Source organism: Silene latifolia, chromosome 3, assembly GCF_048544455.1.
Source record: "Silene latifolia isolate original U9 population chromosome 3, ASM4854445v1, whole genome shotgun sequence".
NCBI classification, from domain to species: Eukaryota; Viridiplantae; Streptophyta; class Magnoliopsida; order Caryophyllales; family Caryophyllaceae; genus Silene; species Silene latifolia.
Genome location: NC_133528.1, coordinates 54,887,268 through 54,959,356, shown reverse-complemented (window position 1 = coordinate 54,959,356; position 72,089 = coordinate 54,887,268). Strand labels below are relative to the sequence as shown.

Sequence of the window (72,089 nt, the reverse complement as noted above, 5' to 3'; positions counted from 1 at the left end):
GCACGTTTATTTTAGCATATAGGTCGAGTCGGAACGGTAGTATTCCTATGATGATTTTGCATTTGCACCTGTTTTGCCTGAGCCTTGCTAGATTAACATGTTATTAGTAGAATCGTATATGCATATCTACGAGTTTTCGTTACATTCTTGCTGAACTTGAGACTTGACTTTGATTTTTGGCAAACTACATCATATTTAAAGAATTAGAGCCTATAACTGGTGACATTCATGACCGGTTTAATTAGGAATGTGAGTAGTACTCCTTATGAGACATGTTTCCTTAATTTGCATGAATATGAATTTGATCTACTTAATACCTGTATGCATTCGGTTTGTGGTTTGTTGACACATGTGGTAGAGGTTGCCTTTTCTCATTTTACCCATAAGCTTCACACTGCCAAAAATAGCCTTTTTGTCCCATTACTACATCCTACATTTAGCCTGTCCCTTGTCAAGCTAGTAGTCTGTGTTTTTGGGGTTGTTACTCGTTTTTGGTGGCATTTGCTCTGTTGAGATGATGATTGGAAAATGAAAAAAGGAAAGAAAGAAACAAAAGAAAAAGAAAGAAAAAATGAAAAAAAAATGATTCGGAAAAGAAATGAAAAAAGAGGTTCTGTACTGTTCAAATGAGTCGATCGACTGCCAAATATGGTCGATCGACTGAGATTCGAGGAAGAAGTCAATTCGCATAATTTAATCCTTATCTTTTGGCAATTTTTGCTCCCATGTTTCATTTATATCCCATGGGGAGTTTATTGATTTGATAGTTTGGAGATTGTGAGTTTTGTGCTTGCTATAGCACTGTTTCGTTTGATTACGAGCAAGAAGTTGGATGTTGCCACTTGGTTCCGTTTTGGTACTAGCTTGATCACCTGTACCTCCACTTTACCATAAAATGTTTTGCCTCTTCTTACCCATACCTCACATATCCCATATATACCTCGGCATGTGTCATTGGTCATCTGTTTGGTTGGAATGCGTATGCACGGTCGTAGAGGTCATTTTCATATTTTATTGCTGGCATGTTTTCATAGGTCGTAGTTAGGTGAGAGTCACTACAAAATTAATTCCTTCTATCTTACATTTATATCACCTGTGCTTATTGAGTGATTTGAGCGACCCGCGAGAGTCCAATTTGATAAGTCTCTACGATTGACGACTCGTGATCTTTAACGACCTCATAACTCGTTTGCATGATTCACGTTACTAGTTGATTGTTGGTTGTGCATTAAATTGGTTTAGGCTTAACGTTTGCATTTCGCTCGAGATTGAACTCGTTCCATTAGGTCATTAGATCGAGTCTAGTTCTTGCTTGGGGACAAGCAAGGGTTTGGTTTGGAGAAGTTTGATGCGTGTTATTTATATGATGTTTTACATCCCATTTTACACGCATTTCAGAGCTCATTCTTGTAGTTTATGCTACATTTCTCCCTATTTCCGTCTACTTCCGTATTTTGTACACTATTGCGAAAATGTGAAGAATTCAACGGAAATCAAGCCAAATCTGTCCCGAGTAAACCGCATTGCAAATGACGTAAAGGAATCACTTAAGGAACGAGCTTGGTGCGCAATCCAAGGCCCAAAAGACAAGTCCACGAGTTTCAAGAAGTCAAGTAGCAGCTCCATTAGTCGATCGACCATCACCCTCGATCGATCGACCAATGTTCGGTTCCGAAGCTACTTTTTGCTTTGAGTAGCGATCGATCGACCAGCCTTATCGGTCGATCGACCGATTGCTATTCCAGACGAGAATTAGAAGACCGAGAAAGCGCAAGCCCATGATGCTAGGTTTAGGAAATAAGATGTTACGTTATTTGCTATATAACGTAACATAAAACATTCAGTTTAGGAATCAAAGTTTTTATCTAAGTTTTATACAGTAACTTTCAGTTTTGGTTTATTCGAGTAATTAGGGTTTGGAACATCGTTTTAGCATTGGAATTCTGTTCTTGTTCTTAATCTTTCCTCTGAAATCTCGGTATTCCTTCTGTCCTAATTCCAGTTTATTGTTTTACTTTCATCATTAGTATAGATTTGCTAGTTAGTATCCCGAAAGCCAATTATCGTATTATCATTGTTTGTTATTTACTTTAAGCATGAATTCGATGTCGTTATTAGTTTTATTGTTGTTATCACTTTCATCATGAGTAGCTAATTCTATAGTGCTAGGATGTAGGCGATTTATGGCATAGGCGGCAATAGATTTTACACGGACTGTCTCGCGTGTTGGTCGATCGACTGACATTGTCGGTCGATCGACTGACCTCGTAGGGTTTTATATTCGTTTTAATTGTTTTAATGTTGTATTTAACGATTTGAATGCATGCGACTAGTTAGATACCTATTTTATGACTGATCCATTAGATCGAAAGATAGGGGAAGTTATTAGACCATCAATTAAATCGACTAGACTGTGCTAAGATCGAAAGATAGGTATAGTTTAGACCGTTAGTCACTTTTCAGGACGAAAGTTAGTATTAGTGACATTAGGGACCTATAGCGAGATCGAAAGATGCTATTTGTTAAGAGCGGACCGAGAGGACCTCTTTATCTCCCGCCTTACCTGTGTTTGATTCAGACAGACTTAGTTTGCTTGCTTTGCCGCTTAAGCTATAATGAACCGACCATCCTAGTACCCTTCTTTTATCTGTTTAAATCGTTTATTTAGTTTATTATCTTTGTTCACTTTTAGCTGTAGACCAATTCAATTCAACCCCCACAATAGTTACCTCAGACTGAACTTAAATCAACTAAAATTTACATCTGCCTCCTTGTGGTTCGACCCTGTTACCACTAGCCTAGGTTAGTCTCAATAGGAATTATAAATTTTATCTTTGGTACTCACAACGACGGGTATCACAAATAAGACAAGAGAAACCAAAGTAGACAATTCGGACATTTGTAGCTAAACACTACACAAAATGCATAGAGATGCGTGCAAATATGATACAAAAAGCCTATATAAAATGCACGCATCAATCCACTTCTAAACCAACTCCAAAACTGAACACAATGCCCTTAATTCGGCATAAAAACTCACTAAACCAAATAATAGCAACTCCTCATGAGATGAAATGAGAGCATAGGAGCAAAACTGATATTATTCACTCTTTTTCATTTTTCCTCTTTCCTTTTCTCGGTTTTCTGTTTTTTTTCTTCTTCTTTTGTTTTTTTTTCAATTCTTTTTTTTTTTCTCTTCATTCTTTTCTTTTCGACTTTTTTTTTTTCACATTATCCTTTTCCAAAACTACCAACTCCCAACTTTACAGTGCAAACAAAATTTGACACAATAAGCAATATACCCGCAAAAACAAACACTAAACTAGCTTGACAAGGCAGGCTAAATGTGGATGTAGTTAAGGGGTCAAAAAGACAAATTTGGCTAATGTGGAGCTAATGGGTAGTAATGAAATAAAGGGGTATGTAAGCACCTCTCCTACATGTGACACCGGCCACTAAACCGAATGTATGCAGGCAATAAGCAAATGAATTTCATATTTATGCATTTGATATTACATGTTATGCAAGGAGTAACTACTCACAATCCTACATGAATTGGTCATAGATGTCACCAGTTTATACGACTCTAAATCCTTAGAAATTATAAGTAGGTTGCCAAAATCTCAGTTCAAGTCTATTCGTTCAGCTAAATTTAAACATAAACTCGTAGATTATGCAAATAACTATGCTAAGAGATGTCAAAATTGCAAGGCTTAGGCAAATTGACTAAATGTAGTGTAATTTCATCATTGAAAAACTACTGTTCCGACTCAACCTATATGCTAAAAAAACATGACTTTTTTTTATGAGATTTTTGAAATTAAAATAAACAATGCATGCAAAAATTAAACGTGCTAACTGAAATGCAATAAAAACAATATGCGGACACAGATGTGGATGCATATACCCTCCCCAAACTAAACCGTACAATGCCCTCATTGTACACAACAGCTAGCAGCAGCAGCAATTATATGGGGAAAGGGAAAATGCAAACTAAAGGAAATAAAGAAGGTAAAGAGCAAGAAACTCACAGGATAGCACGAAATAGGGAGAGACCTCCCCAAACCAGCCAGCATCATAGGAGGTCGTAGCTAGCAGCACTGGATCAACTCAATTCGCGAAAAGAATGCAGGTGTACCTGCAATTACGCATATAGCGCCCCAAAAATACTACTAAAACCAAATCTAAAATGTTCCGCAATTTATAGTCGAGAAAACAAATTATTAAGCACATAAAACTAAATAAAAGAATGTCTAAGAAATCCAAACAAAACATGAAAATTCGGGTTGCCTCCCGGTCTGCGCTAGTTTCCGACAGGTCCCAGCTCGACCTTATTTTCTTCATCCACCCACGCAAATCAATGGCCCACAACAAGGCTTCTGACTGAATCCAGTCCCTTCAGCATCCATGATTTTTACTTTTGACCATCACAGCACAACATCGGAAGAACAACGACTCTTTACAGCATCAACTACGCCACGTCTTCTCTTGGCCTTAACCCACGCCCTCTTCTTATGTGGGATGGAATCATCAAATCCTCCTCCCGGATCTTCCAACCTATCAAGACCTGTATAAGAAGAAACAAGACAATATTTCTCCAACTTGCTCCCAAACTGGGGCGGAGGCGTCAAATCAACAACAATATATGATTTAACGGAAGGATTAGAAGGAACCCCATCGAGATCAATAAAAGGAATAGAATTACCTCCAATTGGAAAGGATTGGTCTTCAATTACCTTCTTATTGTCACCCGAAATGGGCGTGAGTGACGAATCAACGCTGTCCATAGCTAATAAATTCGATCGAGAAGGAACAATACTCGATCGAGATGTTTCCTCGCCAAAACTACTCGATCGAATGCTTACAACTGTTCGATTGTAGTCTTCTTAATACAAACAGTTTGATCGAATAGAAGAATATGTTCGATCGATGTCCTCTTACTGAACGGTGTTCGATCGACTAACAATGGGCTCTCAATCGAACTCTTCCTCATATAAAGCATTCGATAGAACATTGTAAGCTATTCGATCGAATTTCTCATGCTGAACAGTATTGAAGTCTTCGAGAGATGCTTCATTTTCAACAGCATCTTTCATTTCCGAGTCGTACATATCTAAATCTTGCTCGACGGATACTTGGGCCAATTGAGACTCAAGTCTCTTGATAGTAGCATCTCTAGCTTGCACAGTTTCTTCCACTTGTAGAGCAAGTGCCTTCACAAAAGACTTCAACTCAACCATCTCTTCATTGTTTATGGTTGAAGGAGGAACTTGCTGTTGCGGCGGAAAAGAAAATGAAGGCTTTTGAAAGCCTTGCTGTTGAAACGGATGTGGCGGCATATAATGATTCTGCGGCGGAGGTGGGGTAAAGTTTGGGTAACCCTCACTTTGATAACCATAACCATAGTGACCTTGTCTATATTGCTGATAGACATCGACTTGGTCATACTCCGCTAAACAAGTAACAACATCGTGCCCCCACAACACCACATCTCTCACAAAATACCACCTGTTGCACCATAGAATGGAACATAGGTTGACTCCCCCAAGACTGTCTACTCTCCAGCTTGTCAAATCTGGCATTAAGAGCTTACAACTGTACTAGCATGAGGATGTCAGACATCTTGGCCGAAAAATCAAAGGTACTCAAACCTTCCCTTTGATGATCTTTCTCCTAGAATCCTGCCTAGGTAGGACCTGTAGGACCTATCAAAACAACACTAAAGGAAAAAGATAAGAACTGCCTCAAGGACAAACTAAAATAAAACAAATAAAACGCGTCGCCTCCCCGTCAACGGCGCCAAAATTTGATGAGACTGTCGCAACCCTATCAAAGATAAACCCGAAAGGTCTCTAACTAATGCAGCTAGGGAAGTCGGGGTCGAATCCACAGGGAGGCTATTGTATCTACTTGCTCAACTAAGTCTGTCAGATGTCACAATTGGGGGTTTTTGGTTGAATTTATAACTAACTAATCTAGCTAAACAACGAGAAGTAAATAAATCTAACAATAGAGAGAAAGGGAACTAGGATTGTCGGGTCACCAATGAATGTCCTATGGTCGTAGTCTAGGTCGCAGATTAGTCACATGCATCGGTCTAAGGGGTAATGAAAAGGTCCTTCCGGTCCGCTATTCACCCTAAAATACTACTAACTTAGCTTCCGCCCTCATTAGAGTATCCTAAAAAATTGTAGCAGGACTCACTCCTTCCAATCTTCCGATCTAGTTCAGAGTTTGCCAAAAACAACTAGAACTATTATGCGCATTAACCATCTAATCGTCATTAAAATCTACTTATAACAACAAAGACATGAAAGAAGCATCAGATCTGCAAACCTATTTAACTACCATCATTTATTCATGGTTCCCCTAAATCCTAGCGAGGGAATTGGCTATGCATAATTTAATTAACGAAACTAATAACAACTAAAGAAATAATCAATAACAACATAATTAGAAGAGGGAAGAAACGAAATAACATAAACTAAATTAACAAAAAGATTAAAAGAAGAGAAATTAAGGGAATAAGAGAAAGGAAGAGAAATTACAGAGTTTAAGATCCGGAAAGTAGGAGAAGAAAACTACGCAATATAATAGAGGTTCAAGCAGTGAAAAGTTCCGAACTCTTAACCTAATGAATGTTTTTCTCTTATATAGTAAGAGATTTTATTATCTAATAATATAATATACCTAAATATAATAAGTCTCGACATAAATCTTACGTGTCAGACTTGGTTTTGCTCGATCGAGCAACATAAAGTTGGTCGATCGAGTATTTCTTCCTCAAAAGCTCTCGATCGAGCACAAAAGCACTCGATCGAGTACAGTAAGAATCAAGGTAGTCGATCGAGACATCCAAAGTAGTCGATCGAGCACATAAAGTACTCGATCGAGTAGTTTTAGTGCGTAATTCCTGCTTCGCGCACTAAACTTCAAACGGCCGCCATTTCTTCGTTACTTATCCGAAACAAGCGATTTTCAGGGTGTTGGAAAGCTAAGAGGATAAGATTTCACCTTCAGTTTTAATCTCTTGAATATCTATTATATAATTCGAGATATGGCTCTTCAAAATAGGCACTAGTAATTCGAAGCTCTTCTTTTGCTCGCCTAGCTTCCTTACTTCTACCCGCATCACCAAATAGTAGTTTCCAAGCTCCGACTCAACTCATCTCCTAAATGAATGCATAGGGACATGTTCTAAGCTTGATTCCGCTTCTCTTTGGTTCATTCCTGCAAATAGGACAAGAGAAACCAAAGTAGACAATTCGGGGGACATTTGTAGCTTAATACTACGAAATATGCATAGAAATGCGTGCAAATATGGTACAAAAAGTCTATATAAAATGCACGCATCACCTGGGTAAGTAACACGGCAAACGGAATATTGACTTTAAGACTCTTCAAAAGATCGACAAATCTGCCGAATTGTTGTTCCGCTTTCGTCCTCCGTAGCCGTCCCGGAAATGGAACCTGTGGTCTATAGGAATTTTCTTTAATTGCAGAATTATCGTCCAAATGAGATTTTGACGACAATTTAACATTCTCAGCATCAATATTGCTCGATCGAGAACTAGAACCACTCGATCGAGAGCTTTTCTCAGCAATTATGCTCGATCGAGAACTTTCAGTTGCTCGATCGAGAGCCCTGTTTTCTGTACTACTCGATCGACCCCTTTCTTCTCTTCGATCGAGGACATCTTTAACAATTTCACTCGATCGACCATCAGAAACCGGTCGATCGAGGATATCTCGTGAATTAATCAATTTATCGTCAACAGACACCTTTTCGTGAACAGCAACTTCCACTCCCGAGTCTGGCATTTTGGGTCCCTCATAAGAAAGACCCCTCCTTAAACTGATCAAATTTACCGTCTCATGTGGTTTCTTGTCACGTTGGGACGGTAATCGGCCCGGATGTCTTGAAGATTGCTTAGTAGCCAATTGAGCTAACTGGGACTCAAGCAATTTAATAGAGACATCTCTCGTTTGTTCATTTTTCTACATCTGAACTGCAAGCGTTTGCACTAGTGATTTCAGCTCGGCAATATCATTATTTCCACTAGAGGATGCTCCTTGTTGATGCGGCGGCATACAAAATTAGTTAGAGCTCGGCAATATCATTATAAACTGGTGTCATCCATCTGCATCTGAACTAATTTTATTTCCACTATTTTTGGGTATTCATTCAAGTAAGTTCTTCCCAATGAATAGACCTGCTATGAACAATAGAAAAGCTATTTTTACCCGCAAAATTTGACACGGCCGTCGCAATCCTATCAAAAATAAACCAACTGGCTCTAACTAATATAGCAGAGGTAAGTCGGGTATCGTACTCCACAGGGAGGCGGTCACTATCTACTTGTTATTCAGTCTGTCTATGGTCACAAAATGAAGGGTTTTGATTGAGTTGTAACTAAACTAATGAATGATATTTAAAGGCAATAAAAGAAGCAGCAATTAAAAAGGCAAGGATGAAATAAGATGTAACCAAATAGAGAGAAATATGCTAGGAGTCAGTCAGTCTGATGTGAGAAGAGTAGTGGAAAGGTCCTTCCGGTCCGCTATCCGCCCTAGAATCTTCCTAAATAGCTTTCGCTCTGATTAGGGTAGTCTATTGTTTATAGCAGGTCTGTTCATTCCAATCTTCCGATCTAGGTCTGAATTAACCGGGTTAATTACTTCGGTCGCGTGCACTCAACCTAATAACTACTGTTAAATTGCTATAAAACCATTCTCACAAGAAAAACCTCCTAAACTAATTATCGCGTCATTGCTTTACTATCATGGCTCCCCAAATCCTAGTACTAAGGGAATTAGCTACGCATGACGGTAAATATAACAATAACAATCGAATAAACTATAACAAACATGGTATTAAAATGAATAGGGAGAATTCGCATAAACTAAATAACAATACTAATAAAAACAGAAGTTAAAGATAAGAATTAAAGTATGCAAAAGAGAAATAATACTTGAATAAAAGAGAGTAAAAAGAGATTATACAAAACGAGATCCGAAAATTGAAGGGCAAAGTAATGTTTTAGGTAAAAGATGAGATCTTAAACCTAATTACGTCTTTCCTTTATATGGGAAAGATATTTTTTATTCAACACGCAACTTAAGATAATAAAGTCAATAAGTTCTCGCGAGAAATATCCCGCATTTAGATAGAAAAGTGTTCGATCGAGCACTTTGATTCTTCTCGATCGAACAACTCCTCCGCAAAACCTCTCGGTCGAGTACAAAGACTACTCGATCGAGGACCTTCAAATAGCCACCTCTCGATCGAGCACAGCAGGGTCTCGATCGAGGTCTTCTCTCCATCCTAAAGCTCTCGATCGAGCAACTTAGCCAACAAAACCACTCGATCGAGCAACTGCCACTGGAATAGGCCAAGGGACGTATAATTTATCTTCCAAGGCGACTTCACGCATCCCGAGACAGTGATATTTCCGCTCCAATTCTTCCATCTCCTAAATGCAAGCTAACGGGACAGTAAAAGGATTGATTCTGCTTCTTTCAGGTCCATTCTTGCAATTAAAGCCAAACGAACCAAAGTAGACTATTCGGGGCATTTCGTAGCCTAAAACTACGGGAATTACATGGAAATGCGTGCATAAGAGGCTTAAAAAGACTATATAAAACGCACGTATCAGCGTTGCATTGTGGCCAAACCACGACTTCAAGAGTTTCTTCCTTTCCTTTCTCAATTACGGGTTTCTTAATGGTACCCTCGACGAATCCCAATTTGTTTTTGGCGTCGAGACCGTTTCGCACTGCATCCGCCCATAACTCGTAATTATCCCCATTAAAAATGATTTGAGTTAATGTCAAACTTGGGCTATCACTAGGATGGAGGTACAATGGTGAGGTTGGTGGAATTTGCTCAATTTTTGTGTCGGATTTTTTTATTCCATCTCCCTGTGTCATTGTTTCGGTTTTTGAAAAGGAAAATACTTTGATATTTTATGTGAACGAACCAAAGTAGACTATTCGGGGCATTTCGTAGCCTAAAACTACGGGAATTACATGGAAATGCGTGCATAAGAGGCTTAAAAAGAATATATAAAACGCACGTATCAGCGTTGCATTGTGGCCAAACCACGACTTCAAGAGTTTCTTCCTTTCCTTTCTCAATTACGGGTTTCTTAATGGTACCCTCGACGAATCCCAATTTGTTTTTGGCGTCGAGACCGTTTCGCACTGCATCCGCCCATAACTCGTAATTATCCCCATTAAAAATGATTTGAGTTAATGTCAAACTTGGGCTATCACTCGGATGGAGGTACAATGGTGAGGTTGGTGGAATTTGCTCAATTTTTGTGTCGGATTTTTTGATTCCATCTCCCTGTGTCATTGTTTCGGTTTTTGAAAAGGAAAATACTTTGATATTTTATGTGAAGAAAAATAAAAAAATCAGGATCGCTCTGATACCATGAAGATCGATGAACATAAGAGAGAATGGAAAGGTTAATTGCTATTGAATTAATGAATGGAACGATACATGATGAATCAAATATATACAACCCTCATAATATTTACTTCCTAATTGTTAGCCTATAAAAAAGGTAAAAATATATCATATTACATAATTAGCTAAGATATTATACTCTGAATATCGCAACCATATCGTCACAATATCGTTCGATGTACACTAACAACCATCACAAATTGTCTCATCCTCTTTTCTTGGTATTTATGACAAAAACTAAAGGTAAAAAAAAAACGACCGAAATGGATAGAGTATTATAGATAGTCTAACACAATATATCTATAAATAAATAATATATAAAGACAATCCAAAACCACCACACTACACAAATTCAATTTTGAGACATTTCTAGCAAGTCACCTCATCACCATTATTTAGAAAAGAAAAAACAAAAAAATTAATAAATTTGCAAACATTAAATGCGTACTAAGTTTTTAAATAGCATAATAAAGAATAAAATTTGACCTTTTAATTTATTTATTTTTTAAATTAAACAACAATTAACAAATCAAAATACATGCTAAATTTAAAATTCCGAGGTTTATTGTTAGAATATGTTGAATGACAAATAAAAATCGCATCACTCTAATTTTTCATCGTTCATAAATGCAACTCTTTCTTTTTATTATAAACTCCCTCAATTTCATTACATTATTAAATACATTTGTATATACATTATAATTTAAAGGCTAACTTGAGTATTTTTTTTGACGTCGCATGTCAAGATAAGCTATTCACGAAGTATTAATCTAAAAAATAAAAATATATTATTATATCTCACAAGTTATCTAAAAATATATTAAAGGGGAAGATTAATAAGTAAAGTTAATAGCTTCTAATACACTTTTGACCTTCCTTCTCTCAATAATATTTTTTATTATTTATCCAATGTCTTATCTTCGACATTAAAGTTCTTATGAATATTAAAAATAACTAATTTATTCCTTGATCATAATGGAAAAATATATTGTAGAAATAGTATACATATACATATACAATATGATTAAAAGGCCGACTAAGTAATTTTTAATCCCTACGTGTCAAGATAAGCTATTTACAAATTATTTATCCAAAAAAAATTATTATTATATTTCGCAAGTCATCTAGAAAATATTAAAAGGGATATAAAAGGGGAAGTTAATAGGCGAAGTTAATAGCTTCTAACATACTATTGACCTTTTTCTCTCAATAGTAATTTTTAGAATTTATTCACATAAATTGTAACTTTTAATATTTCAACATTTTATCTTCGACATTAAAATTATTAAGGAATACTAAAAGTAACTAATTTATTCCTTAATCATAAGTAGAAGAATTTGTGTATAAATAGTGTCAAAATGGTAACAATTCACATATACAAAAGTGGTTATTAATTTTAATTTCTAATACTCCTATTTATGTGATTTCGCTGCAAATTTCCATTTTTGTAGTTTATTTCTGTAGATTTTTTTTATTGATATGTCAAAAAAAATGATTTAGAAAGGTTATTGACTTAAATATAAATTATTTGGCAAGGAATTACTAATGGAGGATCTACACAAATTTAGAACGAGAAGGGGTTCGTACTCTTGAGCAAGATGAAAGATAATATTGGTACATAATGGAATAGTTTTTATTGAACCTTTTTCCTCGTATGAATATGAAATTTTTGAACCGTACATAATTTTTTTAAAGTTGAATCTGTATTAATTTCTTTTATACTAATCCATTTTCAGTTGATATTTGGAAAGCAAAGTCATGTTCAGTGATCGTGGTATAAATAACAAGCGGATCTCTACATATAAACTTGACTTTTGATACTAATAATATAATTGATTAATCTTGCGTATCAATCATTTTTATGCTAATTTTATTTTTATTTTCTAAATTCATATAATGTTTATGTAATAGTGACTATGATTATGTTTATTTATAGTGTGTTTTATTTGTATAATGATTTGTTAAGATATTTAAATGTACATTGTGTTTAGTTTATGCGTACCGACAAATATTTGCATATTCAGTATAAATAAAATTTCTGACAATTGATACTAATCAACTGAAGTATAACCTGTATATAAAAAAAACTGGTAATATGAGTAATAGCTATATACTTAATATTATATAATTATTTCCATATTTTTTTTCCGCCAACTTGACAATAAATTAGCGTAAGTTGTTATCGGTATATATTTATTTAATTCTTAAGAAGGAAAATGGCTAGACAAATAAAGTAACTCATTTTTCCTTTCGCTAAGACACTTACAAAATTGGTCCATTAATTTCTATAAAGTGTACTTCATGGTAATTTATTAATTAGTACCTCTACTTTAAGAGAATTTAATCTTGCAACTAGTTTAGTTATCATGTTTTTATTATTCTTATTTGACTGATGTAACGGAGTGATATCAGTTTTGCTCGACATCGGTATAATACTTTTCTTAGTTTACAACTTTATTAAAATAATAATATTATGAAAGTAGTAAGTAGTATCTATAAAATACTATTAAAAGGCATCCTAAAAATGTCAACTAGACAAAGCCACGTAGGATGTGGAAAAGCCACATAGACATTCACATGGCCACCTTGGTTAAGATTGACACACGCCTACCCAATCATTCTCCACGCAGACATCTATACTATATAGTTAAAATGCTAGTTATACCATTTAATTTTATTCAACATGTCATTTTAGATTGGTTAATATTAATTAATTTTAATTTATATTGCTTGATTAATGACAATTGACAACATAACATTAACTTATACAATTAACATTTTAATTGAATATTTTGTAATAAAACATGTTAATGAATTGATTAAAGTTTTTCATAGGTTTTTTTTTTAATTTATTTTCATATGATGAAATATTGGTTGAAAATGTTGTAAATTTTTTTTTTGGTAAAAAGTTAAACTTAACTTTCCTGAAATTGTACCACTTAAAATTTACACCTACATCTATTTATTTAAGATCGTTATACAATTCCTTTTAATTAAAACTAAAATAATTGTGAAGTTTAATAATATTCTTAAAAGTAAAGGTATGACATTTTATTTCAACCACTATTTAAGTTCAATAATAATAATAGTAATTTTTATTAACATTTTTTCCTATTTGTTTTACCTATTGAGCTTCTCACTAATGAATTATCTTATTTAATAATACTCATAACTCAAAAATAAATGAAAAGGCAAATTAAAAGATGGGAAGCAATAGTTTATAATGGCTATTAAACATACAATAGTTTTCATTCACTAATCCTCCATTTAATAACTACTCATGAACTTCCAAATTACAAACTATATTTCATGGTTGAATTAAAAAATTCAAAAAAAAAATATGTAACTTACCAAAATTCACATCAAAATTTCTTAATTTACAATTAAAATTCCCATTTTACAATAAAAAGAAATGTTAGTTAATCGATTAACATTTTTCATAGTAATATAGCTCATAAAAGTTATACATTTATTTATTTATTTAAAATTACACAAACTTGAAAAGGAAAATAAATGAGTAGCTTAATAATATGCTTAAACGTAAAATTATGGCATTTTATATTCAACCATTATTTAAGTTCAACCTACGATAATTTTCACATAAGTCCAATGATTTTCTTAAAGGCATCGTCGAATTTTCTGACAAGTCTCTTCTAATTCCCTACCCTAGCCTAACCGTTACTCCATTTAACTCTCATAGTAATTTTGCAATAATTCCTACCACCATAAAGATTGTATAAAGCAACCCACTATATACAACCCTTTGAATGCTTTTGTATTTTTCCTAATTAATATTTATGTCATTTAAAGTTTGTGAACACTAATTTTAGTGTACATTATTTAACTTCCAAATTAACATTATTTAGCCTCTCCTATTTAAGACCGTCTCATTTGTTTTCCTCCAAAACAATCATTTGTGGGTGGTAAAAATTTGCAGTATTTTCTTTAACTTGAATTTGGAATGACGAAATACTAATTTGTGTATTATTTTTTTATTGTACTTTTGTTTTGTAGGCAATACGAAAGGAAGACCTTGTGATGAAGTCGTGTGGTTAGCGGCTAACTCTTGATGCCATGCTCATGCATATTCCACAGGTAAATTTACTTTTTATACAACTAACAATTTCAATATTTCAATTTGGTTTTAAAGTTTTATAATTCGTACATAATCAAATTCTAAAATTTATGAATCTTTATTAGTTGATGATCAAAATTAAAGAATAGGCATATGATCAATGATGAAATAAATTCTGATTTCATTTGATATTCACCAAAAAAATCAACTAGCTAAATTTTTAATTTTCCTAGAGATAACCCGTGATTTTCACGGGTAACAAAATTAGCTTTACCTAAAAAAGATAATAAAAAAAGTAAAAAAAAAAAACATGAAAAGACAAAGTAGCAATTAATATACTAATTATCCACATTATGTAAACCATCATCTTCCACGCATTACTTCACTTCATAACCACAATATCTCTACTTAATGCCAAACTTTTCATATTCTATAATTATGAGATCAATTCAATAAAATTTTGCCTAAAAAGATGATCAATTGATAAGAACTCTAACACATTCCTAGAAAAAAAAATGACATAAAAAGTTGTCTATTTTCACCTATATATTTTATTTTGGATTGATTTTTCAAAAATAATAATCATATTTTTGCTTTGTGGTGAGTTGGAATCAAATTAATGGATGAGAAATTAAGAGATAAAAGGGAATTAGAATAAAAAAGAGAACAACATGACACGTATTTGTATTGTATAATTCGTTATTGCCGTTATCGAGTGTTGTTGAAGATACTTGAGATCGTCGATAATCAAATATAATCATCCATTATGCTGAATGGAGGTCCAACTTTGTTGAATAAAACCCTAACTTGATCAAATTGTATAATTTTTTTTTAGTCTCGCATTTTTAATAGCAATGGAATGTTTTGGGGTATTTTTAATATATTCATAACTGCTAATGTGTATTTAATTTATTCAAACTGATATTAACAACATATTACAAATGTATCAACCAAAACAAATTTAGTATAAATATAGTATTCTTTATGTTTTTTATCAAGTGACTTAAAAATAAATTTATACTTTCTTTGTAGAAATAGTATACCTTTTAATTTTAATGTAAGAAGGTTGCATGAGTATTGATGTTGCTTTGTCTATTACACCCTTCTCATTTAAATTGTTTTTACTTGATTAAACGTTACAACGGTTAATAGAAAATGAGGGAAAATAATAATTTACTTTATAAAATATCATTGTTATTTCCAAACGTACAGAAAAAAATAAAAATAAGTATATACCTATGATTAAAACTTCTTATTATCATTTTGATATAGTTGGACTAAGAAAAATATAATTCAGTCGTCGAGCAAAATTTATATAATTCCGTAACAAAAGCCAAAATAAGAATAAAAGAATAATAGGTTTACAATAACACACCAAAAAAAAAATCAACATAATTATGTGAATATCAAGCCATTACAAAAGTAGTAAAAAATAATTTACGTGATTTTCACGAGAAATTAAACTAATACTCCGTATATACTAAAAAAAGGGATGATAAAGCATCACATTCCCTTTGACAGAATTTTTGCAAACCACATCGTTATGCATTTATTTTATTTTATTTTAGCAAAAAAAGATAAATTGTTGTAAGAGTTTGTAGGATTAAACACAATCATTAAAATTGGCTTTTCATTTTCAAAGTAAATTAAACAATCGTTAAATATCAAAATAAATAATAAATAAATTTTGAAATTTTATTGTTAGAATAAATTTTACGATAAAATAATATTTATTATTTCAACGTTTATAATCCGCACCATATTCTTTCAACACAATGTTGACCGATTAATCTACCTTCAATTATACTCTCTCCTATTCACTATGATGTTTCACATTGTTTTTGAGTAGTTTTTAAGAGAATTGAGATTTGTGGTGGAAAATGGAGGAAATGGAAAGTAAGAGAGAAAATACGGGGTCATAAGTCATAAGAATCACAAATTATAGACTAATAAGGAAAGTGGAAGATCTTAGTAAATTGGTCGTTGTAGAAAATGTGGAAGATGTTAGAGAATAGGAGGGAGTAGTTCGCAAATAAAAATATAAAAATTTCTATTTTGAAAAATTATTTTTGGTTGAATTAATTACGTAGTTCAACTGTTTTTAATGAAAGAACAATAAAATAAAACAAATGACTTGAATGGAGGGAGTTTAATAAAAAAAGACTTAAAAAAAACCAAAGACAACAACAACAATAATAACAATAATCGTGGCAAAACACTAATAAACGTAGCAATATTAGCGGCATTATAAAAATATACGTATTGATTAATAGACTTTTTTTTTTCTTACAAGGCCTTTTTGTCCTCAGTATTCAGTGTGATCGCAAACATGGTCTTGCATAACACTTTAACACTTTAATGCCCCAACATAGCTAGACCCGTGAATTTCACGGGTAATAAAACTAGTTACCATTGTTATAAGTTTGGAAATAATTAATGATATTTAATCATTAAAAATATTTTTCACTCATTTTTCTTAACCGATTAATCAAATGAAAAAAATTAAATGGGATTGGCATAATGGATAAAATCGTATAGATATTCATGAAACATTCTCACATTACAAATTCGAAATTAAAAGACATGCTACTAAACTTGCTTTGGTCGAAACATTTGTAATTCTATTGTACTTTAATACAATTCAAACAAATTCACTACACATTATCAATTATGAATACATTAAAATTTTCACAAAAACATTCTATCATTATTAAAGATGCGACACTAAAAAACTAAGATTATAATTTGGTTAAGATACTAAAGCTTGTTCACCAAAGCTTGACCTCCCTCCACCATAAAAGATAGTCATATTTGATCATTGACGATACCAAATGACTTCCATCAACATTCAACAACACCAAGAACGAACTATACAATACAAATGCTTGTCATATTCTTCTAGTTTCTTCTATTTTCCCTCTTATCTCTTCAACGGAAAGTTTTGAAAAATCTAATAGAATATGTAAATTAAATATTCTAGTAATGAAAATGGAGTAAATCATAAAAAGGAGAACCTTAACGATCAATTTTTTTTTTTTTTTTTTTTTGCTAAGAACATGTTACAGTTCTTTTCAATTGATCTCCTTTTATACATAAAAATTTGTTGTATTTTCATAATTGTAGAATGTGAAAGTTTTGCATTAAAGAAAGATAAATATTGTGACTATGGGGTGAGTTAATGCTAGGGAGAATTTTATAGTTCTTTTCAATTGATCTCCTTTTATACATAAAATATTTTGTATTTTCATAATTGTAGAATGTGAAAGTTTTGCATTAAAGAGAGATAAATATTGTGATTATGAGGTGAATTAATGCTAGGGAGATGAAAGTTTACATAAGATGGCTGATTACTACTTTGTCTTTTCGTGTTCTATTTTATTTTATTTTTCTTTTTTTTTTATCTACCATGTATCGTTCTATTAGTTACTCAATCTAGAATTTTTATGTTATTGTGTATATGACTCTTCGTTTGGGCCATGCTTTAGCTCCACCCATTATTTCACTTAAAATTTGTGGATAATAAGGTTAATATTTTGGGAAAATGAATCAATTATCGATAAATAGATAGAAATTTGAAGAGTTAGGGACTTGAGATATAAACGTAGTATTGATTATGCCGTCATAATTAATTAATTATAGGATTACACAAATGCTACAAAACACATTATTTCAAGAGATTTTAAGATAGCCATGTGTCACAATATGATGCTCAAGTTAGGTTTTTTATGTTATTACTAGCTTTTGTACCCGTGAAAACCACGGGTGTTTTTAAGATTAATTGTTTAAGTTTACACATGATTGTAACCTCGTTAGTATGAAACATGTTGACATTTTTGTTGCTGACATAGACTCCAAAAAATATATCACCTGAATTATAATTCATGTAGTTTTGTGAGAACCATAACATTTTAATATCTATTTTTATATAAATTAAGATATTATATGTGTAAGTATACGTAATACCGGATGAAAAATATATGGAACTACTTAATTGGGACATTGAGAATTGTGATACAAAGTTACCGTGTTAGTTGAATAGACGATAGGTCTGTTACTCATTTTCGTCATTAGCCAATATTCTTAACTTTTTATATGTTTCTCATATTTTCATTATTTTCATCATTAACCTTGTCAATTTAACACGAGCACCATTTGTGGGAGGGCGTGAATTTTTTTATTTTATTTTTCTGCATTAATTTGTTATTTTATTGCAATATATTCTTTTTTTGTTTCATAGGATAACATGGCTTTAAAAGAGTACACTTGGTGCTTTCTATGTTATCCTTATATTATGATATTTTAATTTACTAAGTTATATAATATTTGAAATTTATATGAAAAAATATATGTTAGTTAATTCGTTTAAGCTCTTTTTATATGTAACTAATTCGTTGAAGCTAACGGGTACAATTATACAACTTAATATTGCACAATTAAATTAATATGATATTGTAACAATAAAATAATAAAAACTTATTTATATATTCAATTTATATACTCGTGCAATTTTACACGGGTTCTAAGCTATTAAGAGAGGATAACATTTACAAATGCAATAAAAATTATAGTGATGTAATGTGTTTTTTTTTGGCGAGATAACTTATTTTACAATAAAATTCTAAAATTAAAATTTAGAATTTTCTTTGATGTCTAATTGTTGTTTTAGTCGCTTATTTTAGTTTAAATTTAAAAAAGACAATATTGTTCTTTTTAAAATAACAATTAATAGTACGGCATGCTAAAATTCTTTTAAAAGAGAGAAAGGTGTTATTTAGTGTTTTTTTTAATTGTTTTTTTTTTGTCTTTTGCTAATAAATGACTTGGTGATGTGGAGGTGGGTTGTGTAAATACTTAAAAACATTGATGTGGCATTACGATAGATTAGTATATCTTTTAATTATTATATATAGATTATATAGATTATCATTCTTATTCGAATGAATTTGTTTATTCACTAATATATCTGATTTATATAGAGGAACACGATCTCATCAATAAATGATAGGCTTGAATTAAATTTTCCAATATGATATATGGACTATACAATTCTTAAAATGTTGGGAAGAAAAAGGTTATAAGTTTTACAAAGTATAACCGCATACTAAATATTGGATATATTACCTACAAAGCCGTCATAGTTAGATTAGCACTCATTTTCCTGTAATATAAAAATATATCTATATTAGTTATAACGAAAAATAATTGATAAATACATACACGAGAAATTCAATTATAGCCCTTGCATTGCACGGGTATAAAACTAGTTTAAAACAAAAATGAGAAACTAATTGGAAATTTGAATCAGTAGTAACATTTAGGGTCCCTAACATTTATGTTTAGTCTTTAGTGGTTAGCATCCCGTCAGCTGCCAATTGTCATCTTCAAATCGGTCACAAAAATGCAAATTTCTAAAGCAAAAGGCCAAAAAATGGAGTCAATTTACTTTTGGAAATATTTTTAGACAACTTTCAATTGCGGAAAAAAAGCTAGAGAATATACAAAACCAACTTAGTTCATCCCATATTACGGTTTTAGAAGTCGCGCAGTTTAAATGGTTAAAAAAGTGTGATGCCCTCCTTGACTATAATCGCATTTATTGGCAACAAAAAACTTGTATTAATAAAGCTAACTTTGGAGATAATAACACCAAGTATTTTCAAAATCATGCCACTATTAGACGTAGTAGAAATGGAATTAAGCAGTTCATAAATAGGAATGGTGCTTGTATTACTGATCAAGACCTTATTAAACAAGAAATATTTGACGAGTTTAAACTTAGGTTTACAAAAAATCAACTTTATCATTTCGATAAAAATGAGGATTTTAAGTCGATTAGTGGATTAATTACAGACGAATATAACAATTTTCTTACAAGTAATATTAGTATGGAAGAAGTTAAACAAACTGTGTTTAATTTAGCCGCGAATAAAGCTCCGGGCCCCGATCGATTTCCTATAGAATTCTTTCAAAAATATTGGGATATTGTAGGAAATTCTTTAACTAAAGCAGTTTTACCTTTTTTCCATTCGGATAAATTATTAAGAGAAATAAATCATACTTTCATAGCTTAGATTCCTAATTTTTTTTTTTTGGATAAAATGTAAGCTTTTCATTAATGCTCAAAGTCACCAAACATTATAATATTAAGGCATAGTTAAACTAACATTCCTTATCTACTACAAATATCACTTACCCATTGTTGGACACTAACTCTTTTACTTCTAAAATTACAATATTGTAATAAAAAAATCACATCTTTTCGAACCTGAGATACTAACATCTCAAGCCTACACATAAGGAAGTCCACTCGACACCTATTCCTACTCATCCAAAGCTGGTATATCAAAGCTGCCAAAATGACACCAATGATTTTCTTCTGGCATAAGGATCTGAACATCTTGTTAAGCCACAATTGCACACAGTTCTGGTAAGGGAGACGTACTTTGCACCAGTCTGATACAAGATCACAGCAGGAGCTACTGTATCCACACTGGAAAAACAAATGAGGATGGTCTTCAGGAGCCACCCCACAAAGAAAGCATTGATTACTCTGCAAAATGTTCATACGATGTAGCCTATCTTGAGTAAGCAATCTCTGTTGAGCCATGAGCCATCCCAGGAATCCATGTTTTGGTACTACCCATCTGTTCAGTGACCACAGATGTAGATTCCTAAAATTGATAATCCTCAAACAGCAAACCATTTCGCCCTATTAGTATTTGTTCAACAGTCTATTAAATTATTGCGAAAATCCTGGCTAATCGTCTTTGTACTGTCTTGCCTAAGATTATACACCCATTTCAAGGTGCCTTTACACCTAATCGATTTATTCAAGATAATATTCTTCTAGCACACGAGATTTTCAACTCGTTTAAACGTAAAATAGGAAAAGGTGGCTGGATTGCGATTAAACTTGATATGGAGAAAGCATACGACCGACTAAAATGGAATTTTATTAAGGAAACTTTTAAGCAAATGGGCTTTAATGCTAAATGGATTTCATGGATTATGGAATGTATAAAAACTGTTTCGTTCTCGATGTTAGTAAATGGAAAATCGAGAGACGTTTTTAAACCCACTCGAGGTATTAGACAGGAAGGCCTACTCTCGCCATATATATTTATAATATGCGCCGAGATTTTAGCAAGATCTCTACAAAAGAATAGTGATCTTAGTTCTAATGATATTGGTATCAGAATTGGATCTGGATGGAGAAAATCTCTTTTCTCACTTTTGCGGATGATACTATCATTTTCGCTAAAGCCTCTAATCAAAGTTGTAGAACCATTAAGTCTATTTTAGATAAATTTTGCACAATTTCAGGACAATTTGTTAATTTTGACAAATCTACTTTTCAATGTACTAGAAATATTGAGCGATCTCTTTGGGAATTCTTTAGAGATATTCTCTATATGAACGAGGAAGTTCATTTGGGTAAGTATTTAGGATGTCCTATAATTGATAGTAGAGTAACGAAAAATACTTTCGACAGTAATATTCAATCTTCTTGCACCCAATTATCGAAATGGAAAGCGAATCTTTATCGCAAGCGGGTAGACTAGTTCTGGTCAATGCTAATTTAACCTCGAAGGGAACTTTTCAACTGCAAAGCTTCCTGTTTCCCTCAACAATCCATAATAGATTAGATAAGATCTTATGCCAACCAATCAATTTAACTGCAAAAATTTATGCCAACCAATCAATTACTAGTAGTATGGGTGATGATTATAGTAACCGTGATTTTAATCCTTTGGTTAAAGATTTCATAACCTCAAACAAACAATGGGATGTTTGGAAATTATCCAATTTACTGAATAACGATATCGTGAATAAGATTACTAACATTCCACTGCCACATAATGATATTCCAGATACCCTCATTTGGGGACTATCCGTGGATGGAAATTTCTCTACCAAAACAGCAACTTGGTTAGCGCAAGGTTTGTTCGATCAAACTCTTGACAAATGTGAATTTCAGTGGATTTGGAAATTGAATATTCCTCCAAAGTGAAATTTTTTCTTTGGAAAGCTTGTGTTGATGGCCTCCCAACGAAAGGCAAGCTTCTAAAAAGTCATATTAATATCCTGAAGGAAATGTAGATTCATATACATATTAACATACTCTTATATGTCTAAATTAATTGTCATAAAATTAAAACGGATTTTATGCATGCAAACAAATAATATAATAGAGGAGAAATCATGTCCTTACATTGTGGATTTCGGATTTAAGGGCACAAAAGAGATCACCTTTCTCTTTTGATCTTGAGCTTTTCCTTATGGATGAACAAGATCTAAGTATAAGATCTCTCCCTAAGCTTTATACCCAAGGCTTAACACTTAATCTAATTAATATTATAAGTACTAGTATAATATTAATTTAGGAGAAAATTGAACCAAAAATATTATTTAACCCTTGAATATTTCGGTTTTTATGAGAGAAGAATAGGAGGATTTTTCTTCTCACTAGAACTTATATTTGGATGATTAGTTGAATGAATAATAATGCATCACCCTTAGTATATTATTAGGTAAAATTATAAGAAAAACAATGATGATTTTTCCTTCTCTAAACCGTGTAAGTGGAGAGGTTTAGGGGAGCCAATGCATGCCCATATTTGTCTTCACAAGGAGTAGTAGGGTTGCATGGCTACTAAAGCAAAACAATCATTATGTTTAGCTACTAATTAAACAATTAATTAGCTTAAACCTCTTCTTTTATTTCGGTCCATTTGGTAATATGGAATCCATATTATTTTTGTCAATTGTCAATATGTCACATGTCATATGTGACATAAACTTGCTATGTAATTTTTAACATATTAAAAATCAACGTATTAATAAAAATACGTCACATACAAAATTGACTTAGTAATTTCATAATTACTTGTGCCAAAAATTTTACCATTTTATAAATCACAACAGATTGTATTTATAATAATTCATTCAATTTAATTGTTACATTAACCAATTATTTCATCCGAGTAATGATACAATTCAATTACTCAGACCGTATCTTATTTAATCACATTTCAATATGATACGTAAATTTTACTTCCAAAATCGTCCGTCAATTTTCAAGAAATTTAATTAACTCGCAACATTATACGATTAATTAAATAATCAATTAAGAGTATTGCCCTTTAGGTATGACCTAGGGGGTCAACTGATCACCACCGTCACACGACGACGATGTAATGTCAAACTCTAGTCGACCAATCATTACCGATATATGTTGACCGGTTGACGATAGAATAATATTACTTCCCAATTGTATTCTTTATAATGAGACTTAAACATGTGATCATCATGATCAACAGTCGTGATCACATTATTGTCGGAGGACACATATTCCAACAATCTCCCACTTGTCCTCGACAAGTGTGCGTCACCAATTCTCTTGTCCTATTACTATCTCCCACTCAATGCAAGGTGTCTTTCAGGTCGTACTTGCAAGCGATCATATCAAGAGTGGTTTCCTCGATCTGGAGAATAACTGATTGACCGGATTTATCCACTCTGGATGCCATCCGAGCGTGGCCACGCATTTCCAGTTCATTACTCCTCGAGTGGCCCTGAGATATTGTTATAACCCTGACTAGGGGTGGACAATTCCTATCGCACTCATTCCCTTCGACTAGCCACAGCCATCATAACCAAAAATATGCCCATTTGACCCCATTTACGAAGGTCGTAGTAACACAAATCAAAGTTAGTCTGAAACTGTGCCATCTTAGGAGAATAGTCTTTAGTCAAAAGAATCGCCTCATTCGAATACTATAGTAGCTCTCGCCACGACCAGGCTATATAAATTTGCCAGAACTCTATAAGCGGTCATTAGGCCCGACAAAATGTTCCTAACAGTTTGCCTATGTGATCGACTAGTCATCTCACATGACTCTATGGCACTTGAACTTGCCATCAATCGCATCACACTCTAGTCACTTCGAGACGTCACCTCATATAAGTAACTATAGGCTAAAACAATGTTAATCCATGTTCACTTTAACGGGGTTCAATTGTCTCTACAACCCGTTTGGATATAACAATGTACAAGGTGAGTTAATAATAACTCAAACGACAAATGTCGACATCACACTCGGGTAGCCAATATCACATTACAACCTTGTGATGTATATCGTCAGTGTAAACACTTATTGATTGCAATAGAAGTTTAACATCTCATGTGTCCATGTGTTCAAACTTCTTACACTTGCAATTTCCTTCACATTCATGTTCTCATAGCATGAATCTTACCAAGTACACATCAAGGTTCCCAACCTTGGTTTCGGTTCTTTAACTTGAAAGAACTTTCTTATCGATCATCTCATAACGAACGAATTTGCGATGAATAATACAACTTGTACCGATCAAGTATTTCATCCACACACAATGCACTAGGTATATGTTTTGTAGAATCTTGTAACAATTGACAAGATTATTTAGCTTAGCACTTCTCACAAGTCCTAGCTTTACTAGGAAAGATTGTTTTTGAATAACCTCTTATTCAACCAAGCATCTTTCCAAAACTTCTCATTTCTCTTTCTAGGCTTGAAAGATTTGGGATTCTCATAAATCCTCATATGTGCTCGGATTTTCTACAATATGTGCAACCTCTTGACACACAATAGAACATTCCGTCAAACACTGAAATCGCTCATCGGATTCTACTCGAGAATGCATGACGTTTCTATTATGGCTCACTAATCAATCATCATGCTCTTATGCATATGATTCATAATTGGACATGTACATGATTATTCTAATGGCGGAAACATTAGTTACTAATAATCATGAGATCAACCGTTTTTAGGTTCAATGAACTACCATGACTGCTAATGGTAATCCCATTTTCATTCATATGAATAACCTATGTATATGTTGATATGATGTGTATCTCTTAATACTAATCCAACATCCCTTGATGTAATTGGATTCATCACGAGTCCATTTTCATCCTGAATTGAAAACTCAAAAGCTTCTTTATGAAAGAAGGTATTAGCTCGTCATTCTTTAATGAGTGATGAGTCGTAAAATTCAAAAGATGATAACTCCCACTAAATTCCATGTCTTCACATGAGAATTTCCTAACTCCCACTCAATTCTACACATTTCGAAATTGACTTCTCAATCGAATTTTATCAAGAATTGTAATATAAATTGCATTGCCAAGTTATTAGGATAAAACCATATATGTTCCCATCATATCCTTTCAAAATACCTATTTTGAAGTGGTCTCATCTCAACCTTACGGAAAGGGATTTTGAATCCCCAACACACTCATGTCATAATGATGTGTAGTAATGTCTTTATTCAAATATAAACAATATCTAGAATACGTCCTTCACAATTACCCTTTTGGAAGGAGGTTTAACCATTTCATAGGGAGGTTAAGCAATGACATTTGCGTGGTTAAAACTTTGGCCATTGAAGATATCGGTATATCAATCTTTGCAACTCGATCATAACTAGTATGTTACTTTGATTCATTTAGGCTCTTAAGTAAATCTCAAGGTTGAAACTATTGGTCAAATGTTTCATAAACATAGTCAAAAACTTGTTAAGACTTTACATTAGTCATTTTCTTCCAAAACCTTCTTTTGGTCTCCTCGTGTAGTTATCTTGAGAATATTCTCTTATGATTACTACACTTGGTCTCTTTAGTCATATAGAACTAACTTGAGACCATAGATCTCATCTATTTGGCATACTATGTAAATAGATATACCTTCATTCAAATCATTTTCTCTTGCGTAGATCTTCATTTACACAAGTACACAATTTTATCTTGCCTTGTGTGTTGTGTCCTCATTTTTCTCCCACTCTATCTTTAGAATAAATACACTAAACATTCAAAGATAGCATATGAGACACAAATTAATGATGTTGAAGTATAAGGAGAATTATCTCATAGATAGACTAATAGTTATTGATATCATATGTGTACTTGGTGATTGACATACCTTTAAGAGAGTTCATAGACTCAGAATCGCTTCATAAATGATCATACACAAGCCTTAAGCATGTGGACATATAATGAAACCCGTCATTATATTTGTCTATTAGATCACCTTTAAGTGAATAATCTTATGTTTCAAAACGCAAGCATTTTAAAGATGAAATTTAGAACATTAAAAGGATAAATGATAAAACGGGTGACTCGGGTTGCAAACCAAGTCACCATCATCCAAAATACAACTCATTATCCAAAATACCTTTCCATGTCGAACACGGAAACTTAAAGTTCTAGAATCCAAAACATAACTTAAAATAAGACAATGAAAAACAAAGCTCCATAAAAGCTATCCCTAGCTTCTTGATGGTTTCTTATGCTTGCTTTTCTTTTCCCTTGTCTTTGCTTGGTGGAGGCCCTATTTACAATAAAAAGGGAGATACATTATCACAACTTTGCATCATAATACCATAGTTGAATTTAGAAACATAAAAGAAGGTTAGTCATTTACCTACTGGAGTGATCTTTCCAGCTTTGATATCACCAAGGTATTTGGAACAATTTCTTTTCCAATGACCCATGCCATTACAATAATGGCACTTATCAAGAGGACCCTTCTTGACTTTGGAGGTGCTAGCTTCACAAGACTTAGCTTTGGTGAATGTGGGAGCTTGCTTCTTGCCCTTTCTCCCATTCTTCTTGAACTTCCCCTTACTCTTTGTGCTTATGTTAAGCACATCCTTGGGAGGGTTCACATTTAACCCCATGTCCCTCTAGGCTTGCACAAGTAACTTGTGCAACTCCTCAAGAGACACATCCTTGTCTTGCATGTTAAAATTCACCCGAATTGCACATATGCCTTGACTTTGGACAAGGAGTGTAGAATCCTATCTACGATGAGTTCTTTAGGGATTTCAACTTTTTGAATTTTCAAGGTCTCGACAAGCTCCATGAGTTTGAGCACATGAGGGCTAACCTTTTGGCCCTCTTTGAAGTCGAGATCAAAGAATGCCGCGGCCGCCTCATATTGGACGATCCGCGGAGTTTGTGAAAACATGGTCACAAGTTTGGAGTAAATCTTATTAGCATTGCCCATTTTGAAGGCTCTCCTTTGGAGGTCCGCCTCCATCGCAAATATCAAGACATTTTTCATTGCGGCGGACTCCTTTTGGTAAGCCTCATATGCTTCCCTAGTGGCCGCGGTGGACCTAGTGGAGGGTTCGGGTGGAGAGGCCTCGGTAAGGTAACGAAGCTTGTCGTCACCTTCGGCGGCTAATTTGAGTTGGGCATCCCAATCGGAAAAATTTGACCCATTCTTTTCAAGTTTACATCGATCCATAAAGGATCGGAGCCAAGATGAAGTAGCGAGAGGTGTAGCATTAGGGGTTGGTGTTGGTGTTGCCATTGTTATGAAAAAGAAGTGGTCTACAAAACAAAATATAAGGAGTAAAACAATTGTCGTTTTAATAATACTCGTAAAAATGTATGATTTAAACAAGTTTTATGCATTTTTCTAGTGACCTCTACCCAACTAGATAAATGATTCCAAGACCCAAATTCATATCGACTTAGGCACGGTGGGGCCGATACATCCTTTATCAATATAACTCGGTGGATTAACGTTTAATCGATTCTACTTTTAGAACTCTTGGTCGATAATATTACATTAACAATTATCTATAGCCCAAAACACATCGACAAGGGCACGGTGGGGCCGATACATCCCTTATCAAATACTTTTGTTGAGTTCAATCCAAATTTCGAATAAATGTGTCCATGATCCAAACCCACATTAACTTGGGCACGGTGGGGCCGATACATCCCTCATCAACATGAATTCGGTGGATTAACATTCATCACCCACTTCCCCTACGTAACAAGGTTTGTACCCCGGTGTGGCCGAGTGCACTCCCTCACGAAATAGGTTTTCATGGTTTCTACTATTTGGTAAGGCTATGTCTCAATTGATAGTTTTAGCGAGAGGTCATGTCAAATTATTATCTATCACGTTTTAAGTGAACTAAAGCGGTGAACTACGATAATTATATTTGACACGGTCGATGAACTCGATAAAATAAGGATGCATGTTTAGTTATGGCGATTTAGCGATGCATGTGACATAAAATAAAATGCAAGCATAAAGTTAAATAAATCCTAGTATGGCCTTTCCTAAAATAGAAAACTATTTATCTATTACATATTCGGAAACCAACTCCATTGGTCCCTTGAACTTCGGATGTGGCACGCATCTCGAGCTAACACCGTCTTTATGTATCGCCATTATTGAAGAAATCCGTCTTTGGGAACTCCGGAATGAATAAAATTACATAATAAATTACATAATTTCCTATTATACATTTGTAACTAAAATAAAATAAATCTATTAAATTACAAAACGGTGATACGAGATCACAATAAAAATTACAACCGAATCGATATTCCCATACATTTCGGGAAATACCAATTAAATCTAAGGCCATACTAAGTAAAATTACATAATTCAAAATTACATAAATTAAAATTATGACAATCATAAAGAAAAATGCAGCATTATAATATGTATGAACATGCTCAATTTTTATGCTAAATCGCCTTTTAATTAGCCAATATCGTATATTACTTGGTTTTTACGGATTTGTGTGATTTCAACATTTTATAATCACAAAAATACATAAACTCATATTTATGCATAAGTTAATTACCCTAATCTCTTAGGACTCAAAATTTAGTCTTCACTAATAATTTGACCATAATTAACCCATATTTTATAAAATTGTTCATAAATGGACCAAAAATTACAAAAATAAGCTATTAAACTTCAAATAAACCACAAAATTTCAAATAAATTTGAAATTTGAAATTTAAACTCATGAACATTCTGGAAAAATTCCATGACACTCATAATGTTCAAAATCTTAGGTTAAAAATTTCGAAAATTTTCCGGAAAAACAATGTTGCGGTTTATCGATTTTTAATAAAATAATCATAAAAACATGGAAAAATTATTTTCATTAACTTTTCAATTTTAGATCTGAAAAATATAATAAAATGCAACATTAGACGTTTTTCCTAAGTCATAGATTATGTTTTATTAATTTTCCACTAATAATGTCACTATTTATGCTATTTTTCTTCAAAAATTCATAAATCATGCAAAAAGACTTCTTTATAGCCAATTATTTTACACACATCTTGTAAAATTGCATGTGACAACATATTAATTTTCTATGACAAGATTCGAAATTTAACTCATATTAACCTATTTTTCACTTAAATCCGAATTTAATAATGAAAAATGCATTTTTCGAGCATAACTAGTCCAAAAATTATGAAAATTTACAGGTTATCTCAAAATAATATATGTGACAACATATCCAAAAATCAACTTAAAATTCGAAGTATAGCTAATTTTAGACCAAAAATGACATTTTTACTCATAAAATCATATTTAAATGCCATTATTGTAAATTATGAACAATAAAAATCCGAAAAATTTACCAAAATATCCTAAAACATTTTAGGACCAGAAATATTAACATGCATGTAATAATTTCGTGATATATCATAATAACACAAATTTTACAAGTTTTATTTGTTATTCTTATAACTCGGAAAAACTTTTAACCAATTTGCATGCAAACAACCGTGGCTCTTGATACCGATTGAAGGAAATGTAGATTCATATACATATTAACATACTCTTATATGTCTAAATTAATTGTCATAAAATTAAAACGGATTTTATGCATGCAAACAAATAATATAATAGAGGAGAAATCATGTCCTTACATTGTGGATTTCGGATTTAAGGGCACAAAAGAGATCACCTTTCTCTTTTGATCTTGAGCTTTTCCTTATGGATGAACAAGATCTAAGTATAAGATCTCTCCCTAAGCTTTATACCCAAGGCTTAACACTTAATCTAATTAATATTATAAGTACTAGTATAATATTAATTTAGGAGAAAATTGAACCAAAAATATTATTTAACCCTTGAATATTTCGGTTTTTATGAGAGAAGAATAGGAGGATTTTTCTTCTCACTAGAACTTATATTTGGATGATTAGTTGAATGAATAATAATGCATCACCCTTAGTATATTATTAGGTAAAATTATAAGAAAAACATGATGATTTTTCCTTCTCTAAACCGTGTAAGTGGAGAGGTTTAGGGGAGCCAATGCATGCCCATATTTGTCTTCACAAGGAGTAGTAGGGTTGCATGGCTTCTAAAGCAAAACAATCATTATGTTTAGCTACTAATTAAACAATTAATTAGCTTAAACCTCTTCTTTTATTTCGGTCCATTTGGTAATATGGAATCCATATTATTTTTGTCAATTGTCAATATGTCACATGTCATATGTGACATAAACTTGCTATGTAATTTTTAACATATTAAAAATCAACGTATTAATAAAAATACGTCACATACAAAATTGACTTAGTAATTTCATAATTACTTGTGCCAAAAATTTTACCATTTTATAAATCACAACAGATTGTATTTATAATAATTCATTCAATTTAATTGTTACATTAACCAATTATTTCATCCGAGTAATGATACAATTCAATTACTCAGACCGTATCTTATTTAATCACATTTCAATATGATACGTAAATTTTACTTCCAAAATCGTCCGTCAATTTTCAAGAAATTTAATTAACTCGCAACATTATACGATTAATTAAATAATCAATTAAGAGTATTGCCCTTTAGGTATGACCTAGGGGGTCAACTGATCACCACCGTCACACGACAGTAATGTCAAACTCTAGTCAGCCAATCATTACCGATATATGTTGACCAGTTGACAGTAACAATATTACTTCCCAATTGTATTCTATATAATGAGATTTAAACATGTGATCATCATGATCAACAGTCGTGATCGCATTATTGTCGGAGGACACATATTCCAACATATCTCACCTCATTGTGTATTGTGCAATTATCCTGTTGAAAACAAAGATAATTTCTTTTACGAATGTCCCGATTGGATCTGTTATCCAAGACATGAACATTATTAGTTTCCACAATTTTTCGTCAAAATTCTAAAAGATGATTTTATTAAAATTATTTTTATTTGGTGGAATGCATGGTTTTATAGAAATGATATTATATTTAGTACTCCCTCCGTCCCGGTCAATTGTTATCTATTTCCATTTTTGGGTGTATCACTCATTTGTTATCTATTTCCTCTTTTGGTAAGCTTTACACAAGTGGACAAGTGGGTGTGTGATGTGGGGTAAGTGTAGATGTGAGAGAACACCTTAGTTAATTATTATTTTTCTCTATTTTTTCTCATTTCCTTGGTCTTTGTGCCGAAATGAATAGATAACAAATGACCGAGACGGAGGGAGTATTATCAAAGATGTGAAATTAGACCTTCATTCTTTTGATGAAGTGATAATTAAACATTATTTTCGTGAAACCAACAAGATTGCTGACTTCATGGCTTCTATTGGACATTCATGTCCAACTCTTTCGAGGTGGTTTGAAAGCCGGTGGCTTCAACTTAGCTCTCTCATTCAAAAGCATGAGATAGGTTAGTTATATCCCAGAGAATCAATCTAATTTTCTTACCTTATCAAAAAAAAATCTATCACATCCGTTTAGCATGTTTTCTAAATAGAAAAAATAGAGCAAAATGAAGGCATCAGGCGCAGATCACGATACTTAGCTTGTATTTTAGACGTGAAGAATACATTCTAAGTACAAAATCACGATTAGTGAAGATATTGCAGCTTTACGTAATAATAGAGACTCTCATTTTGTAACATGCATTAAGCTCCTACTTCACATGGTAGCCTGGTAGGGTTCAACTTTTGTGTTCCCCACGTGTTTCGCGCAAGATATGCTATTTGGGGATAATCAGAACAACAGAATAATTCGAATGGAACATATATTATTTTGTGTCATCAATATCTCTAACTATAGATACATAATCTAAATTAAATTACTTTTAGTCTTAGAAGGTCAAGTTACTCAACTTTAACAACTTAATTAAGACTTTTTTTTTATTCGAATCAATGGTAAATGATCTGAGGGAGTATCATGTTAGAACTCTTTATGAAATGTGTCCTCCGTATCGTATTAACTCTCGAGCACCAGGGAGGATCCTCTGTCCCCATTTAGTGTTCCATTCTATGTCCCACTCTACACATATTTTGATACATCAACATATGTGTCAAAAGATAGATGAAATGATATAAAGAATGAGACATAAAAGTGGGACAGATGATCCTTAATACTCAAGCACATAACCAGATTTGTACTTTGTGACCCACCTTAAACCATCAACTCTAACTATGCACCACTTGTGAAGTTCCTCGCAACATACTCATAAAACCAAAAGGCAAACTAGCCATAAGTCAAGTAAAAATCAATTTGTAATAGAAAATGTGCCCACTTACTTATGAACTGGTCTTACATCCTTAATTCTATTATACCGGTGCTAGTGTGCTACCCTACACTATTTCCAACACATCCTCCATATAACACCTTTTTAATCACAAGTTAAAACCTCGACTCTAATATCAAACGTTTAAATCCTTGTAAATTGTAATAGGCTTCGAAAGTCAAGAGAGCAATGTACTATCCATAAGTCAATTACGAAATTATATATATATCCTACAACTAGTTAGGAATAAAATTAATAACTCACTAACATATAAACTAATCTTCCACTTTGATTTTTTCGTACTTAAAACGTCACACTACACTTAAAAAAAATTACAGAAACATGGAGGTTGATTGAATAATTTTTAAGCCAACAATTCAAAATATGAGCTTTAGCATGTCTTTGCGTATCTTGTCCATAGATGCCAACTAGACAGAGATATAAAATGGCATCTCGAGATAACATTGACACCTAAGTAATGACAAGCTGATAATGCTAATTATCCAAGTCACCATCCCAACCAATCTGGCACATTACATTTTAAATCTTCTATCACTTTCGTTAGTTTACATTCACCATGAGATGATAACGTAAGGGTGTATAAGTGTATTGTCGTTGGTTACAATTTTGAATTAGATTAACTCGTTCTCAAATGTTAGTCCCATGCCTTAATAGTTTAGTAGTGTCAATTTGCCAAATCGACTTAATGTAGACCTTACAATTTGATATCTGAGTCTTCGACAATCAATATTAGCCTATTGATCCTTCAAATAAATAAAAAAAAAAAAAAAGTAAATAAATGATTGTGACAGAAAGAATAGTTGACTAATCATGAGAACCATCCCAATTACAATCGTGTGAGGGAGAGGCGATTACAATTGAGGACACCCTTTAGGCTTCATGGAGGAGAACTTGTCAAATAAAAAGGAGGGGAGATTCGATCTATAGTTAAGTTATTCGTAAAAATTAAAATTATTGAATGTACCTGCTGTCAGTGGCGTCTTCATGGTGACAATCTACAAACATGAGGTTTGAAAATGATGCATTATTATTATTATTATTATTATTATTATTATTATTATTATTATTATTAGGTTAAAAGTTGACACGCTTTAATGGGAGATCTGATCTGTTTAGTTTAAATTTCTTCCCTTCCTTGTGGCTCCGTTGACGTAAAAAAGCCATGATAATAAGTAATTGGACTGCAACATTGCAACTTATTTAGAAGCTGCTAGAAAATGAATGAAGTCATAGTGTCATACACGACAGATCGGAACAAGTGAGGGTGGGTCACTACATGAACATATGTCTAAAGAGCCTGGTATGTACAACATAAGAAACTCCGAGTATAGGTAATAAAGAGAACATCTGTGTCTACCCACTTACACCCCGATTCAAGTTATGGTATATCGGTATGTATATATACATTCTTCTCATTTCCAAAGTAATCAATTCAAGTTACTCTTTATGAAATTACTGTTGTTTTGAATGCATGACTAGACTATCAGAACATAAGGTAGAATCGTAAATACATCATAAACTGAACCAAGTAATGTATATCTGATCATCTGAATGGTTGGTTTATACACCTTAATTGGTTCTCCTTCACCCAAGGATGACTACAAATGGGATATGTGACTCGCATTCAACTGCTAGTTTCTCTTCCATCAATCATTTTTAAATATATTTTAACATTTTTTTTTCCGATAAGTAAAAATTAAACAGGCGGTATCAATGTGATACCAATATCACGAGATGAGACTATTAAATAGCAACCCCTAGCAAGATTACCGGCTTTGCCTTTACTAATACGGAGTAATATCGCTGCGCTGAATCAGCATTTGCTTTTTTTTTTTTGCTTCACCCTAAATACATCATAACCACGCTCAGACAACGACATTCCATTATTGTTGTTGGAGTATAAATCCACTTGTGAGTCCCACATCGGTGAAAAAAAGAGAGATTGTCTATCTTATAAGGCCTAGGGGTGTTTCTCCCATTGCCAATTGGTTTTGGGAGATAAGAGCATTCTTAGGCTTGTGAGTTAGATTTCTCTCCTCCACCGCGGGTAAGGCCAGACCCATCTCGTGTTTATTAATTGTCAATTTTTACAGGAGTCGTCTGCTGCATAAGAATGAAAATCACATCATACCCTTCAAATCCCAGGTACCCAGACCTCGCACAACCTCCGTTTATTTCCACATCTATTTTATCGGGTGTCCGTGTGAGATCTTTCTAATTCTAAGCTAATCAGTCTTGAATAAGAATTGGTATTCTAATAAACACCCTAATACCATGTGGTGATTTGAGTTTACTAATTCTTGCTTTGAAAATATTATATTGATGACAGAAAATAATATACATTTGAATTAAGGGTGTTTATTCTCGCAGTACAAATTTTACTCATCACAGTACACTATTGACTAATTTACCCCTATCATTTTCCATTTTCCCTTCTCTCTCATCCTCCTTTCTCTATTGTACTACACTACTACGTACAAAAATTATATCATGAAATGGCCTATCAACCATAACCAACCCCCGACCACCCATTCTGGCCACCACCACCAACCGTTTCGCGCCACCACCACTATCGCTAGACTACGACCTGCCTGCCACTACCTGACTACCACCTTACCACACAAACCCTTCCACTCGTTTATCACCGCCACCGTCCACACATCAATTTGTGGACCAATTAACACAGTTTTTAAATTACGCTTATTGATTTTGTTACTGATTACGGAGTTACACTATTTCTTCCTGATTATCTATTACGAATTACAATGCCACTAATTTGTGTAATTTGTCCGTAGGTGACACTGATTATCTATTACAAAGCATACTAGTTTTCCTTTAACTTATTGATTTTGTTCACAAATTATATACGATGCCACTAATTTGTTCACTAGTGATTAGTTGACAAATTACACAGTTTTCTGCCTTCAAATTTCATCAATTAGTGAAGAAATTGATAGATATGGGAGGCTGAAGGGGTAAGAATTGAGAGGAATTGATTTAGGGTTTGTTTTTAGCAAAAGGGTATCAAATGAAATTTTTAATGCAAGATGTACTGTAATGAGTAAAATTCGTACTGCGAAAATAAATTACGTTGAATTAATTATTTCACATCTTACCCAACGGCGGTTCAATCTGAATACACCCTGATATGGACTATGACCATATCAAAGTTGGGCACCACTTCGACTAGCCCTGACCGATTAAAGTGGTTGACTAAAATGTACCACAACTAACTTTAACTAAGTCTTATGTGAATCAAGCTGGTCCGACTAAACTCAATCCAAATCCTAATCGATTTGTATGAAGCAAGTGATTGTGTCCTGTGTTTGCTTCTTATACTAAACAAAAAGATCGAACTCTGTGGAGCTGAGAAGTTGGGCTGACCTGGAATTGAATATGTTGTCCTACAACTTCAAAAGTCGAAATTCAGCCGTTACGCTGGCTTGGCATTTGAATGTAATATTGTGTATTGACAGCCCAAGCGTATTTTTGCTGAGTTATACTCCCTCTGTCCCGGTCATTTGTTGTCCTTTTTCATTTTTGGGTGTCTCAGTCATTTGTTATCCTTTCTATTTTAAGAATGAAATTGATGAGTAATTTGACTATTCTCATTCAATTTGTTCCGCTTGTCATTTAGTTATTGGTCTTTTCCTCATTCCTTGGTCTTTGTGCCAAAACGAAAGGACAACAATTGATCGGAACGGAGGGAGTATGAAGTATCTTTAGTTTAGTGATATAAATATAATTTTACAAAAATACAGGACTAGTTTAATTACCCCAATATGTTAGGTTCAAGATTCAAGACAAGAGACACATCACAAAATCACAAGTGCAAAACAAATTCGAAGACAAATACACATTTCTATCCCACTTTCTAATCCCGGTTCAGATACACAAAAATCACTTTCACCCCAAACAAAACAAATCTAATTTTGAATATTTCTTTTTGAAAAAAAAAATCGTATATTTGATACAAAATAGGTTACATTTATCACTTCTTTCGCCGGCATTTTTGATGAGAATGAAATTCAAGGAATAAAAAACTCGGACCAAAAATTTCGAGGAAAGGGGAAAAAAGAAGATAGAATATCACCAAAGTGAGAGTGGACCAGAAACTACACCAATTGCTTTATCTTCTCGTGAGTCGTGAGTCGTGTCCTTATGTTGCAGCCACAGCTTCCCCTGCAACTTGGGCAAGTCTCTTCCATGCCAGCAACCTTTGTTCTTCTATCTCGGTCGCTCTTGCTTGTTTATCCTCATACTGCCTTTGACACTCTTCAAATACTTCAACATCCATTTCCAAGAACATTTTCCGGACATTGATGGTAAGCCCATGAACAGCCTGGTTCCAATGACTCTGAATGTTCTTCTCCAATGCCTCAAAAATGATTTGCAGAATCACATTTCGGTTTTGGGCAATTAAACCAACTATGTGTTCATTATTCCACAAGAAGAGTGCTCGTTCTGCTACCTGCAATGTCACAAAGAAAGTTGGTTTTTAAAGGGTGCAGAACTGGCAACAATGGCAGGGAGATGCTTGCTTTTAAAACAAGATTATTCACAGCAAACATTGCAATTTGCATCAGTATTTCACCAACGATCTTGCAGCAACCGCATTCGTGACCCCATTTGTATACCAACAATTGATATCAAGCAGCAGCCACCAATTCCAAGATCAAGTCACAAACAGAAAATGTTCTTGGAAGCGGATGTTACAAGAACTTTTAAGGCTCAGCACGATTGTATTTTGAAGCTATATTGAACCATTATGGTGTACAAATGGTTGAAATAAGGTCACCAACAACCGATTCCAAAATATAGTCTCAAACTAAAATCAATGATCATTCTCATAGTACTTGAAGCGTATCTCGTCATCATGTTCAGATTGTTACCACAATGCATCTAAATGCGAATTAAACAAAACACAGAGATTGCACCAAGGGCGACAGTTTCACCCTCACCCGGAGTATATCAATATAACCTAATCTAAATAGGTGAAATATCGATGATGAATTTTGGGTAAATTTAGGGGGATGAGGATGTGGCTTGAAATGCTCCAAAGGAGGAGGTAAACCCTCCAAACCGAATCGACTAAAATCCATTAAAAAGTAGTGTTACTGTAAGGATAGTGTTAGTACAACTTAACCAGGCTGAATTACAATTCCAGTATGGACCTTACAGTAATTTAAGGAAAGACCTCTAAACCTAATACCCCTAAAGTAACCCCGTACGTATTGTATAAGAAAACCCAAACATTATTACTAGTCATAGTTTCATGCAACATGCAATTTTTTTCTACCAAGAGTGGCACTCATTTTTACAATAGACATCAAGGAGATGCATTGTTGGTTTATGTGATTTGCAATTTGCAAAAAAGTCCTAACTTGAAAAATTGGCCTTTGGCAGGTGTAGGGGTGTAACTGAGCCGATTTGAGCTCGAGCTCGAGTGGGGTTGAAATCGGCCCGGAAACTTGGGCTTGAGCTCAGAATCGGCTCGGAATTGTCCGAGCTTAAAAAATTAGAGCTCAGAATAGGCTCGGATTAGGTTCCTGCTCGACTCGAGCTCTTCGGTTAAATCATTATTTTCTTTAACTTCTAAATCAAATTAAAAATAAATAAATCTTAAGAAAAATGAATTTATAAAATACTTCTAAAATATAATAAAAATATAATCATAAACGTTAAAATAACATTTTATAGAGAACAAAAACAATTGTAAAATGTCAAAAATAAATAATAATAAAAAACTAAAAGGAGCTTAAATGAGCTTCGGATCCGAGCTCTACTAAGCTCGGAATCAGTTTTGACCGCTTTGACCGAGCTGATTCCGACGGCTCTACGAGCCGGCTCAGATCATTTACAGCTCTACGCAGGTGTATGTCCAATTATAACTAAGGGTGTGTTTGGATAGGAAAAAAGGAGGGAAAGGGAAGGGAGGGGGGAGGAGGGAAGGGAAAGGAAGGGAAGGGGAGGGAGAATGGAGGAGGTGATTTTCCCTCCAAAGCTTGCCTGTGTTGGTGGGGAAATAATTTGCCTTGTAGGAGGGAAATGGAGGGATCCATTTTCCCTCCCCTTCAAATCCCTCTACCTTTATTTTGCTAACCAAACAATGGATTTCTGATCCTTCCAATTCCCTTCCCTCCTTCCAATTCCCTTCCCTCCCTTTCCATCTAAATCCAACAATCCAAACACACCCTAAGGGCTTGTTTGTATACCAAAATAGGAGGGAAAGGGAGGGAAGGGAAGGAGGGAAGAGAAAGGGAGGGAAAGGGAGTTGGAATAGGGTGGTGTTTGGATACAATTTCCCTCCAAATCTTTCCTACTGTGGAGAGATTTTGGTTTGCCTTGGAAGAGGGAAAATGAATCCCTCCCTCTTTATTTGCTATCCAAACAAGGGATTTTAAATCCCCTACTCTCCTCCCTTTCCTTTCCCTCCAAACCCCTCCATCCAAACAAGCCCTAAGAGAAGTATATATCATGTGTATACTTTTGGCAACACTACATTTATTCATGACAAACATACTAAACTAGCCCTAGCTCCTCTACAACAACCACCGGCGAGTACTAATCAAAACTAATCCCACCAAGCATAGGCCCTGTTTCTTGACCAAAAATTGTGTGACATGAAGTGAATTAAAATAAACAGAAATGAACAGAGCAGAACATAATTACATCCAAAAGAACAGGATCACACTCATTATAATCTTTAATAATTCGACATTTGTCAACCTCATACAGAAATTCATGGTTTCGACACTAATTATATTCAATAAAAAATTTATTAATATGGCTAAGCATGACCTTAGAAAACTCATAGGTTCTTGTTGTGAATAACTTATGCACAATAACCACTAGTAAACAGACCAACCATGCTTCTACATACTGACGAATACACATATCAGAAAATTTTATGTACACCGCTTATAGTACATTCTGAAGGGAACAAGCAATTGAACCAGATGTAATCAAGAAAGAATCGATGAATATAGTAGAAGAAGAAACTTAAATAAAAATGTAGAGGGACAAGCTAAGGTTTAAAATTCACCCACAAAGAGGACAACAATCAGGAAACGCATAAGTTTATATATGAAAGAAAACAGCAGGCAGTGTGAATATAATGGTCAAATTTTCTTATGAAAGTCAACACATTACAATCTAATCCATTCTCTGTTATGAAAGTCAAAACATTACAATCTAATGAGTTGTTTGGTTACCCTTCCTAAAAGACATGAATTATAAATCATGGATTTGTGCCCCAAATCACATGAAATGGAATTCCAATTTCTCCAGAACATTGTTTATAAATAAACAGAACATTGTTTATAAATAAGATAGCAGGAAAGCTTCAAGTTTACGCCCAACTAAAAACATTACTATATAGTGCCAGTCCAAGTTCTCTGGTTAAAACTTTTATCTAGGAAGTTTGCAAACAGCATGTGACAACAGCATATTAGGTTAGTGAAAGTCGTACGAGAAAAAACATAACCAAACAGCAGTTCACAGCATCATAAATTACCCTCAGTATAGTTATTGAATATTTGAATAGAGTAAAATGCATTTGGTTTAATATTTTAATAGGAGAGAACAAGGGAATGAAAGAAACACAGTATGAACATTAGCTCATACCTGAAAATGAGGACTGTTAAGACAACGAGCTATCTGTCGGAAAAGAGGGACCATGCAACGCTGAAATTCAGCCCCTTGTGTAGCCTCTAGCACTTCTTCTAATTCCCCAAGAAAAAGAACTTCTTTTTGGCAGTTGGTGACCGGCCAGTATTTCAACAAGCCCCTAATCACTGTATCCGCCAGCTTGAAATCCTTTTCAACAAACTGTGTAATGCAGTATGACAATTGTTGATGATACAACCCAACTTGTTTAGGCTTATGAAGGGGTATAAGTGCCCGAACAAGAAACAACTTGTGTTCTTCTTTCATCGGAAGAGCAAACCCATTAATGATACTTCCAAGAATCTCCAAAAGCTCAGCAATCCCACTATGTCTCTCTGTCTCATATATAAACCGGTAAAAGATATTATTAATGCCTTTCCTAATAAAAGGCCGGTGAACCATAAACTTGCCATATATCCTGTGCAAAATGGTTTTTAAATACTCCCTCTCCCTTGGATCCTCGGTATCAAACAAATCCAGTAACTTCAACACAAACGAGTGATCAATATAACGCTTAGCAACCTTAGTATCAGTATCCGGAGAAACAATAAATCTCAACAAGAGCTCATAAACAAGCTGCAAATGAGGCCACGAGGGCTCAAGATATGGCTCCTCCTCTTCAGGGTCCGTAGCCTCGACACCAGTATTCTCGTGGGACGAGGGGGGTAAACTTCGAAACATATTTATAGAAACCATCTTTATCATCTCCTCTTGGATAGTCTCATGGATCTTCCCTGACCCCGACTGAACAAACTCAATTAACTCCATTAATATCTGCCTCTTAATCTCCTTCTCCCTAACCGACTTCAATGTGTCCGTAAAATCAAACGTGTAACAACAAATTTGCAGCTTTCTTATAAACAATGTGGGCCTCTCAGACATAGGCACATCCTTAAACAAGGGCAAAGTTTCAATAGCACCCGAGGGCGATACAAGGGGAACAATCACTTCCCCACCCCCACTCCCAGGCTGTTGCCCCGAACCCGGTGGGCCGCCGACCCGAGAAGCGTGATTAACAACCACATTAGATGATGCAACAACACCAGAACCTCGATTATTGGGATCGAAACCTAATTCATCGGATTTTGATCCCTTTTTATTGCCTCTTTTCATAATTTTATTCAACATATTGACTAATTCTATCTATATACCTGAATTAAAAACCTAACCCTAAATCTTCCTACAATACACAAATAAACAGATAAAACTAAACTGAGATCGATGTAAAAGTTGTTTAATTTTTGAGTTATGCAATATACGCTATTTCTTACGCTTAACTTGGATCTGGAAAGGCAGGAACAACATTGAATATAGAAAAAACGATGAAGATTGTAGGAGAGATGATGAAAAGTTACCGTTGTGGATTATTCAAATCGGTGTAAAGAGATTGATTGATTGATTGGGGTTGGATGAGGGAAATTGTGTCGGAGTTAGATGAGGTGATCGGAGTTGGATAGAGTGGAAAGGGAGAAAGTGGGTTAAGAGTGAAGATAGTGTAAACAAACGGACATGAGATCATTATTAGTTACGATTTAGGAGGAGTAAAACTAGGTTTGGTGCCCGGCTCCGCCCCAAATGTACGTTTGCTATTTATATTGAAATATAGAATTTATCAAAAAAAGTTATAATGAAATATAGAATTTATCAAAATAAATTATGAGACACATCAACTACTCTTAATACTAGTACTAGTATAGCAACCCGTGCTATAATTTTATAAAGGTTAATTCTAGAGATTTAGTGTATTAATATTATTTTAATGAATTTAATATGAATTTAATTTAATGTAAATGTACTTTTATACATAAAACGTTATTTAGTGTATTATAATATTATTTTAATAAGTTGAATATGAATTTAATTTAATGTAAATGTATTTTATATATAAAACGTAACCCTAAGAAATATTCCATATATGGGGCATGCATGCGCGGTATTTATAGACCCTTTAGTTTATAATGTATTATTTATAGATTTAAAATTGACACATTATTAATTTTTCATATCTTAATATGAGGATAAAAAATTAAAATGGAAAACTAATCAAAAGAATTGAATAAAGTCAAGAAATGTGTATTTTAAATGATTTTTTTTTTTGCCACAAAACTAATGATCAATTTATAATTTTCTCAAATAATTTTAAAGATTTTTTTGTCATAAAATTAATAATATCAGTTTATAATTTTTTTATACGAATTAAGTACGTGGTAAGCTTTTATTTTTATAGAAACTAATAATATCAATTTATCGATTTTTCATATAAGAATTTTAGATTTATACCGGTTTATTTTAATTAAAAGATTAAAATTTAGTTTAAAAAATACTATAATGTTTAAAGTTTATATCTTAATCAAAAGGTAATAATTTTAATAAAAATATAGTCCTGTTTCCTTATTTAGCCATATTCCTTTTGGAGGGAAAACTATTGAGAATTTTTATTTTCTTAGTAGTATGGGCGATGGGCGATTATTACTTTTACGACATCTCATACTATTACATTCGCTACTCCTCCGGCTATTGTTATTTCTTTGACTACTTACGTTAGTTTTACGGTTATATCTATTCCCGTTAATTTTATCAAACTCATATTTAAATAAATAATTTTTTTCTTAAATCGAATTGTAAGCTAATTTTTCATATTTTCACCGTTGTTCCTACTATTACTTTTATTACATTTGTTGTAACTACTGTTACTTTCACTACTCGCGTCATCATTATCGTTTATTTCACTACTCCCGCATTTAATAATGTTAATTTCACTAAACTTGTTGTTGTTACTAGAGGTGTTGACGAGCCGAGCCGAGCCCGAGCTTGGCCTTGCTCGGCTTGTGCTCATAAATTAAAACTCGAACTCGAGCCGATCTCGAGTTTACCCGAGCTTGAAAAAATTGCGCTCGTTATCAAGTTTGTGAGTTTTAACGCGAGCTCGAGCCACTCGAGCCTATATATAATTGTGAATTTTCGTTTTTTCTCTCTCGATATTTTCAATAACATGGCTCAAAGTTTTACATACAAATATCGGAAAATCAATGAAACATTTTTATATGTGTGATACAAATATATAGTCATGACAAAATATTTTTTTATAAAATATGAGTAATATCTTATCTAATTACACAAGTTTGAGCCGCTCACGTGCTTTTCGAGCCGAGTCAACGTTAGCTCGGCTTGACTCGTTAAGCTCTCGAGCCGAGCCCGAGTCGATCTCACACGAGCCGAGCTTTGACCGACCTTTGACCGAGCCGAGCTCGAGTTGCTCGCGAGCTGTGTCGTCTCATTAATAGCCCTAGTTGTTACTATTACTTACCCTACTTCCACTCTTATTATTATTACTTTTATTATTCATATGATTGATTACTATCATATTTGCTACATCCAATTTTACTGCAATTATTTTATCAAACTAGTATTGGTGCCCAGCCCGCCCCGGGCCATCTCTATTTAGCATTAAAATTTATTTTCAATTAAATAAAACTACTTTAAAGTTGCATAACTCATAAATTTATCATTAATATATTTTTCTATGACATATCTTAAAATTACGATTAAATAAATTATGAGACAAATTCACTACTCTCACTATTAATATTTTAATTAAATCGATTGGTTAGCTAATTCTTCATATATACTTTTTTTTATTGTTAGTATTATTACTTTTGTTAGATTCGGTATTACTACTGTTACTTTCACTACTCCTGCCGTAATTATTGTTACTTTCTCTACTGCCGCATTAACATTTTACTCCCGTTGTTACTTATATTGCTTTCACTACTCCCGCTCGCTGCTAATATTTTTACTTTGACTATTCAAATGAGTGATTACTATCATATTACTATATCCAATGTTGCTACAATTCTTTCATACTAACAAAATTACTTTTACCATTTAGGCATGCAATTTTAAGAGGCTTATATATTTATATAAATATATTACATATATGCATTAATTCAAATCAAAAAAAATTATTGAATATTATATATTTTGGAAATCTAGCTTGATTTATTTACCTTTTAAAAGTTTCTAAAATATAACATACTTATATTATATTTGTGTATGTTAAATAATTAACATCTTTATACTAATTAATACCATAAGTGGGGCATTTATATGTTAAGGAAAACCATCATATTCTGGTGTTCTTTAAATTTATACTTCAACCAAAACTATATAATATTTACATTAAAGTCCCTTGGTCAGGTCTATCACACGGCGCTATTGATTAAAAAACTATATAATATAATTAATTGGATTATTTCATGAAAATAATTCATCGTATGAGTACCCTGCAAATAACAATCCATCCTATCAGTAATTCCAATTAAATCCATCCTTTCCACCATTCTTCCCGTAACAAACTCATCTAAAATAATGACCGGTTACATCAGGTTTTATTCTCTCCCCTCTTTATTTAAGCAAGGCTCTTCCCAATTGTCATCACCACCACCACCACCACCACATTCTCATCTCACCATAACACCATTTAAATCTTATTCCCCAAAATAATTCGGAAATTTGGTCGCCTTCTCTGAAAACGATGTCCCACTATCGAAAATCGATATAATCAATTTGCTAGAAATCTCGCCTGGAGTCCCCATCATCCTCAAAAACACAATCTATCTTTCCCGGAGTCAGTCTCTCTAGTCACCGGTGTCGATGGTCATGGCGCCGCTTCAGCCCATTAAATTAAGCAACATGGATTCAGAAACAAAAGAAGAAAGAAATTAAAGGGAGAAGAGAACTAAGTGATTTCGCCGCCTTGCCTCCCCTTCCCACCTTCGTCCTTCACATGTAGACCCAAAAAAATAAGAAACCCAAAAATCGAAGATGAAATCTAACTTAAGAAAAAAAAAGTTGAACTGAGGTTTTGGTGATTATGAATTGGAATTTGTATATACATAAGATTAGTATGAGATAAAAATTTGAGAATTAGAAGAAATCTAGAAATTTCCGCATAGAAAATTGCGATTTATATGTGGAATTTATTTTGTTTTATTGGGATTTAGTGATGGGAGAGGATTAAGAGGAAAAGACGGTGGTGCTATAAATTGAGGAGTTAAGGGAGGCGGTCAACTGGTCGGACGGTGCAAAGATGGTGTAATAACTGGTGATGTATCGGTTTGGGGCGAGTTTTGTTGCGAGTTTGTGGTGGTGGTGGATGGCGATGTGGTAGGAGAGTAAGCTGGTTAGGTGGGTGGGGGCAGTCAGGCGTGGTGGTGGGCGAGATGATCTGGTGTTAAGGGTGGGTGGTGGACTGGTGGTGAAAATGATGTAGCAGTAGTGAATATGATGATGAGGAAGAAACCAGCAATATTAAGTCTAACAAGGGTGACCTATTCTTCAGGTTGCCCGTCTTCCGAGAGTGTTACGAGAAGAATGGTGGATACGATGGATTTAATTGGAATTACTGATGGGATGAAGTGTTATTTGTAGGGCACCTATGGGATGGATTATTCCCATGAAATAATCCTAATTAATTTGTATAAATTTATTTAATTACATTGAAATCCCTTGTTTTCCGGATTATATATATAGTATTGATAATAAGGAAAAATTAAAAACAACCACCACTACGTATTTGCATTTTTTTACAAATTAGCACCACGTATTACGTTTTACAAATAATACCCAAATTTTAATGTATATTCCCTAATCACTACTGTATTTTTACCTCAAGCATCGTTTTTCTTATTTTTCGACTTATTAAGTGACGATTTACGCGAAATTCCAAAATTATCCTTATCGATTTAATACAACACACTCAATATACACACTGATTACTCCGTACATTTCATTCTGTTTACCCTAACTTTAAATCCCCAAATTTCTGATCTCTCTTCCTCAATTTCAATCGATTATTTGTGGTATCACTCCCTAAATCACTCAATCCCCAATTAGTTACTGAAGACGGGCAACAACCGCTCCAAAATACCCTTCTGCACATAAGCTTTGGGTGAGGAGGTTGAGACACACCTCTTCTTTGCATGAGCTATTGCAAGCAATGTTTTGTTTTTGTTTTAGGTGATCTATTTTCCTGGTTTTGAACATCTTAGCTGTTCTATATGTTCATAAATTTAAAACATGGCTTTATTTGTTGGATATCATCCCTTCAGCTCTCATGTGCAATTTTAGTTCTGCATTGTTTATTAGTCGTATCACTCCTTAAATCACACAATCACTAATCCTAATTATTTACTGAAGACCAACAACAACCACTCGAGCTTGTAAAGTAGATGAATTTGAATGAAATCGAGATTCAAAATGTGTGTGTGTGTGTGGGAGGGGGGGGGGGGGGGGGGGAATTGTAACACCCGTTATTTCACGAGTTATTTGTGAGGGGTTATTCCTTGTATCTTGTCCAATTATTATTATTATTATTATTATTATTATTATTATTATTATTATTATTATTATTATTATTATTATTATTATTATTATTATTATTATTATTATTATTATTATTATTATTATTATTATTATTATTAGAGTGGGAGAATAAAGCTATTTTGAGTACATATAAAATATAATAAATTGTTTTGGGTTATTTTAAAACTGGACTGTTATTTACAAAAACAACTTTGTTTACGACTTGGATTTTGACCTAATTGCCAACATAATAATAATAATAATAGTAAAGGAAGCCTAGTCAAATTCTAAACCCCTCATCAACTCATCACCAGCCTCCGTCTTTTCAATCATCAACCTAAAACACCAAAAACAAAACCCCAAAGGAAAGAAAGGAGACCGCCGAGCGAAGAAGGCACAATCTTGCAGACCGTCACCATCACGACCAGATTCATCGTCTTCTTTCCGTCATCACTCCTCTAGTTAATCAAGGTATAGTCTACCCTTTGGTCATACGTTTCTTCAATAAATTATGCATAGGATTGGTTGGTTAATAATCCGTTTTGAGTCGGAAACTTGATGTCGTTGTCGCACTTTAGTAGTGAGTCGTATAAGACGTCTTAAATATTATTCTAGAGTCATATGGGTGGTGTTCGTGAGACATGATAGAGTTAAATCATGAGCAGGCCGAGTGCTCTGTTTTGGTTCCGCTACGGCAAAAATTTCGTGAGCTTCGTGTGGGTCGAGATAAATATTATGTTTGTTCCGGTACATGCTAGGATGGTTTCAGTAGTATCGTGACGTAGTTAGCAACCCCTGTTCTTGAGTCATGCAATCCGTATGAAGATGGGTAATATGTCGTAATGAAATGAGATATTAGGTGCTTCTATGGTTTAATGGTTGCTGTGAGGTGATTATTAGTTTGTTGGAGGAGGTATTCATGTGATTAGCTATGATGTTGAGATCAATTGATAAAATCGTAGTTGGATTCGGTGTATAGCTTTGTAGCTTAGGGTGAGTTATGCTTGGATCAATGTACGTTGGTATGAGAGGGTTCATGTTTTGGAGTAAGTGGTTTATTGTCGGTCAATTGCCATGATGCTAAGCTATATAATATCGTAATCCAATTTGGGAGTGTTCGGGAGCAATTTTGTATGATAGTTAGTCCATATGAATAGGGGTCCGTTTTTGAGTCCAATTAGATAATAATCGAATACTTTGAATTATTTGTAGCTTGTGGGTTCGAGGTGAAGGAGCTCTTGGGTTAATATTTGCATGGTTTAACCGTCTTAAGAGGTAAGGACTTTTACCCTTTTTAAAATTAAGAGCATGTTCGGATTAACTTTTAAGTTGTTTCTATAATATTTTAACATCCATGAATTTCTACTTGCACTTCTAAATTTTGAATATTACACATTGGAATGGTTTCGGCTCAGGCCGCTTTGGAAAATTTGGTTTTCTTCTGGTCTATAAGGTTTAAGGTCGTCTTTGACGCTCCTGGGATTCTGTCCCAAAAATTTAATTCTTGGCCCAAGTTCATTTGGGTGGGGATTGTCCGGCCCCCACTCGTTAGGTAGTTAGACTTTCTCCTTTGGCGGTTTCATCCTACTGACTGTCCAAATGTGAGAGGTGCGCACTTTTATGAGTCTAACAAAGCACAGGTGGTTCCTCTAGACCGTGTCAAGGGTAGGACCTTGGCTTGGCACACAGGTGGTGAAAGTTATGGATTTCAAACGATTTAATAATTGTTATTGGATTTACGATAATGTTGGTTTTGGAATATAATTCTTTCTTATTGGTTTTTGGAGCTTGTAAAGTTTATAATATTGTTCTATGAATTTATCATTTCTCCTTATTTTCTCAAAACTCGGCTTTTGCTGACGTCCTTATGTTTTGGGTTGTTCCCCACTGGAACCTGTACCTGTTTATGTTTTGGGTACAGTTTATAGGCACAATTGAGATGCTTGAGATGCTGCATGGGTGCATACTGGATCCGGGGATTAGTACGAGTGAGGAAGGATTTTGAATAAAGACTCCGTCTTAATCTATTTATAATTTTATAATATCGTTGGATTTGAATTTTATTTATTGTTTTAGATTTTGTAAGACTTAAGTCTTCCGTTGTAACGTTTTAATTATTTGATAAAGTTTTGAGACATTAACTTTGTTTTTAAAGTTACTCTGTATTTACCTTGTACTTGGCATTTTCAGCTAAGTGTGGAGTGACAACCGTGAATTTTCCATCTCTACTTTACTGTTTTGGTCGTGAAAATTTAGGGCTGTTACAGGGATGTTATGTTATTTTGTTAATAATACATTTTTGTGTAAGTCAATAGGGTAGTCTTGGAATTTTGCGTAAATCGTCAGTAAAAAAGTCGAGAAAGAAGAAAAGCGATGCTCAGGGTAAAATTACGGTGGTGATTGCACTAGTAGAAAAAAAACTCTATCATGACACAGTTATCGTGGCGGTTCTAACAAAAACGACGCAAAATGGTCAATAAAGGGCGGGAACTAAATTTTTACGGGGTAGGAGGTCTATATTGGCAGTTTAAAGTAACTACAGTCGTTATAATTATCTTTAGTGACAGTTCTTTAACAACAACCGACAATATACTAACCTTTCGCGAATGCTACTGTATCTACAAACCGACGTTATAGAAACTGTTGGAGTATGTGTCCTCGACAATAGTGCGATCACATTATTAAAACTCATGATAAGAATACGTAAAGGGATGATTCATTTTTATACGTCAACTGATCAACATTAATCGATAATGATTGGCTAACTAGAGTTTGACATTACTGTCGTTTGACGGTGGTGATCAGTTAATCCCTTAAGGTCACACATAAAGGACGATTCCCTTAATAGATAAATTAATTAATTGTATATTGATACAGATTAATTAATTCCTTAAAATTGAACAATTTACATATGTGAGTGAGAATATGAATCTTATTGTAATTCAATTAAATGAGATTCGTTTTAGTAATTAAAATGTTATATTACTAATACTTTGTGTATGAAAAAATTAAATTAAGAATGATCCGTTAATTATAATTACAATCTGTTGTAGATTATATTAACATGAACCATTTTATTTACCTGTGATTGTGAATTACTAGTCAATTGTTATATATAATTAAATTAATATATGTAATGATATTTAATTGTTAAATATGCATTAATATGATTAATAACATGTTACATGTCACATGTCAAACATTATATGACAAAATGACAAATTGACAAAAATAAAATGGACTCAATATTACAAGGGGCACCAGTTTTTGTAAGGTAATAGGGTGAAATGGTTGAGTTGTTTTAATTGTGGAAAACACAATGATTAACATACTAACCTTAGACTACACCATATTATCTATTGATAAGAACAATTAGAAAAGTGGAAGGGCATGCATTGGCTCTCTCATCCTCTCCAATGCCACTGGTCCCCCCTCCCCCCATTTACCCTAATAAGAATTGTTCTTATTCCCATTATTCATTCTTACATTTTTCACTTCTTACTCTTCTCTCTTTTTCTCTCTAAAATAAGTTTTAGAAAATAATTGTTCAAAATCTAATTTATTTAGATTACTATAGTAGTAATAAGAAATAATATTAGATTATATTTTAAGGTTAACTACTAAGATAATCTAGTTAATTAATTAGTAGTTTTAAGGGTTAGTCTTGGTGCAATTGAAAGGAGGTTCTCACACTATTGAGACTAAGGGGATCATCCATTTACTTTGAGCTCAAGAACAAGTTAAGAAAGGTGTTCTTACTTGTGCCCTTAAAAACCGTTTTCATCATTGTAAAGAACCTTGTTCTTACTTTTCTATTTTATTATGTTTTGCATGCATAAGATCAACATCTACTTTAATGAGTAATTTAGATCTAAAATTAAAGGAGTTTAATTAGAAGGTTATAGAGTCCTTTCAAGTGGTATCAGAGCTATAGTTGTTGCATGCATAATCGGTTTATAGTTTTTCCGAGTTAAAAGTATAACATATAAAACTAGAGATTTTGTAATTTATATTATAAAGTCACGAAAATTTTTGCATGTTATATATTATGTTCCTATAATATATTTAGGTCATTTTAATGATTTATGGTATTTTTTGGCTCATTTTAATGATTTTTAGTGATTTAATTATATTTGTATGAATAAAATGGTATTTAAAATGCTAAAAATAGTTAAACCTTGTTTATGACCTTGAATTATTTATATGACCTCACTTGCATATTTTACTTATTGTATGTAAAATTTCGTATAAATTTGATTTATTTTGCATGATTTATAATTTTTATGAGATAAAAATGACATAAATGGAGGTAAAATGGTTAAAATTAGTTAAACTTCGAAACAGGCCATGAAATTTTAATATGTTGTCACATGCACATTTTACTCATTGGTTGTAAACGTTTAGATGAACTTGATTCATTTTGCGTGACTTATGAATTTTTTAGTGTAAAAATGACATAAATAGTGACTATTTTTAGCAAAAATAGTTAAACTGAAATACATTGCATGAGAAAATTATTTTAGGTTGCATTATTATCCCACAAATAAGATCTAAAGTTGGAACATTGATTAGATTAATTTTCATATGCTTTAGATGTTTTATTTGATAAAATCGATAAATTGCAACTATATTTTTCTTGAAATAAATTCAAAAATTTTAACCTTGATTTTTGATATTATGAGTATCATAAAATTTTTCCAGAATGTTCAAAAATTTAAAATTCAAAATTCAAAATTATTGTAATTAAATTTTGATTTATTTCATAAAAAGTTATGATTTTAAGGTCTATAATGAGCATAAATGCTATATCAAGTTGAATTATTGTCAAAAATTGAGTAATGACTAATTTTTGAGTCCTAAAAGATTAGGATAATTAACTTGGACTAAAATTTGATTTTAGTATTATTGTGTAATTTTAATAAGTTAAAATTGCGAATAACCATAAAACCGGATTATATTTAAGATATAAGTTTAAATAAGTCGATTTGGCACATAATTTGGCATGTTAGATACATATTATAATGCTGCATTTTTTCTTTGATGAATGTCATATTTCTTTTATATAATTTTGAATTATGTAATTTTATCTTAGTGTGACCTTAGTTTTAATCGATATTGCCCGTAATGTAAGGAAATATTGATTCGGTTGTAATTTATTGTGATCTCGTATCACTTTTATTTTATTTTATTAGATTTCATTTTACAAATGTATAATAGGAATTACAATGTACATTTTATTTTATTATTTGTAGTTCTGGAGTTTCCTAAAGACGGCGCCATTCGGAAAAGAGTTCCAATCAAAACGGTGTTTATCCTTGGGAGGCGTGTCACATGATGATTCAAGGGACCAAAGGAGTTGGTTTCTGAATATGTAATAGAATATAAGATTTTCTATTTTAGGAAAGGCCATACTAGGAAATTTATTTACTTTATTTGCTTGCTTTATACTCCCTCTTATTCGTATAATATTCCCTCTTTTCCGAAACGGATTATTCAAGTAATGTCCCCCTTTCCTTTTTTGGTAACTTTTACTCTTATTTTATTCATCCTCTCTCCTATCACCAAACCCCACACAATTCTTTTACTCATATTTTATTACTTTTCTTAATATTTTGGCCCCATAACTCCTTATTTAACTCATAATAATTCATCTCTCTCTCCTAACACCAACCCCACCAATGTCCTTTATTCATTTTTAATAGTATTCCTTAAGTATCGTGCCAAAGACAAAAGGGAGCATTATAACGAATTGGAGGGAGTATGTTTGCATGCATTGCCAAATCGCCATAACTTCACATGCATATTTTATCGTCTTATCGATTATTATCAATTATAATTATCAAGTATTCATCGACTTAGTTCACTTAAAGATGATAGATAATAAATCGACAAGACCTCTCACATATTTAAAATTGAGATTAGCCTTACCAAATAGTAGGACTCATGAATCCCTTTGACATTTGGGGTAGATTCGGTTCCCCGAGGTGCTTTCATTTATCATTGGGTAAGTGGGTAATAAGACGTTATTACACGCGAAATTTGGTTGGACTCAACGGGGTATAAAGACTAGTCTAATGTTCCGGGGGTAGAGATTGAATTTATGAAATACATCGACCGAGAGTTCTATAGTAGAATCAATTAAAGAGTTAATTCACCAAATTTATACAAGTATGGGTTATACCGGTTTCCCGTACCCATGTTTGTGTAAAGATGGATCTCGGAATCATTTATATAATTTAGGTGCGAGGTCATTATATAAATGCATAATTTTAAAACTTTGTTAAAAATGTTTACAAGTAAAATGATAAATGTTTTTCACCAAAAAAAAAAAATGATAAATGTTAATCGTCTCCTTCATTTCCTTTTTGTAGTCAACTCGATTAATTTGCAATGACAACTCCGATTTCATCCGCTTCCACAAGTGGAACCGCTCCACCACTCACTAATGCTTCTTGGCTCCGATCCTTTATGGATTGATGTAAACTTGAAAAGAATGGGACTAACTTTGCTGATTGGGATGCGTAACTCCGCTTGGCCGCGGAAGGTGACGACAAGCTTCGTTACCTTACCGAAGCCGCTCCCGCTAAACCTACTACTAGGTCATCCGCCGCGGTTAGGGAGGCCTATGAGGCTTACCTAAAAGAATCGGCCGCGATCAGGAATGTCTTGAACTTCTATATGGAAGCCGATCTCCAAAGGAGTGCTATTAAGATAGGCACCGCTTATGAGATCTACACCAAGCTTGTGACCATGTTTTCACAAGCTCCTAGAATCATCCAATATGAGGCGGCCTACGCATTCTTTGAGCTCAACATAAAAGAGGGTCAAACGGTTAGCCCTCATGTGCTCAAATTGATTGAGCATGTTGAGACGCTCAAAATACAAGGGGTTGAAATTCCCGAATAACTCGTTATTGACCGAGTTCTCCATTCCTTGAATCGCATCAAAGCATATGTTCAGTTTAGGGTAAACTACAATATGCAAAACATGAAAACCTCTCTCCATGAATTGCACAACTTGCTTGTGCAAGCCGAGAGAGACATGGGTCTCAATATGAGTACGACCAAGGATGTGCTCAATGTTAATAATAAGAGCAAAGGGAAATTCAAGAAAAGCGTTAGAAAGGGTAAGAAACCCACTCCCAACAAGGGCAAAGGGAAAGCTATTGGGAATAGCTCTCCCAAGCCTAAAAAGGGCGTTTTTTCTGAGGATAAGTGCCACTATTGTTGTGGTACGGGCCATTGGAAATGCAATTGCCCGAAGTATCTAGGAGATGTTAAAGCTGGACGTGTGACTCCAGTAGGTAATAAATTCTCTAATCTATTGTGTTATTGATATAAATCCCAACTTTGGTATTTTGATACAAGTTGTGATTCTCACCCTCTTTAATGTAATATAGGGGATGTGAGCAAAGACAAAGGCAAGGACAAGTAAGCTTGAAGAAGATCTTCAACAAGGGATGCTAGGGTAGCCGCCCATAGTAGAAGACCTATGAAAGCTTGGCTTTTATTTTGTATTGTCTTCTTTGCATTATTGTATTATGACTTGTTGTTTTAGAACTCGTTTTGATTTCCGTATTGGACATGGAAATTTGTTTTATTTCCATTTTGAAAACAATGGTTGTATGATTTTAATGACTTGACTTTCAACCCAAGTCATTCGGTTTATGGAATTTTCTTTGTTCTAACACTACTACAATTTAAGGCTACGAGAACGCCACTTAAAGAACGGTTGATAGCGGAACCGGTGTGTTTCTTATTTTTAGATATGGCGCTCATATATGACTCCAAAAGAGAACGGTTGTTTCTTTGAACCGTGCTCGTAAATTAACAAAGAGAACGGTTAGGTTTGACCAACCGTCTTAAATAATATAGAGACCGGTTAATAGCTAGAACCGTTCTCCTTGTAAATACAAAGACCACGGTCCCTTTTAACCACCGTTCTATTTGTAAATCCCGAAATACTAAACCTTTAAACTTTCATTGCTTTCTGAAACACAATTCGTCATTAGTTTCTCTCAAACACCGACAATCATTGCGTTTGCCCTATCTAGCACGGTCTCGCCCTTGTTCTCCGCCGTCGCTCGTAAACCGGCAACCACCTGGCTGTCCCTGGTCGCTCGCCTTTCTTGTTCTTTGCCGGTCGTTATTCTTCTTTGGTAAGACCATTTTTCACTACTTTTTAATGTTAGCTTTAAGATAATACTACAATCGACATTATATTTTTCACTTAATTCATTAAATTGCTACTTAAAGACAATATCAATGGCTTAAACATGGAACCCCATGTATAATTAATTCAATTTGTGGTGATGTTAGGGTTGCGATTTTAGTTAGTGGTTCACTTAATTCTTAGTAATTGACGGTTTGGGGTAGGGATATGGTTAGGTTGATGGTGACAAAGGGTTTACTTGATTTGTGTTTGGGTATTGGGTTTGGGGGAGATGATGGTTACGAGAATATGGGGAAGATGAAGGTTTGGTGGTTGGGACAAAGGGTTTAAGCAATTTGCTCATCCAGGGAGAAAAAAAAAGTAAAATTGGTTGCTTGTATAGTTGTTCAGGTTTTCTACTTCCTAGAGAATGATGGTGGCTTACTGTTTTCTCCATTACATGTGGATTTCTTGTTTATAGATTATAGTTTGGTGTATTCATATTGTTTTTAAATGATCTGTTTTCGAATTATAGTTCTGATTTCTAGATTTTTGGTTAGTTTTAGCTGATCTAGCTTTCATTTTGTTGATCAATGTGAAATGTGGTACATAGCTTAGTAAAGTTCTGGTATTTGCTATTTCGATCAGTTTGGTAACATCGCTTGTTGACAAGACACTAACTCTAACACTCTCACAAGCAGGCTAGATAAGCTCCAACATATTTCAGTTTGGGGTAATATTAATATATCGGAACAATTTCCCTAATAATAATCACAAGTAGTTAAATTTCATACTTATTCCGGTATCATTGCTCGTGCTCAATTAACTTCTTGCTGCAAAAAAAAAAAAATGGTCAAACACCTTCATTTCTTACACACAAAAGGTTTGTTATCCTCTTTTCCCTCCAACTATCATGTTTGAATCACTTGACCAACAAAGCGATCTTACCTGTGTTTTTGTGTATTAGGTATGCGGTGATGATAGGATCAAACAAAGGACTAGGCCTAGAAATAAGCGGACATCTTGCTTCACAAGGGGTGGTTATACGGTGACTTCAAGGGATCAAAAGAGAGGTTTAGAAGCCATCGAGCACTCAAGAATTCATGGGTTAATTAGAAAATCTTGAATATCATCGACTTGATGTTACCGACCCACCTAGTTTTGTTTGCTCGACCGATTTCATCAAGGCTAAATTTGGCAAGCTTGATATCTTGGTACTCATCATCTTAAATGTTTTCTTTTCTTTGGTCACTAGATTTAGATACGATCACATTAATCAGAATAACCCCGTGGGCTTTGCAGGTGAACAATGCGGGAGTTAATGGTGTTATTGTTAATTTTACGGCTTTACTGGAAGCAATTCGCACTGTAAGTATCCCTACGCATAGCTCTAATTTTGTGGTATTCACTCTGTATTAGTGGATATTAACATTATATATTATGAAATTTTATACAACTGTAAGGATTTGTGTCTTAAATAATTGGCCTAGAAGTTACTGTAACACCTCCTTAAGTTCTTGCTGTTGTCATCTTTCAACTTTTAAGAACATCCGACTTTTCAGAAAAAATAGATGTCCTTTCCCTTTTTATCACTATGACAAAATCTAATGTCAGACTATAATCTAAAATCTAATGTAGCAAATTAGCTGCCACACCAAGCTGCATTATCCTATTAGGATTAATATCCTTGTCATAAGGGTCACTTTTGGCCATGTCAAAGTACACTCAGAAATCCCATGAGCCAGGGAAGAAATGGTAAGAAGCCCAAGAGGCAGGGAGCGAGTAAGTGACAGATGTTGAGTGGTGAGCATTTTTCATATCTTAACTTAGACGATGTCATCTCTTTGAAATCTGACAGCTTAAACGAGTTTTATTTTGACAGGGATGGTGAAAGAATTGACTGGTGGTTATACCGTTAAGTATCATTCAAACGGTTTTTTGACAAATGTAAGAAATGAAGGCGCTTCAGCCATTTTAGTGAAGTTCTGATATATGTTGGAGCTTATCAAAGGAAGATATATTAATATTACTCCAAATGTAAGGTTTTTTTATTCATCATTTCAATCATTTTTTTGTTGGAAATGTAAGTAATATATAAGCAGAGCCTGCACCATAGAATACCCCCAATCATTTGTGATAGTTTTATGAAAGTTTTGCTACAAAGGGAGTATATCTTTGTGAAAGTTTTATGAGGGGTTGAGTTTGTAGAGTCAATCGGCTATACATACTATTATTCTTCTTGCAAGCAAACAAAGATAGGAAAAGTTTATATTCATCTAACAGTGAGCTAGGACTTAGGAGCCTAGTGACAGTCTCAAAATCACAAATGAAAGGCAAATTGGTAAGTGGATTATGGTTATTAGTTTACACCTGGAACCCACCTTTCCCAAATTATCCCAATTTATGTGGATATAGCAACTTAGCAAGCGAGATGTTGGGATTTTCTATGTTGTTTGATATTGTATTTTGAGTAATTGTATCAGTATTAGATTCTTATGGTCTATATCAATATTAGATGCTTCTCGACTGGTGTTATGACAATCTTACTGATCATGCAGTCATGCTCAGATTGTATTTATCACTTATCTGTTAAATGTAGGTGTGTAGATATGAATCGGAGAAAGAGCGAGAACAAGAGCATGTTCGGTACTTTGTTCCGAGCTCTGATGATAAAGTCGTTAGGACTGACCACCGAGCCGAAATCAACTTTCTGAGTCCTAGTTCGTTCCTCTCGGCTATTCATCTGGATTATGACACTCCTATTATTGAGCATGCGTTGCCTAAGCTAAGATATGAAGACGGGCTATAAGTTTTTCTTATACGACTTTGAAAAATATGATCTCTAGTATATTAAGCTGTTTGCACGGGTTTGCTTTATTTTGTTCACTAGGAGGTTAAACTAATTTTGGTTTGAATTAAGCTTTGAGAATGACTAGAAACTGATGGCTACTACTATAGCTTTAGCAAGAATTGTTGGCTATAAAATAAAATTGATTTAATGTTAGTGGCCTTAAACACTTTTGTTAGAAATTGGAACGACCAAAAATCAAGCTCTACCTGTGCAAAATAATGTTCAGTAGTAATGTCAATGGTCTCATCATGCATTTTATACTAGTAATGTTAATGATCTCTGCCTGTACAAAATAATGATCACTAGAAATTGATTTAATAGGCGGACCAAGATAACTAAAGGGAAATGTTCCTTCTGTATGTCAGTTTCCAGCATAATTTTCTTTTTATGGCACTCTTAACTCCTCTAAAGTATCTCCTATAATGCTTCTCTGTAATTTTGTGTTTGCCGATATATGTGGACCTTATCAAAGAAAGATATATTAATATATTACCCAAAATGTATGTTTTTTTCTTCATTTCAATCATTTTCATCTCTTTGTTTTTTCGCATTTTGATCTTAGTAATTGTTTTACTTTACACGTCATATATAGTGTATTAACTAAATTTTTGGGTGTCCTATGTATATAGTTCATGCTTAACGCTCCAAAGCCATATACTGTTGAGCAAATTGACGAGGTGCGGAATATTTGGGCTGAATTTACACTCCATTTTAAGCCCAAAAGTAATGGTGGATGAAGACGATGATACAGTTTCTTGGTGTTCAATTATTGCACTTGGATACGACTAAGTGATGAAGATTCAGGGATTTTTATTTATGTTTTGCAAGTATTTTCTATATTTGTAGCCTACAGGCTCTTAAAAACATGATAGGACTTTGTATATTTTTTCAAGGATATGTCCTTATGAATTCAAAAATTAAATTTGAAGGTTTTTGTTGCATAAAATATGCAGTAGTTTCTGAATTGTAATGCAAGTTTAATTCTTATGAGCTATACGATTCAATCGTGTAGGGGTTACAATAAAAATAGACTTTTTTTTTTAATAATGTCGGGTTCAAAGAGAACGGTTACTTGTAAAACCTGTTCTCTTTGAAAAGGTAAAATAAAGGCGCCAAATAAATCGACAACTATATCAAAGAGACCGGTTCTCATATGCAACCATTCTCTGTGATATATCAACGAGCACGGTTATGGAGCGCAACCGTTCTGATTGTTGTTACAAAGAGAACGGGTTGACTTTTTTTTAACCGTGCTCTTAAGTAAAAGAGAACGCTTGGCCACAGGACGGTCCAAAATGGCTTTAAGAACGGTGTTTGACCGTTCTCTTTGATCAAAATTGTAGTAGTGTAAAAACTTATCATTATACACCTTTTTACGTCAACAACATAAATTGATTTGACTTAAATTGATCATAAAAGAATTACAATGATTGGATCATTGTAATGAGTTCATGAGCCATGAATTTGATTCCCTCTTATGCTTTTATGACTAGATATCACATCTTATTTGACATAAGAAAGAACGATTGTAAAGTCAAATAGAGTTATTTGAACTCAAGGTAGAGAATTTTATAAACCAATTGATAACACCACTTATAACTAAGACTTGTAACCACTTATAAGACTCCATACGAGTTATGGAAGGTCTTAAGACCCTAAAATTGTATAAGAAATGGATATGAATCCAATACTTTATCTTATAAAGGCTAGTCTATCTTACTACTAGATTACAATGTCATTACAAGAGGGTCATCTAATAGTGTGCGATATTTTCTTACTTCACAAAGTTTAAGTATCAAATTGTTTGTTGCTTATAGAGCTATCTTTCAAGAAAAATAAATTTTTTCAAAAGATAGAGTGGGAGAAAATTAGCAACAAACTAGTGAGGAGACCAAAAGAAAGCTTATTAAGTCAAACTCGAGACTAGTGAGGAGACCAAAAGAAAGCTTATTAGGTCAAACTCGAGACTAGTTAGGAGACCAAAAGAAAGCTTATTAAGTCAAACTCGAGACTAGTAAGGAGACCAAAAGAAAGCTTATTAGGTCAAACTCGAGACTAGTGAGGAGAACAAAAGAAAGCTTATTAGGTCAAACTCGAGACTAGTGAGGAGACCAAAAGAAAGCTTATTAGGTCAAACTCGAGACTAGTGAGGAGACCAAAAGAAAGCTTATTAGGTCAAACTCAAGACTAGTGAGGAGACCAAAAGAAAGTGTTTTTTAATAATGATTATAAAGTGGTTGTATCAAGTAATTTCAATTCGATTTTACATAAGAGCCTAATGAACCAATGTGAAGTTTATGCATAAGAGTTGCATGGATAGACACTAAAGTTGTCTAAGCAAATTAAGACCAATTTCTAAATAGGAATTTAGAAAAGAGTGTATGTGTGACATAAGCACGAGGTTTTAATTAATACTTAAAATTGCAATGATCATTACAATTATGTGATAAGAAAATGGTTTCGCTCGAGTTGTCGAGAAGCCATAAGTATACATGGATTTAAGTGGGAGTCAATATTGTCATGTTTAGACATGAAGATTAGTGGGGGAAATTGTCTTTCATGTTAATGTCATTGAGGATGACATTCTAACACTGCCATCGATGAAGGAGTGTTTTTGTTTTCAATTCTCGATGAAAGAAAACATGATGCATTCTAAAATTCCAAATCTATCATGATATGGGGAATTTTAGATTGGCACTTAGATAAGTATCTTATGTTGATAAGATTCTTTATCTGTTTAATATCAACATAGGTTGAGGAGGTTATTCATTTTGATGAAAGTGGAATTACTATGAGAGAGTCATAGTCATTCACTGAACCCCATGAGTTGTTGATCACATGAGATCGATTGCTAATGTTTCCGCCATTAGAACAACTATGTAAGCCAATATATGCACATGCCATGATGAAACATATGTTTGGAGCATAATGAGTCAATGACAAGTTATTTCATATAAAAGTCGTTTGAAAGCCTTCAAAGAACATCCATTATAAATTCCTGAAAAGGAATGAGGACCCGTTCTTGTGTTTCGATAACATACTAAGTTATGTGTTGAAGGGTTACACAGACTCTGGTTTCCAAACCTATAAGGATTTACCAAAATCCTAGGCTAATTTTATTGACTCAGGAGTATGTGACTAGAAAATTGTTTCAGAATAAACCATTGCAAATTCTACAAATGGAATATGAGTGCATTGTGATAAGGTGGTCCATAAAGGGACTATAGGTAGATCCTTCCACCAAGTATTTTATCACAAGTTGTATGATCACAGTGGGAGCATCTTTCAAGTTAAAGAGCCCAAGTCTATGAAGAAGTCTAGACATGTACTTAGAAAAGTTCATGACATTAGAAATGACATTGAATAGAAGGAAATAACAATTCATAAAGTTGGACTAAATGGATACATGTAATATGTCCATTAACCAAGCTTTTATTGCACCTTGATAAGTGTAAAATGTACACTTTAGATTATATGATATGAAGTAGTAATATGGTATTGACTATTCATATGTGATAATCACATTTATCATTTGAGTTTCTTAAACTCATCTATTACTTTGTTTTATCCAAATAGGTTGTTGAGACAACATTGAACCCTATTAAAGTGAACTAGATTAACATAGTAATTGCCCCTAATTACTTGTATGAGGTGATGTCTCTAAGTGACTAGAGTGTGAGTCAATTGATGGCAAATTCAAGTGCCACAGGGTCGAAAGAAATGACTAGTTGATCACATAGACAGACTGTAAGAGACACTTTGTCGGGCAATGACCGCTTATAGAGTTCTGGTAATTTATATAGCTTGGTCATGGCAAGAGCTACTATAGTATTCTTTTGAGTCAATTCTTTGACTAAAGACTATTCGCCCAAGTTGGCACAGTTTCTGAGTGACTTTAAATTATGCTCTACGACTTTCGTAAATGAGGTCAAATGGGCATATTTTGGGTCACGATGAGTTGTGGCTAAGCAAAGGGAATAGTGCGATAGAAATTGTCCACTCCCTTGTCAGGGTTATTTAAAAATCTCAGGGTCACTCGAGGAGTAGTGAACTGAAAATGCGTGGCCACGCTCGGAAGGTATCTACGGTAGATAATTCCGGTCAGACAGTTACTCTCCAGATCGAGGAAACCACTCTTAATATGATCACTTGCAAGGATGACCTGCAAGACACCTTGCATTGAGTGGGAGATAGTAATAGGACAAGAGAATTGGTGACGCACACTTATCTCGGACAAGTGGGAGATTGTTGGAGTATGTGTCCTCGACAATAGTGCGATCACATTATTAAAACTCATGATAAGAATACGTAAAGGGATGATTCATTTTTATACGTCAACTGATCAACATTAATCGGTAATGATTGGCTAACTAGAGTTTGACATTACTGTCGTTTGACGGTGGTGATCAGTTGATCCGTTAAGGTCACACCTAAAGGACGATTCCCTTAATAGATAAATTAATTAATTGTATATTGATACAGATTAATTAATTCCTTAAAATCGAACAATTTACATATGTGAGTGAGAATATGAATCTTATTGTAATTCGATTAAATGAGATTCGTTTTAGTAATTAAAATGTTATATTACTAATACTTTGTTTATGAAACAATTAAATTAAGAATGATCCGTTAATTATAATTATAATCTGTTGTAGATTATATTAACATGAACCATTTTATTTACCTGTGATTGTGAATTACTAGTCAATTATTATATATAATTAAATTAATATATGTAATGATATTTAATTGTTAAATATGCATTAATATGATTAATAACATATTACATGTCACATGTCAAATATTATATGGCAAAATGACAAATTGACAAAAATAAAATGGACTCAATATTACAAGGGGCACCAGTTTTTGTAAGGTAATAGGGTGAAATGGTTGAGTTGTTTTAATTGTGGAAAACACAATGATTAACATACTAACTTTAGACTACACCCTATTATCTATTGATAAGAACAATTAGAAAAGTGGAAGGGCATGCATTGGCTCTCTCATCCTCTCCAATGCCACTGGTCCCCCCCTCCCCCCCATTTACCCTGATAAGAATTGTTCTTATTCCCATTATTCATTCTTACATTTTTCACTTCTTACTCTTCTCTCTTTTTCTCTCTAAAATAAGTTTTAGAAAAGAATTGTTCAAAATCTAATTTATTTAGATTACTATAGTAGTAATAAGAAATAATATTAGATTATATTTTAAGGTTAACTACTAAGATAATCTAGTTAATTAATTAGTAGTTTTAAGGGTTAGTCTTGGTGCAATTGAAAGGAGGTTCTCACACTATTGAGACTAAGGGGATCATCCATTTACTTTGAGCTCAAGAACAAGTTAAGAAAGGTGTTCTTACTTGTGCCCTTCAAAACCATTTTCATCATTGTAAGGAACCTTGTTCTTACTTTTCTATTTTATTATGTTTTGCATGCATAAGATCAACATCTACTTTAATAAGTAATTTAGATCTAAAATTAAAGGAGTTTAATTAGAGGGTTATAGAATCCTTTCAGAAATATGTAGTGGCGGATAGTTATTATTGAAATACCTATGGTGGTGGTTTTCAAACAATATCCGCCACTGTAGATGAGTTATATTGACGTTTCTTGGCTAACAATCGTTGTTTTATATAAGCTATAGTGGCGGTTGTACGAGCGACGTAAAGTATATACGACGTCGTGATATACGATGGACCCTAAAACTTTAATGTAATACCCCGACCCAACCCTAGGTTCGGGAGCGGTCACTCACGGTAGCTCACCGGGCTGTGTACATGCCCCATAGATCAACACGGGTCCTTTCCAGCGCATTTTGTCCTCACTCATGCGCACCCCGAGAACCTTCCCAAGAGGTTACCCATCCTAAGAAGACTCTCAGCCAAGCACGTTTAACTATGGAGTTCATTTGCATGGATAACCAGAAAAGAAAGTGCACTTTGTTGATATGAGTAGTACTTTCAATCTCTTAAGCACAAGTCAAATTTTAAGCCTACCAGTGGACCTCTTCAAGGGGCTACCTGTAACACCCCCGCTTACCAAGGAGCCTATACAAGACCTTCCCCGGTAAGTAAGGGCGTTACCATCTCGGTTGCTTGAGGTAAGTATATCAAATAAACAATAATAGAACGTTTATTAAATGTTTCTTACAAATTATACAAACGAAACAAGGATTACAATTCTAAACAACCGAAGGAACTACTAAGCATGAGTGACAACGGCAACTAGCTAGGAAATGTGATGACTCGATTCCTTCCGTGTCCCGCCAGCAACAAATCAACCAACACCTGCTAAACCAACTGCTCACCATCCCCGAATGGATCACCACAGTTTTGAAAACATAAAACGGGGTCAGTCATCTGTATAACCAAGATAAGAAATTCACAATACAAGCAATACAACCAATTCAATAACAATGTCAACCCCCAACTCTGTTAACAATTGATAACCGACTACACACCAAAGTGTGCAGCCCTGCCAGGTTCCCATCGCAACAGAAAACCCACACCGCCAGTGGGGGACCGCAGCCTTATCCACCTAAGCCCCGCTCATTACAACGAGCGAACAACCCATATCCATTAATGTGCACATCCCCCTTATGACGGGAATCACAAGAGGCGAATCAAGGGCGTGAAGCCATTCCCGATGATGACTCCACTCAGTCGAGGACGCACCTCGCGAACCACAGGTACAACAAGCAACCAAACTCATAATACCAATATAGACATGCCAAATCCAAATTAACAATCTCAACAATAATCGTAATCACGCCATTAAAACAATCACGACATCTTATACTTAGTTACACAGTTAACTGGGTAGGGTAACCTTACCTTTTCGCTATTCCATGAAAGTGCGTCCATCGTACAAGCCAAGCAAGACTCAATGACGAATCCTACAAGTAGCAACCATATCCTATCACTACACTATTCAATATCTATTGAAAGATGACAACTAAACACAAACTCACCTTACGGGGCAAACCGATGCCGATGACAACGACAACCCGATTCAATGACTCCATGCATAAACCGTCTCCCTTCCCGGGTTAGTGTTCAAGACCATTTAAGAAGTATAGGGTCAGATGAGAGGATTGGGGGGGGGGGGAGATAGAGAGAGAGAGAGAGAGAGAGAGAGAGAGAGAGAGATTAGGTTTAGAATGAGAAAGGAACCGTCGACAAATGAATTGTGTTTAAGAATCCACGTTTTATAATAACACGCTGACTGACGGTGTACTCGGTCGAGTATCTTAACTACTCGGCCGAGTGGCCCCAGCTAGGTCGAGTAACAAGTTACGTTGATCAATTAATCTCTCCCGTATCCCTTGCTAAGGCTCTCCTTTTGTCAATAGGTCAGTCAATGGGTCCCTAACAGAACGGGTATTACAGTCTTCCCCTCTTAAAAGGAACTTCGTCCTCCAAGTTCGTCCCACACTTTCCGATGCAACGCAACTAAGCAGCTCAAGACCACTTAGTACTTATACGATAAGAAAGACCACATAGACCTATGCAACACCAAATAACACCAACGTGAACACGACAAGACTATTATCGTTACGTGTCTAGCATCACCAATTATCGTGACAGGATTTAATATGATTTTGACGACCATGCGACTACTATGTTATTACTGTATGCAAGCCACTAAGCCATGTCATAAAATAATTAAGTTATGAAACAAAAGTGTAAGGACTAACAACAGTTTAAAGACTAAAAGCAACAATATTAAAAGAGTTTCGCGAGTTTTGCAGTTTCTTTTGTCGCGCTATTATCTACCCCCATAAAAAGGAACTTCGTCCCTAATGTTCACTCTCAATTAAAGGAATGACGTATTTGTATATATATATATATATATATATATATATATATATATAGAATTAGGATCACATGAGTCCACCCTATCTTTTTGAGTCCGTGAGTCCATGATATAATATCACACGTTATATTAAATAATATCACAGCTTACAGTATCACACGTTATACTAAATAATATCACAGCTGGAAAAAAAAAACTTTTTGTAAAAAAAAAAATTGAAAAAAAAAATCGTCATATTGTTTTGTAATACAATATCACACGTTATGCTAAACAATATCACACATTATACTAAACAATATGACAGCTTTCACGAAAAAAAATTGTTAAAAAAAATTTTCAAAAAAAAAAATTTGAAAAAAAAAATTCGTGATATTGTTTTGTAATACAATATCACAAGTTATGCTAAACAATATCACACGTTATACTAAACAATATCACAGCTAACACGAAAAAATAATTCCCGAAAAAAAAAATTTTCGAAAAAAAAAATTTTCGAAAGAAAAGTTTCGAAAAAAAAAAATTTCAAAAAAAAAAATTTGAAAAAAAAAATTTAAAAAAAAAAAATTTTGAAAAAAAAAAATTTCGAAAAAAAAAATTTTCGAAAAAAAAAATTTCGTGATATTGTTTTGTATAGTGCGTGATATTGTTTTATGGACTCATGGACTCAAATATTTAGGTGGACTCACCGGATCCTACCTATATATATATATATATATATATATAGAGGCCGGATCAGGTGAGGCACCTCATTATGGCGAGGCGGCCGGCCTCACCAAATTCCTTCATTAGACTTAGAGCCGACTGTTAGCGCAGAGTCCTTCAAACGTGTGTAGCGCGGAGTACCAAAACAAACATTGGCGTTTTCTTCACCTGATTGACTCTCTTCCTAATTCTTCCCTCTTTCCAAAAATGATAGGAAAATTACAACCAAAACCCTAGAATTATTCAATTCAATTTTCAGGCTCCAAAGCTAATCAATCGCATAATCAGCTTCTTAACAGCAGGTATTACTTCGATCTTTCCCCCCTTTTCTACTTCAATTGTATAAATTTTGTTGTTTTTTTAAGCATTGCGTTTGGCTGATTGTAGTATTGCAAAAGGATAATTGATGAAGTATTTCGATTATGTGATTGTTTTTGCTCCCTTATCTGAATCTTAATTTATATTGTATTTGACCATGTAAATATGTAATTATGTTTTGGGGACCATTTAAGTTAAACGTAGAGTTGCAGTTTGAGACTGGCAAAGGTTGTCTCTGCTTGACATCTTGTCGTATATTATACAAGCTTCTTGGCCATACCGGATCTGTGAATGAAGGCGTCCTTCACCCTGATGAGCTTATTTAACATCTTCCAGCAATAATAGACATGTATTTCATCGGGTCAGTATCTCATCACGACTCACGATAGCTGCAAGTGTGCACCTATTATGCGTATCACGGCGTTCATCTTTCGGTCTGCCCATCCAGGTAATCCGAAAACTTTCCCTTGCCTGTTTTGATTCTTATGTGATAGTGGGCAGTGGCCATAGTCTGTGTAGTTTGAATTAGAAAATACCATTTTTTTACGAGACAATTTCGCGGTGTTAAATTGTAATGTGTATGCATTGACTTTCCTGCATTTGCTTTTTGATTAACTATTATTTTTATTGTAAATACAACAGTTTATCTAGAGTGAATATGATAACGAAATTAGGTGAACATGGTCTCTGATATATGGAGTATATGGTGTTTTCGGGTGTATGGGATTACGACTCAAAACATAACTCACACCATGTTCAGGCGCCATGTACAGCTAATTCATTCAGAACCTTATGTTTTGAAGTTGTAGCCTGATTCCGTTATGATAAAATGAGAATCAGCATTCTGTACTCCGACATTTCAAAATGAAATTTGGTCATTTAGGTTGGCTATAAGTTAGATTAATTCAGAGAGATCATTTCGGAGAAATTATGCAGTTCCGGTCAGGTCAGATGGTCTTGTATTGAGTCACTCTGTGTCAGTCTATTTTGGGTGTTAATGGGTGATGATGATGTCGTGTCATTTTGGGTATGAGTCTCTCGGGTTGTTTTGTGATAAGGATAATCTCATACCTTATTCAGTGAATCTTAAGGCTTGTTTTGTGAAACTTGATCATCATAAGTGGTTAAAATCACCTATTTTGCTTTTTTCCTTATTTGGTGAATCTCAGACCTTATTTTGTGAATCTCAGACCATGTTCAGTGAATCTGAGAGCTTGTTTTGTGAAACTTGGTCATCATAAGTGGTTAAAATCACCTTTTTTACTCTTTCTCTTATTTGGTGAATCTCAGACCTTATTTTGTGAATCTCATACCTTATTCAGTGAATCTTAAGGCTTGTTTTGTGAAACTTGATCATCATAAGTGGTTAAAATCACCTATTTTGCTTTTTTCCTTATTTGGTGAATCTTAGACCTTATTTTGTGAATCTCAGACCATGTTCAGTGAATCTGAGAGCTTGTTTTGTGAAACTTGGTCATCACAAGTAGTTAAAATCACCTTTTTTGCTCTTTTTCTTATTTGGTGAATCTCAGACCTTATTTTGTGAATCTCATACCTTATTCAGTGAATCTTAAGGCTTGTTTTGTGAAACTTGATCATCATAAGTGGTTAAAATCACCTATTTTGCTTTTTTCCTTATTTGGTGAATCTCAAACCTTATTTTGTGAATCTCAGACCATGTTCAGTGAATCTGAGAGCTTGTTTTGTGAAACTTGGTCATCATAAGTGGTTAAAATCACCTTTTTTACTCTTTCTCTTATTTGGTGAATCTCAGACCTTATTTTGTGAATCTCATACCTTATTCAGTGAATCTTAAGGCTTGTTTTGTGAAACTTGATCATCATAAGTGGTTAAAATCACCTATTTTGCTTTTTTCCTTATTTGGTGAATCTTAGACCTTATTTTGTGAATCTCAGACCATGTTCAGTGAATCTGAGAGCTTGTTTTGTGAAACTTGGTCATCACAAGTAGTTAAAATCACCTTTTTTGCTCTTTTTCTTATTTGGTGAATCTCAGACCTTATTTTGTGAATCCTATACCTTATTCAGTGAATCTTAAGGCTTGTTTTGTGAAACTTGATCATCATAAGTGGTTAAAATCATCTATTTTGCTTTTTTCCTTATTTGGTGAATCTCAGACCTTATTTTATGAATCTCAGACCTTGTTCAGTGAATCTTAGAGCTTGTTTTGTGAAAATTTGGTCATCATAAGTGGTTAAAATCACGTTTTTTGCTCTTTTCCTTATTTGGTGAATCTCAAACCTTATTTTGTGAAACTTGATCATCATAAGTGGTTAAAATAAATGGGGGTATGATTTTCTTTCACATTCTTTCAAGATGGAATGAACTAAAGCAGCACATATTCAAAAAAACCGCAATTAATTTTGTTCCTCACTGAAGGTGGAAAAAGATCAGGGAACAACTCACATGATCAAAACTAGTGGAATGATTTAATTATTTTAAAACCAATTAGCTCAAATGGCAGAGCGTTGTGCAATGCACAAGGTGTGGGTTCGACTCCCATGTTGGTTAGTAAACTTTTCTGACATTTTATTTTTAACCTTTTTTACTTTTGTTTTCATGTACAAATGCATATGATCTAGTACGATTCATAATACAATATTTACTCTCTTGTTTGTTTAATTTGCGTTTGAATTCATTATCTTGTTTGGCTTGGGTTTGCTTGGATTTATTTGCCTTGGCCAATTATTTGTCAAATGAAACGATTTAGTTTGTGTCTCGTCTTAAGTTTAATGCATATCAAATTGTACTCTATTAAAACAAATAAGACAATTTTTTTCGGGAATTATGATTTTGTCTAATCTAATTATTTATACATGTCTTAAACAAGAATTTGTGATGAATATTATATCTCTATATAATGGTTGATTTTCATAGATTGTTTTATAGAATCGTCATGTGGAGTAAATCTTAAACTTAACTTAATATACATGGGGATTCAAGAGTCGGACCCCCCCAAAAAAAATTTGCATATTTGCATGATGGAAATTAACAACCATGAAGTTTTGGTTCATTACATGGACCATAATTGGGTTAGTCGCGACTTCTAGTGAGAGGTGGCCGGAGTGCGAGACCGTGTTTGCTTTAGTCGCGACTTCTAGTGAGACTGAGACTGGCCCGCCAGGGGGTGCTGAGTAGTTTGCTTGTATTTTGGAATTTGACTTGTGAATGGCGAGGCGACCGACCTCACCAATTTACTTCATAGTTTTGTGAATCCTAGACCCGATTTTGTGAATCCCAGACCCGATTTTGTGAATCTAACACACAAACAAGTGACAGTGGACATATATTAACATTGATAAATATATTATAATCGTATATTTATATTGGTTCATCTATGTGGGACTCGAACCCACACCTTGCGCAATAGCACAATGCTCTACCTTTTGAGCTAATAGATAATAAGTACAAGCAGTGCATCAACAAAATCAAGTTGCGTACATTCGCATGAGAGTATATGCAAAGGGGTAAGGGAGGCAACCAACACAGCAGGTTAAGGAGCAAAAGTTGGGCAAAAGCACAAAAGAGAATACATAGTGGCCAGTGACTCTAAGGATGTAAGCCATAGGGAAACATTGGCAGCTGCAAAACTGTTGTTGCTCATGTCCCTGCAAAATTGTGTAGTAGTGTACACGGTTATGATACTACTACCGTACTACGTACTCCCAACATATGGAGCATGACATAAAAACACTAGACGGGTTTGCACGTACACATAGTTAAGGTTATTCATTCCTGTAAGATCGGGCACAGGACCACTAAAATCATTGTTCGACAAAGACTCGGAATAGCACAACCACAAGAATGTTTCGTTATACAATCTTTTCAAGTTTTATAAATAAAGACATTAAAGAGGTTAATACTAAAAACAATTTTTCTCTTGAAAGATGGATCTCGTGTTAATATAATGTGAGATCAACCATTTCATATACCACACCCATATACGCTTTAACACCAAAGAACTCACAAAAAAAAATAACCTGGCCAATTCTCATATGCGGTCGGTGTCGGGATAATGACACGACAATATTATTAATGACGATGTTGTGTTGATCAAGGATATCACTATATCAATGTCTTTCCCGTTACCCCTACATTTAAAAAAATCAAGTTTTTCGGTCACTTGGGTTATTATTCATGGAAGAGTAATACCATACAAATTTAGAATGGACTTACAAAGCTATCGACCGAGTACCAAAGACAAGAAAACCTTTCATAGCCCTACTGAAATCCCCTCGAATAAATACTTTCATCCATTACGACTTTTTAATAATGCAATTAATCAAGTATATGTCAATTATCACGAAATTCGAGTCCTTTGAAACAGTGGTGCAAAACAAGGAAACATTTTTTGATAGATGAAACAGGATTTGTCAAGTTCTTGGGACCTTATTATATCCTTCTCATCACAGAGAGGAAGGTGATTGGGAAGATTTGTGGTCATACGATTTATGCCATTTCAAAATATAAGATGATCCCAATTCCTCATTCTAATGGTTTGTCACACACTGACAACACTGAAAGAGAAAACAGGTGATGGTCGTTAACTTCTATTTCTCTTGGGCTTGGTAGATAGTTAGTTGTCATCAATTTGGTTCGCAGTTTTGCCTTAGTAACTTGACAATGTATCAGTGAAAAATGTTACTCCCTTCGTCTCATCATGCTCGTTACTTTAATTTTTGTGAAGACAACTAACAAACGTAAATAACTCGATGGAACCAAGGAAATTATCCACTATATTATTTATTGGATCATTATTGAAGTTTCCGCATGCATGCTTAAATGAATGCGTAAGCTGTAAACAAGAAGATTACACTACTTAACCTTTTGCTGAATCAATTGTTAGAGCTAATTTTATTCAGATATAGTAACTATTTCTTTGTCACTAATGGTACCTGTATTGGCTGTATTACTCTCCGTTTGATGTTGCAGGATTTCGGTTATCATCCCGGTCTAGTTTTAACTTCATGAATCTGTTTTCTTCAACTGCATTCACCCTTCTGATTTGTAATTGTACCTGAAAGTCCCAAATCGGTTTGGTGTAGATACAGACATACAGTAGAGGAGAGTATGCATCTGATGTGTGGCCAAATCGAAAAGCTAAATAAAAATTGTACCTGAAAGTCCCAAATCGGTTTGGTGTAGGATGATGATGGGACATAATCGCAGGCAACAACAAAGAAACATTTCCAATACACTACAAATACAAAGCCTTTCAAGCAACCTAACATATAAAGGGTTAGTATATACTATAAATGACAATACCTT

General features: G+C 33.9%; 1 protein-coding gene across 1 annotated transcript; it reads right to left on the bottom strand.

The window, feature by feature from the left end:
- Window positions 1–36,690: 36,690 nt before the first annotated feature.
- Window positions 36,691–42,163, bottom strand: LOC141647649 (serine/threonine protein phosphatase 2A 57 kDa regulatory subunit B' beta isoform-like). The gene is made up of 2 exons (XM_074455930.1): window positions 40,554–42,163; window positions 36,691–37,398 (listed from the first exon to the last, which is right to left on the bottom strand). Exons 1-2 carry the CDS (start codon window positions 41,721–41,723, stop codon window positions 37,087–37,089), a joined length of 1,482 nt encoding a protein of 493 aa, XP_074312031.1. The 5' UTR covers window positions 41,724–42,163; the 3' UTR covers window positions 36,691–37,086.
- Between the last annotated feature and the right edge of the window lie 29,926 nt (window positions 42,164–72,089).

Coding starts and splice junctions, on each gene's coding strand:
- LOC141647649 (XM_074455930.1), bottom strand. CDS start 41,723: ATGTTGAATAAAATTATGAAAAGAGGCAATAAAAAGGGATCAAAATCC. Junction 37,399..40,553: donor TTAACAGTCCTCATTTTCAG/GTATGAGCTAAT, acceptor GTGACATTGCAG/GTAGCAGAACGAGCACTCTT.